This window comes from Streptopelia decaocto, assembly GCF_964273445.1.
Source record: "Streptopelia decaocto genome assembly, chromosome: 1".
In the NCBI taxonomy this organism is placed as follows: Eukaryota; Metazoa; Chordata; class Aves; order Columbiformes; family Columbidae; genus Streptopelia; species Streptopelia decaocto.
In genome coordinates this window covers 101,690,755-101,762,843 of record NC_138663.1, presented here as the reverse complement: position 1 = coordinate 101,762,843, position 72,089 = coordinate 101,690,755, and the positions used below count along the sequence as shown (strand labels likewise).

General features: G+C 43.1%; 2 protein-coding genes across 2 annotated transcripts in view; both read right to left on the bottom strand.

Annotated features, from left to right (window-relative positions):
• The window catches only part of MSL3 (MSL complex subunit 3), a 20,211-nt gene extending 12,279 nt beyond the window's left edge, over window positions 1-7,932 (bottom strand). Inside the window, exons 1-7 of the mRNA XM_082074522.1 lie at window positions 7,775-7,932; window positions 5,470-5,552; window positions 4,796-4,891; window positions 4,154-4,254; window positions 3,140-3,231; window positions 2,273-2,395; window positions 1,649-1,809 (exon numbers count right to left, since the gene is read on the bottom strand). Of these exons, the coding sequence (XP_081930648.1) occupies window positions 1,649-1,809; window positions 2,273-2,395; window positions 3,140-3,231; window positions 4,154-4,254; window positions 4,796-4,891; window positions 5,470-5,552; window positions 7,775-7,873 (755 nt within the window). The 5' untranslated portion in view covers window positions 7,874-7,932. The remainder of the gene's footprint in view (window positions 1-1,648; window positions 1,810-2,272; window positions 2,396-3,139; window positions 3,232-4,153; window positions 4,255-4,795; window positions 4,892-5,469; window positions 5,553-7,774) is intronic.
• A 31,196-nt stretch (window positions 7,933-39,128) lies between these two features.
• On the bottom strand, window positions 39,129-44,131 carry LOC309453085 (uncharacterized protein; the record flags this gene model as incomplete). Its single annotated transcript, XM_082076246.1, has 3 exons — window positions 39,129-40,195; window positions 40,286-40,329; window positions 42,845-44,131. The coding sequence occupies 2 exons, from the start codon at window positions 44,129-44,131 to the stop codon at window positions 40,321-40,323; spliced, it is 1,296 nt and encodes a 431-aa protein (XP_081932372.1). The 3' UTR covers window positions 39,129-40,195; window positions 40,286-40,320.
• Window positions 44,132-72,089: the final 27,958 nt, after the last annotated feature.

Below are 72,089 nucleotides of genomic sequence, written 5' to 3'. Positions count from 1 at the left end.
TGTTTTTTGAAGTTTACTAGGCTCAAAGGAGACGCACCTGCCAGAAGAAGTAAGTACTCAATAGATTGCATCTCTGTCTAAAAGGTATGTGCAGAATTTGATTTATAGCCACGAAGATGTAGTTAAGGCTGTGCTTAAGAGATATCCAGTGAACCAACAACAACAGATACATTTGCATTGGAGATCAGTTTCCAATGGCCTCCTCGTAATAACCAAAGCACTACATCGAGAGGCTACTAGGAATTTCAGTTTTGGACTTGTGTAAAAGACACACAGTGCTAGGTGGTGAGTAGATGTACAAGGAGAAACATAAAGACTGAGTCCAGCTCACCTCCAGCACGTCTCACCTCTATGAAGGTGTTAATCTCTCATGTCTCAAGTGCATATATGTGTACAGTAACAGTAATTTGACTCTGCCACAATGACCCGTGTTAGAAATTCCATACCTCCTACTAACCATTTCATACCACCTGCTAAAACTACTGCCTTTTTTTTTTTTAACACTATATAAATTGAGTCAGAGGACTATCATGTGCAGAAATTCTGACATCCCAGAAGGTCAGTTACCTTCTATGTCAGAGTAGAAAGGGCAGTACAAGAAAGCTGTCAGCTGAATCTCTCCTACTTCATGGATCACTGAAGTTATACATTTTCCATATTAAAGCACCTTCTTTATTGAGGAAGTCACTCAAACATACACCTTTAAAAATAGCAATGTGCACGCAGCCTTTTATTCCTATTTCTCATGTCTCATCTAACTTCTTGTTTGGAAGATTATATTACAAAAAAAGAAAGTATCATTGATCTGTCAAATAATGAATGACATCAGTATAAACCAAGACACTCACATACACCGAAATATTGCAAGGAATAGCATAACTATGCACCATCAAAACAGAACACGGTAACAAAAGTCAAGATTTCTCTTTGATAAAATAGACTTAAATAAATACACAGTCTCATCTAATATTGAAAATATTTAACATGAGAGGAAAAAAAAAAAAGCACACAACAAACCACACCACAAAAAAAATCCACCATACTGCAAACATACAGGGTTGACACACTTGGATTTGTAGCATGGTAGAAGAATATACAGCTCAGCTGAGAAAACAGCCACTAAGACAATCAATTTTAATAAGCAGGACTGGTGTTACTACACACAGTTTCCCCACATACTGACTCTCGGATTTAGGACAATATGTCAATTAAAAAAAAAAAAACAAAACAATCATCAACTGCACTTGGAGTTCTCTATCGGTGTTCCTATAAATTTTTTATCTTTCATAAAACTGAACATGTTCAGTTTTATTTAAGCAGGGAATTCTCATATCAGATACTCTCTCAGTGCTCAAAAGATTCTCACATAGACAATAGCAACACATTCTTCCAAAATGGGTCACAATATTCACAAGAACTTACATGACGAAAAGGGAATACTCATGCTTTGTATAATGACTTTCTAGATTATACGGACTCTCTCACTGATAAACAAATCGTCAGTGTTACTACACTACAGGCATCTGTCAAATACATAAACAGACAAACATCACAGTATAAGCTCACAGAAGTGAACTGCCTTGAAACAGAACACTGAATGCAAAGTCATTTTTCTTGTGACAATAGCACTGGACTAAAGATTACTTACTTCTTCTCTGGTGGCACATAATGAAGATTCATATTAGCATGTGGAGTCATTTGATGGTGGCGAGATCTTTCGTTGGCTGAAAAAGCAGCATTAATAGCAAAATGTTTTACATATGACTCCAGGATGGTTATTATATTTGTCTGACAAGGAAGCTTCACTAGCTGAAAAAGAAACAATAAATGTCTTACAAAAACAATTAGTATATCAAGCTAAAACAGGAGCTTGTAATGTACTGACTAGCTTAATAAGTCTCTATTGCACGAAGTTATTTCAGGAGTGATTAATTTGAACCCTTAAACTGCATTTTTGATCAATCCTTTATAAACATCTAGAGAAAGAAAAATATGGTCAGGTTAACAAGCTTACTACATTTCCAGCTTTAAAAAACAATCTGCACTCTAAACCACAATTGAGTATTGAAATATTACATTCTTAAATACAATGACAAGTCACTGTTTCAGCTATAGAGAAGTCTGCTGCCTACAGTCTTCTTATTCTTCCTTATATTGTCTAAGCTCATCTTTGCAATAAAGTTAAAAAAAACAGGAGTTGTTCTATGCACGAACTTCTGGACGCCCTCCCCATCCACTCCGTGCACATTCATTTCCTACTTTTATTTCATACCCGTTTTCTTCTATTAATATAGTAACAGTCCTCCTCAAGCTTCTTTTTCAAGACTTCAGGAATTTCTATGCTTATTGCTCTTTCTTCCATGTCCCTTTTTGTGTGAGTGTCTTGTTCTTCTTTCTACAACAGACCAGTGCAAGAAACAATATATTGCTTGTGCTTACAAATATTAGTGAAAAAGAACTTCAGTAGTCAAGATACAGTATAACCATCAAGTTTTGTCATGTAAAAATAACATAAAGTAAATATTTAAGTGGATAGTAGCCTCACTGTAAGCAATTCAACAATGCTGCTTTGAAGTCACCTGTGATGTTTTTTTTAATTTAGCATTCACTGAAGTATTTAACACAAAAGAATTAACTGAAATTTATTAAGTTTTGCTGCTTCAGATCAAACACACTGCAGCAGTTAGATTCAACAGACCTTGAGAACAACTGTTTACACTGTACTTTCTTTCCAATAATGTAGACAAAATACATGTTTTTTTCTTCAAGTCAGTCTTTTACATTTCAGTTTAAGACCACAGATGACATGCCCATTTCACAGTAAAATACAGGAGCCAAGAAGATCCTACTGCAATAACAGGATTTGCCCAACCTGCATAGACCAGTAAAATTTTACAGCACTCACAAATCTATATAATCTAATTTGCTAGGTTTTCTCCACATAAGCCTTACATGTAGAAAGAGAGGAAAATAATATGACATATCTATAATTTTCAAAAACTCAACGACAGTAAGGAGTAAGAAAATTATACTTTTAATTCCAGCTAAATAACCAGCTGTAGCTTATATTTCAACTACTTCAATTTTTCCAGAGTTTCAAATACACGTTTAAATTCTATTAAGGAGCTCATGAATATACCATTTCTGTCCTCTCTTCTATATCACTTTCTTCACTTTTTATTTCTTCATCTGTTCCTTCATCACTGTCACCAGAAGAAGAACTACTTATAGCTGTGTAAAAGAGATTTCACATATTTATCTCACATTAGTACATTGCAGAGGTTAAGAACAATTTCAGGCCTCTATGCACAAAAAACCAAACCAAATCAACAACACAGCCACAACTACCTTGTCATATCTAATGAGAATTAATAACTCTAATTTAATTAAACACACAGGTATTATTTATAGCACACTACAAACTTCTAAGTATGTAAGACAAGAAGTTTAAAGGAAGTATTCTTGCACCCTCTCTAACTGAAAAACACCCACTTTAAAAAGCCCCCTTCTTAACACTCACAGACCTTTCCAATTTATCTTGGACTTTAGTTCTGAACAGGGGATTAACATATTAACCATTCAATCAGAAGGTCTGGATCTGTGCAACGACAGTTGCCAGAACATCAGTTAAGTGCCAGCCAGTGTTCCTGCTGGTTTTCAAGCTACAAAGAAAAATGCTATTAAATGAAAGAGCTGGCTTGAAAGTGAAGTCAGCCAGTCAGCTGACAAGAAACAGACCATCGTGCCAGGTAGACTGGCCAAAAAGAAAATTTTATTGCCCCCCAAAATAGGTAGAAACACTAGCAGGAAAAGTGTCTTGTTCCCTAGCATCAAACAAAGAAAACCGAGGGCTTCTTGCACTATTAATTTTTCACTAAACAAAGCAGCATTAAGCTCTGAAATTACTGATTAGAACAGTTGAGTGGAAATGACACAAGCAAAAGTCTCTGGAACACGAGAAGAAAGGAGATAACTTAATAGCTGCCTGGCATGAAACACAGTGCTCACTCTTCATATGACTGCCTCTGTACATTTCAAATAGGACTGTGATACTCCTGTGTCATCCCAATAGGAATTTACAGCACGCACTGTAACCCCAGCTCAAAAAGTTAAAGGCATCATGCCAGTTATGAAAGAATGAAAACAAGCTCACAGTTTTCACTACTCTCATCATTTTCTTCAGCAGGAAGGCTTTTTAATACAGAGTCAACACCAGGCAACCTGCAACGTCTCTTCTTTCTTCCCTTTCTTCTCCTACAGAACACAAAATAGTTCACTGAAATTTGGCTAATATTATTTGGTTATCCCACATAATTACATTACATGCAAATGCACAGGAAAGGTATGTTTGAGTTATTTTCATTAATTGATACTGAAATAAGTTGAACAATGCTTATTTGAGAGTGGATACCTTCATGTCCATACATTACACCATATTCATGTTCTCAAGCAGATCCTCAAGCCATGGCCAACCAATATTAGCATATTGTCTATGGCTGAAAAACACTTCAGGTTTTCCTAAGTTATTTTTCAAGTACATCTCTTTGGGAAGATGCAGATCCAATACACAGGCATTTCACAGCAATAGTTAAGAATAATTTTAAGTGTTAGTCATGTAGAGTGTTGTTTAATAACAATATATTGGTATCTACCATAGAATGCACTGACGATACTGGGTAGATACCTACCACCTACAGCATGAGCTTAGAGGTCAAGCTCACTTGTAGAACCTGGATGTATCTGTTTGAATCTGAAAATGAATCTAATTCATTTTGAGACCAAAAGGATTTCTTACATGCGAGCCACAGCCTTCCGTGCCAATTTACGCTGTAATCTGCGGTTTTCGTCTGTATCACGAAGAACATGATCTTCAGCTGCCCATCTATCCCAGCTAAGGATTGGTCAACAGAAAATTATTAACAGCCGTAAATATATGCCACTCATAAATAATAACGAAGTAATACACATTAAGTCTAAAAAGCACTCTATTAATATCATTCAGAAGCAACATCTACATCAAAAGGTTTGCATCTGCTTGTATTCACATGGCCTCAATTCTTGTTGTTGCCATTTAAAATCTCTCAAACACGCAATAAATGTTTGTAAGCACCAACACCTGCTGTAGATCACTGTCAGAGACTGCACTCATGTACTGGCCTTGCCAACCAAAGAGTCCAGGTCTAGATTTAACAAAGTATAAACTCCTTTTATTAATTGAAACATAGCAGCCACAAGTATATGGCGAAGACAGATAGCCCATAAAGATTAAACTCATGGCTATCAAACCAATGCGCTGAAATTTATGAATACATTCCAATGTGTCAACATGAGCAAGTACATTAAAGACATTCACAAAAACAAAAATATTAATGCAAACATCACAGTCCTTTGATATTCTGTGCAATGCTTTTATTTGCAGAATAAAACCGAAGAAATGGAAGAACTGAAAAGGTGCATACAGGCTCTCACCTTCTGTTCCAACCGTTAAAATGGATCAGATATTCTGGAATCTTCCTGCCTTTCTCATCTTTTCCAACAACAATATCAACAATCTGAAACAAAATTGAATAGTATGTATTAAAAAGCTTGAGAAAAAATGAGCTTTACAGTACCTAGGGAATTTATGCACAATTTTTAAAAAATATATTTACGTATGGAAATGAAATATACCTATAATTTTGCCAGTGAATATTGATATGAGCAGAAGATATAGATTATTCTAAATGGTCAGAAAAACTAGCTTTTTGTTGAGTGCTTTTAAGGTTAGGGACTGCTAACCATCTTAGTCCTGTCCTATAACATCCCATGCTCTCAAGACAAAGGGAAATGCAAAACAATGCAGTACCACAATACAGATACCCAGATATACATCTGGGCTACTAATGTTTTCTCCAATGTGCTGTCTCTTCACATCCTCAAAGCAGGAGACAACATAGTTCTAATACAGGGGTGTCAAACATTTTCACCAGGGACCACATCAGCCTCGCGGTTGCCTTCAAAGGGCCGAAGGTAATTTCAGGACTGTACTACTCCTACATTTACACAGTCCTGAAATTACCTTCAGCCCTTTGAAGGCAACTGCGAGGCTGATGTGGTCCCTGGTGAAAATTAGTTTGACACTCCTGTTCTAACATATAAACCTCAGAAATGCTGTTCTATCTTGAACAACACAGAATCTTAGTCACAAAACATTAAAAGGCTTTGTGGATATCTGAGTCTTTGTTTTCTCCCTCTCTTTCACACACATAAAATGGGCCAGTCTGAAAGGGCCTGCACCTCCCAAGAAAAAGACATTTCAGGTGGATAATTAAGGAGAGCATCAGGACTAGTAATAACAAAGGAATCATTCTGCCTGCAACTGAATCGCTCTGATAGACCATATATGTGCCCAGCAGTTAGGCTACCGTACTGTTTTAATTTGGGAGTCCAGATTTGCAGAACTATTGATGATGCAAAGGACAGTTATGCTGGAGTCTGGGGTATTTGAAAGTAAAGAAGAAAATACGCTATTATTTTTTGCACTCAAGTTACCTCTAGGGCTGGCAATTAAAGCTGTTGGGGTGGTTAGAACATAGGAATACACGTACAAACATAAGGGCAGGCCACAACAATACAGGAAGGTGGAGCTCCTGCTTAAATATGTTTGACAAACACTAGCAAACTGCATCAATAGAAAACTTGCAGCAAAAAGTATTTAATTTGGTCAGGAATCCAGTTGCAGTACCCCTTTTCACCTTCTTCTGTAACAAAACAAAACAAAACCCAGAACTCTGTTTCCAAACTAGATACAGATGACACAGCATTAAAAAAATTATTTCATGTCCCACTGACACCCCAAAACAATATTAACATCAAGCTCCACAATTACTATCACTATTCTTAAGGCCAGACCCAGGTGAGTCAGTCACCTCCTACTGCAACACCTATGGTCCATCACTCTCTGCTTGCTATCATATTTCTGTATATTCTCCTGTACCACCTGTACCATTCAAACCCTTCTTTCTGAAAGGCAGAAGGCCAGGCTCTACGGGTTGGAGAGCAGGGAGGGTGTATAAATCACGCTACGCTACAAAAATGCAGGGATTAAAATAAGACTTCAGAATTACTTTGCAGGTGTTCAGCCGAGAATGGAAGGCGGGAACCGGCTCCGACCCTTCCAGAGCCCCTGGGCAGCTCCGCTCTCTACCTGAGGCGAGAGCAAGGCCCCGACGGCCTGGGCTGCATCGCCTCTTCAGTCACCCGGGCAGCAGGACGCCTCTGTCCCGCTGGGGGAAGGCCCAGAGGCTCGTACGCAGCTGCTACGCGCACCCCCCACCCCCGCAGTGGAGGGGCCGGTGCGTGTAGGGGAAAAGATCCAAGCCCCGCCGGGGGGCCGGGCTGAAACGCATGGGTGGGGACGATGACAGCGGCACAAGGGCTGGAGGCGGGGGAAAAGAGGCCCAGCGGAGATGGGCACCGCCTCGCTTTGTCTCCCAGCCGCACGGCCTCTTCGCTTGCACCCCCGCCGTGGTCCAGCACACCCCCTTCCTAAAACAAGTGCTCGTGGCGGAGCCGCCGCCGGGCCCGCAGCCACTTCACCACGCGCGCGCAGTGCCCAGCGGGAAGCGTTAACGGCAGCAACGGCGGCGGGCCGGGCTCCGCGCCGGCCCCGCCCCCCCGCGCTCCCTCCTGCCCGGTCGGCGGGGCGAAGCCGGGGGGGGTAAGGGGGGTGTGAGTGGGAGGGAGGGCAGGGTCGCGCGCGCGGGGTGGGGGGAGAAGGGGTGGGGTGTGTCACCTTGGCATCATAGAGCACTTTGGCCTTGGTGGGGTCGGGCTCGAAGCAGAGAACTCTCTCCCCCCGGTGGAACTTAAATTTCATTCCCCGCGAGGTCATTTGTTCATCATGGCGCAAAGGAGAGGAGCCCCGCCCCTCCCGCGGGGGGAGGTGCCGCGCCCGGTCCCGCCCCGCCCCCTCGCGGCCCGCGGCTCCTCAGCCGGAGGAGGGCGGGCAGGAGAGAGGGTTCGGTGCTGGGTTTTCTCTCCGTGGGTGTGCGGCGGCCGGCTGCGGCCGGTCCGGAGCCAGGCTGCGTTACTGCACCCGCCCCGCCGCTGGTCACGCGGGGTGCGTGGCACGGGTGGCTGGGAACGGGCGGCGGGAGGGGCGGTGGTGAGGGGACACGTTCCTCCTGGCGGGCGGCTGCCTGCCCTGGGCTAGGGGAGATAGGGCTGGGCAAGGCTGAGAGCTCTCAGCCCTGCCCAGTCACCTGGCTTTGCTGGCCGTGCTAGCCGTGCCCCACCGCCCCGTGAGTGTGGGGCTGCACCGCTGTGTGCCCACCTGCAGAGTGGTGTGCTGGAGAGCGTTAGTACGGCCGGAGAACAACAGCAGCCCTTCTCTCCCTCAGTGCTTGCCCTAAATATCACAGGATGGTTGCCTTAGGAAGGGACCTCTGGAGATCGGCTAGTCCAACCCACCTGCTAAAGCAGGTTCACCCAGGGCAGATCGCACAGGAATGTGTCCAGGCAGGTTTGAATGTCTCCAGAGAAGGAAACTCCCCAACTTCTCTGGGCAGCCTGTTCTAGGACTCTGGCACATTCTAGGTAAAAAAGTTTTTCCTCATATTCAGATGGAACCTCCTGTGCTTCAGTCCGTGCCTGTTGCCCCTCATCCTATCATTGAGCACCACTGAAAGGAGTCTGGTCCCATCCTCTTGACGCCCACCCTTGAGATATTTATAAACATTGATGAGATTGCCTCTCAGCCTTCTCTTCTCCAGGCTGAACGGACCCAGCTCTCTCAGTCTCTCCTCATAAGATGCTCCAGACCCTAAACATCACCATACACTTCCCATTTGTTACCCTGTTTCTTGTGTTCTCTACTAAGCAAAGAACTCCCTGTACTCTCAAGATGGCTATTTATACATTGTAACCTCTCTCAAGGTTTGTTTTCCTCTTTATTGTTCTTTCAGCCTTCCTGCAAGAAAATAAACTAGAAATAAATAGGGTGTTGAACTAGAAACTCAATTACCTGGAGTTTGATTTATCTTTTTGATGTTCAATTTCAAATTCTTCAAGGCTCGAATAGGATGCAAATAGTGGAAATAATAAAAATCAATTCATATTTTTCTTGCCCATGTACTTGATGCTGACTGATGCTTGGAAGGGCCTGAGCTTCAGTCAGTGGAATACTGCAATTTTCCACACAATGTTATTAGATGCTCCCTCGGGCCACCACGGTTTCGATGCCAGTTCTGCATTTCTGATTTACATGAGACTATGATAGACCCAGGAGACTTGGGCTTAGCCAGCCTTATAGAAAGACCAGTTAATTTGTGATTATTTAGCATTTCTGAAGTTGGACAACTCTAAACAGAGAAAGGCAACTGTAGAACTGACCATACACTAGTCCGGTGCTAATGGGAAGAGACGTTTAAATCCTGCTTTCTTCCAGTGTCAAAGGGAAGTAATTTAGGGTTCTCCTTACTGCAGAACAATGTTTAGATCTCTCAAAGAGAAGTGCGACTTAAAAGAGTTTGGTGGCGGGTTTACTCTATTATTTACTGCACGGGGAGATATGCCAAGCTGAATGCTGCTTACCTTCTCTCCAGGTGCCTGTACCCGTTCACGAAGCAAACTTTCAGGATTCTTCTCCCCCGATAACCGTTCGCTCCAGAGTCTGTATTTAGAGCTCCAAAGACAAACTTTCAGGGAAGGCCTGTACCCATTTGCGAAAGCAAACTTTCAGGCATTCCATCTGTGATAACCATTCACTCTGGAGTCTACATTTTAGAGCTCCAGAGGCAAACTTTCAGGCGACGCCTGATAACCCTATGCAGAGCAGACTTTCAGGAAACAAATTCTCAGGAAAAAAAAAAAAATGGAGTAAAATAGCAGGAGGGCTGGCTGAAGCTGGATACCTGTGCAGAGGTTTCACCCAACGAGAAAAAACCATAGACTTTTATATCTCCAGAGACCTTTTGTACCATTATTCAATCCAATAGCAATATTTCACTTCGGGGTCTTCTTGCTTCTCATTGGATCCTTTTTGCTGATCTCATGTGCCTTGTGCTTTTGTTTTGTTCAGCTGTAGGCATTTTTTATAGTCCTTAACCTTGTAGGTGCTGTTTTGTCTGAATAAATCCTTTTCTTCTCAGTAAAGTGCAAAACAGGCCTTCTCTTGCAAGTGTTCAGTGTAGTTTGTAGTTGCTTTTGGTAAATATGAGCAGAACTTTACAGCTTAAGATTTCAGCAAACCTAGCTTACTAAGTAAAACATGAAGCAGAGAGTATATTAAAAATCATACAACTTTATACATCTAGATGATTAATTATATTCAGTATGCATTTACTTCAGCTAAATTATTGATATGAAACTTAAATTAGACTCATCCACTGACCTGTGAGTAGTAAAACCTTTGCCATACAACTAGCTTATTTAGCAGAGAGCTCAAAGTGGGCTCACTCAGGCTGTCATAGAATAAAGTGGTTGACTTGTAGTCAAATTGCATACAGTGGGAAAGGTCTGCATGAGACTCCCTGCACACACAACTCATCAGCATTCAGTGTGATGTTCTGCTTCCTTGTGGGTTTCCCAAAAGGAGTTCTTGGCCTGGCTACGGCTCAGGCCTTTACCTCCTCTAGAGCCTAGATCAATCTGCTTCTGGTTTGGCTGGGGGTTGAGTGCACCTGCCACATCCAGTCTCTGAGGCTGGTAGCAGAACTGGAAACTGGCAGGAATGCCATGGGAAAGAACAGGGAGCTGCTAGTGTATTGACAGAAGGTTTCTGAAGGGAAAAAGTGATGGGGGATACCCAGAAAACAAGATTCTGAGAGGATGACTGCTCCATGGGATAGGATGGACGAAGTACTCTTTTTCTTTTAATTCAAAACTTACTAATTTTTTACAGTAGGGTGGTAGGGAAAACATGCGAATGTGCTCCTAAGATAACATGGAGTGAGAAGCCAATTGATGGAAGAGTGTGAAAAACTAAGGAAGAGTTCATGAAATTGTTCAGAGCTCACTGCTGCTGAAGTTAAGAAACAGGCTCCAAAAATGTACAGATGCAATGTCAATTGCAGAAGGCGTTACTAAAGTTCCCTTTTTTTTTTAACAAAAAGGAAATGGTGCTGCACACTTGGAGAACAAGGCTGTTTCCACAGGACTACCATGCTTTAAAAATGGGAAAAAAAAAAAAAAAAAAGGTGGCAGGGGAATGAGAACAACAAACTTGTGCTTGTGTCCCTGTCTCCGACCTGGTGTTAAGAGTACTCACACAAGAGGAGCCTCCCACCATTTCTGCACAAACAGCCTTATGTATTTCCGCACTGTCTCCTAGATTCTCCTTTTCCCCCTCACTCCACTGGTCCTCACTTGCAAACTCTCCTTCTCATTCACCTCATCTCAGCCTGTTCTGCTTTACTCCAGCCCACTTTTATAGCTCCCACCCAAGCTACTCCTTAAGCCTTTTGGCTCAAATTTCTTCTCACTTGGGTTTCCTAACACATATATACAGGTCCCACACTCAGATACGTGCACATGAGCATCTGCCCTTATCTCCCAGAGACACCTTGCTGTATCTGATCCTTGCCAACAGATCCCTGGCCTTGCCAGATCTCCCATCAAGGCTCCTGCACTAGCAAGTTTGTTAAAAACCTGTATGTGGGCTGTACTTAACTAAAATCCACCCAGAGGGAGCCCTGAGAGTGGAAAGGCTGGCACATTTATGAAAAACCGGCTCTGTGATAGTGCTACCCAGGCAATGCCTAGGTCTACCAGGAGATTAAATACAGAAAACAGATTTTTCAAAGGTACTGAGTTCTCCATAGTGAGGACTGCCAAATGGCAGTGTAAATAAATAGATAGATAGATAAATAGATAGATAGATAGATAGATAGATAGATAGATAGATAGATAGATAGATAGATAAGGTAATGGCCACTTCAAAAATTGTGGTTGCGTGTTTGCATGTACATACTGCCTGTGCAATGCCTGTGATGAGTAGCACCTTCTATGTATTGCACATTAAAAAGCTCTAGCAAAGCTTGAAATATAAATCCTTACTTGTATCTAGCAAGTCCATTACAAAAATAAACCAAACGCAACAGGGCTCTGTCAGGCAGAGTCATTTGGGTTCAACATCCCAAATGGCAAGGAACGGGGAGAGGGGATGAGGGGATGGGAGCGACCCATAGCAGGGCTTGCTCAGCATAACTGAACCGGGGGCTGAGCTGACCCGATGCATATTTCAAAGAGATTCCCAGGACACCGCGTCGCTTCCAGAAACGAAAAGCGTTTTTACAGCTCCTCTGGGAAACATTGCCGCCCGGGAGAGGAGACCCCAGTGTGCTGTCAAGCACCCCCTGCCAAAACACACCCTCCCCCACCATGAGGGCTAAGGGTTTCTCTAGGAAGTATTTCAACTGCCTGCCTTACTGCAGGCTCAGAAAACACACTGCAGAGAGCCCCGCCATCACGCACTTTTTATTTAAACAACGCAACCCCCAGCCTTTGTTGAGGGGGAAAAGGAGCGGGCCGCCTCCGCCGCTACAAGATGGAGACGCCGCGGGGCACGCTGGGAGTTGTAGTTCGGCGGCGGGGCCGCCCGGGCTGGGGAGGGCGTCCCGTATCGCGGGGCAGAGCTGCAAACTTCTCGCAAAGAGGAGTATCCGTGGGTGGGGGGCGGGGAGGGGGGGTCCTGCCCCGTCCCTTTCTGCGCAGCAGTTTGCCTACAAACTGCTCTGTGCAGAGCTTTTGCTACCGCAGTGTCGGTAATCTTCATTTTACCCCCGTGTATGCTGGTATTAGGCATCCAGTTATACCAGTAACTTCTTGTTTTCCACAGCAGCAGGCAAAAAGAAAAAAAAAAAAAAAAGAAAAAGTGACAGCATCTTAAATTACGTCTTAATATCTGGATACGTTTGTGGTGTGAAAACCACACAGATTGATTTTCAGTCGGTCAATATTAAAACATGAAAATAGTCAATCGAGTTTGTTCCTTGTTGCCACTAAAGAGTTTCCAAGGTGCTGCTGTTCTAGTTGACTATTAAGGATGTAGTGAAAGTCTTGTACATCTAGAGCATAAATAGCAAAAGTGAATTTCCACAAGCAATGGTAACACACACATTGCTTATGATTAACAGCAAATTATGCGGTAACTATCGGTTGGTCTAAACCACATTAAACCATAGGATGTAGCTGTATCTCTAAGAAAATGATAAAGGTGCTTCTCAAACACTAGAAGGTCACCAGCCAAAATACACATATTTGCAAGACGCGTTGGCAGAGGGGTTCACTACCTATTTAATCAATGTTTTCTTTTTGTCTGGAGGAAAGAGCACTACATAAGACATGAGTGAGCCTTATGAATATGATTACATCTCAAATGAAGAAGTCTAGAGGGAGCCTCTCCAGCAAAGTCCTGGCTGAAAGGACGCCTAAAGCGGTGATCAAAGATGAAATCTTCTGCCATGTTTGGGACGTGGTATTTAATTAAAAGAAACAGCTTTGACTCCAAGCAAGACCAGTTTATCCTAAAGTGAACAAATGGCATTATCCTAAATACTGGCTAACTGCTTGGGTCAAAAAGAGGTGAGACACTTAGAGGAAGTCTGTTATATATGGATATTTTTAATTGTTGAACTTGTAATATCCTAAAGACATACCCGGTTACTTTGACAAGATGTAATATGCATAGCTGTGTTAGTTGTTATTGTTTGAATCTTCCTCGATTTTCATTATTTTGCCTGTGATCTATGTTAGGATGGCAGGTATGTAGTTACCTGGGTCATCTTAATTGGTCCAGTACTTAGCCCACACACATTGAATGCGAAGACATATCAGCTGAGGGCAGTAGAGGCAAGTGGTGTTTGTATAAACATCCATGGTGTTAGTATGCTTTTTATAAATGCTGGTGAAACTTCAATTATACTTGAGCAATCAATATTTTTTTATCCCTGCAATGAGGTTTTCTTTAAAATTCCTCGTTCATTCTTTCAGGCTGGAAACTGCAAGCAGAAATGTTTAAGCATTCTGAGGATATTTTGGCTTAATGAGGCTCTCATCACATTGCCCAGATTGAAATCCCTTAAGATTGTGTACCTTTCTTCTTAAACATTTGTTTAACAGCCATCACCTGCACAGGTCCTCCTGTATGTTCTGTTTGTTAGAAAACAAAATTATTTGTTTTGGAGTTGATTAGGGGAAGAAAATACATTATTTTTGGCAGAGTGACATTCTTCCTTTTTGCCCACTCATTTTTCACAAGTAATTATATACAGTAGTTCTACTATCAGCATCATGAAAATTTTCCGATTAATATTACAGGACACTCAGAGGAAGCAGAGGACATCTACAGTGAGCGGAGGAGGCAGTTAGAATCAAAGCACAGCTCACAAGAAATAGACAATAATCCCTTGAGAATATTTTACTGTATAACACACTTATTGGATTGCAGTGCAGGGAATACAATTTCAATATGTGTCTGCACATTTAATGAAGTAATAGCCCCGTTGTCCTCTCCCTAAATTTAACAAAAATTAGCTGGAACACTGACATAATGCTATCCATGGTTCTTTGAGGTAATCCTCAAAAAGCTCAAGTGGTAAATGTTTAATAAGGGGAACATACTTCTCCGGTATCTCTAAACTATATATATAGATACATGGAAATGCTAAACTATTTGCTTCATTTTATTAAGGCAAACCCTGTTCCTTTCAAATGTCATAAAGTTAATCCCTGGTGTTTACACTATTTTCTGCTGTTTAGATTGGCTTCATAAACCTTTGGCCTGAACAGAGAGAAAGAAGGAAAGATTCTTCCCATGAAACAGCTCTAGAGAGAAATCCTGACATCGCTTAAATGAATCGTACATCCTGCTTCAGTGTAATTAAATTGTGAGATCTTAAAACAAAGCAAAAAAACCAACCCCACCCTAATTTACTGTACTGCTACAGACATCTCTGGGATAAAAAAGGGCTTTGCTTCCATATGCTACAGTTGGGGAGGTTATCTTTACTTATGAAGGACATTCCTCCTGATGTTCTTGTTTGGGTATGTGTTTCAAACTGAGCAGTTTCAGCGAAAGCGGTTGTTGCATTGAGGAACAAAGCTCACATTTGTTCTGCATAAGGGAAAAAAAAATCTTTGCTGGTTCTAAGGCCCTCAAGGATTTCAGCAGGATGGTGGCCTTGGTGTCACAAATGTGCCTTCTGCCATCTCTGTGAAGGTAAAACCAGATTCTTGTGACTGGGCTATGTTCATAATGCCAAATAAAACAAGTGAAGGACAGCAATCTGGCCAAGTGCCCAGACCTGGCCACATCCACCTTACAAAGAAATCACTTCCCTTCCATGGACCTGAGACACAACCACTAGTACATTTGTGCTTTTGTTGTTGCCTGTTTTCCTGAAAAAAAAAAGAAAAAGAAAAAAAAAAGCTTATTGGAGTGATGTTTTCATAGTACAAAGCTGAGAACATGTACACCGTGCCCTGGAGAGTCTGGGGGTGGTAAAAAAATGATGATGCTAGGCAGGGGACGGGGAGAGGAGGGAGGCTGACGTGGCATTTGCTGCCCACTGGAAGGGGCTGCACACACGCGTCTCCTGGTCTGGACACTGGCTGGGACCTTTTCCAGGACACATGCTTGCAGTTGAGCACAATGGGCAATTAGCAGTCCGGTGCTTAAGCTCATTTCCAGGCCCAGTTTTTTCTAGGGCTGTAGACATAGCTTGCAAGTCCCTTGAACAAAAAAATGCTATACTGCACGTGATCAGTAGAGATGTCTTTAATTTTAGAAGGTCTCAGGCCAGGGCTTCCTGAAGCCGCTTTAAGAATTTTCTGCTGCTGGCTGTTTTCTCCCCCGCTACCATCAGCTGTCCTGGCACAGCCATGTCCATAGCAAGGAGGCTGATCTGAGGATGGGTTGAGAGCTTTTACAGCTGTAGCAAAATTGAGCTGAAGCTTGGGCTGAAATACAAACAACATATAGTTACAAATATTCTTTAAAAAAAAAAATCAAGACTTAAATAACTCCAGGTGGACATTCCAATTACATTTGACTTCAATGCTTTTGCCTTGACTTCTGTCTTGCAAAATGATAAGAATACTTCAAGCCAGCAGAGAACTAAAGCTAAAACTTTCTCTCCCTTCCGGTTTACATAGACCTTGCAGCAATCATGGAGTGTGAAATGGTACTGGCATCAAGGCATGAAGTCTGCAGGTGTCCAGGCAGCAGCAGGCTGTACAATCCTTGGGCCTTCAGTTGTATTTGCAGTTGTATTTTCAGATTTGCCCTTCGCTGGCCCGAGGCTCTTAGGAGACTCTGAGCACACTTATTCTGAGAGAAGCTTGATTATGGTAGCAGGGTGGAGTCTATGAAGCTGCAGAAGTATTTGGGAAAAAAAAAAAAAAAAAAAGAAAAAGGATGAAATATTAATAACAACAGTTAATTCAGTTGGTGTTCATTGAGGCTTTACAATTGCTCAACCACATCCATATAGGATAAATCTAAGGAAAATATACAAAACTTTGTTGTTTTCTTGCAAGGGTCCCTCATTATTTTGCATTGCTATTAAAGGGGAAGAAGTAGAAATAATGTATTTCTACACACCACGTCCTGTGGAAATGAATTGTCTGTGGTATAAAATGCACTCTTTCTGAGCATTAGGATTATGCATACTTTTCCTGGGAAAAAATGGCTCTCTTGGAATGCAAACCTCCCTTATTTCTGGCCTTAGCACTGTGGCATCATAAATAATGCAGTTAGCTGCTGCCCTAGAGTCAGAAGCTTGGAAAGGAAAAAGCAGAGAGGGACAGAGAGGACCCCACGCTCCCAAATGGAGGGCAGAGGCAGCTGTTCCCTGGACACACGCAGCATGGCTGGGCTGTGCACCAGTGCGCAGACCCCAGCTGCAGGAGCAGGTTGCCCAGGGTGTGAGGAGCACTGCCTCAGAAGTCAGCCTTTTCCATTCTGCAGCTCCCACAGCACAGAAGAGCAGGGTTTGGGGTTTCTTATTCTTTGTAAAGCCGCTTCCAGAGTACTGGTGCTTGCAGGGAGTCAGTCCCATGATGTGGTCTGCAAACAAGTCCTAGAGGTCAGGCAGCTGCAGAGACTGAGGTGAAATCCTTGACTTTTGGAGGGGACCTCAGGATGCACACGTGGCTCTTGTTTTCCTCCTTACTCTGAGCTCTGCAACCCCAGCAATTTTTCTCTTCCCAACCAACCGAGCACATGCACAGGGTCAAGATTTTTCCTCATGTAGCTTTAAGAGTATAAATTGGCAATTCTTTAAAGTAAATGGTGGCTGATACAAAAAACTTGACCCTGTGAACTTGTTTAAAGAGTCAGAAAAGTCGATGTGAAGTACAGGTAAGTGACTTGCACCTTTCCCTCTTGAAATATGAAATTACCTTTTGCAAAGAGAGGCATGTACTCATGCCACCAAACATACTGCATGCCTTCAGTTGATATGCTGATACAGTGAAGTCTTTCTTTTTGTACATCCATTCTTTTGCTAAGCTCTATTTTTCATGGTCATCTTATTCTAAAGTATAAAGGAGAGACTTTAAAAAGAAATATCTAGGATACCACAGTACAATATGGTCTTTTATTCTGTAAGGTCACTCAGTCAGCAGCTTCTGTCCCTCCCTTTCCTTCTGTACCTGTACCTTAAATGAGTCATACAAAGCAAAGATTCCAAAGTCATGGCACATAGTGTCACTGAAATGTGATTTAGCATTCTTGAAAGGTTTACCTGTCTCTAGTACAACAGGATCTGGACTATGCAATTTGTGGAACATCAATGTAAAAAGTTACCAAGGTAACCCTTGGAAGACAGAAATAACAGTGCCTGTGCCTGCTATAACCAAGATGTACTTCCATGGAGCATTCTTGACAATTTTTCATCTGACATGACAGGAGTACTTCTGAATTATTTCTAAATGAATTGACATGGCAAAATCCATAGTGAAGAAATTGTTTCTTAACTTAATCTACTTTTATTATTTTCATTAAAAAAATATTGTTGGAGGTAAGGCTGATTTTAAAGTTTTAAATTCACATTTTCCCGTGTATTATTTGTCAAGTAGTTTGAGATTTTTCATGCCTTTTTTGACCCATATGGTTTGAGTAACTTTTTTATCCTTCACAAAACATTTTTAGACATCTCCTGAGTTATTTAGACCCTGAACATAAATTTCTGCAGTTAAAACATTTTGAGGATGTGTATTTTCTTGCTTGCTTGGATAATCCGAAAATAACTGTAGCTTGAAACTTGGCATATAGTTACTCTGGAGCAGAGAGTCATTTTTCTGAGTACTCAGAAAGACAATTCTCTCTGAAACAGTGAAGACCTCCACGATCTTCCCCGCGTGATGTCTATTTGCAAAAGAGTCCATCGATTTGGCATGGTGGTCATGGCTTCCTGGGAAATAACGATGAGTGGCCTTTGCTATCCTCAGAGCGAGGATCTGGCTAATGGCTGTTGGAAAAATAAAGAGGAAGAAGGGGTGGAGTTCTGGGAGCAGTTGTGCATCTTCCCACATTTTCTTCTTCTCTTTCCAAGCTGAGACAAATTACTGTGGACAGATGACAGCCCTGGCTATGATTCTGAAGTGAAGGATATTTGGCATGAGGTAGAGGTCAGAGGTGGGCTTATGAGTTTAGGTCTAAGAGTAGTGAACCACAGATGGTGTGGGAAAGAATTTGTGGGATCGGCCTCTGTGAATTATGCCCGTGCAGTATGATACCCTAGCCTCCCAGTCCTTCCTTTGCTTCCAAGCTCTGAGCAACTTGGAAACCAGTTCAGAAATATAATGCACATGTTCCTCATCCCTTCTGCGCACTCAGTCCATCCTAGTTAGTTATAAGGAAGGCTACACAAACCATTGTGAAAATGGGAGTGAAAAAAATAAAGCTTTTTTTTCCCCACTCTCTCCCCACTTTCTCCCATTTCTTAGAATACCGCACAACGTTCAGTTCACAAGGTAGTCCACAATAAGCCTCCCTCAGGCTTCTCTTAATATTGCTTCACTCTGTATAAATGTTACTGTAAAAAAATACTAAATGATGAGCGATGACTGTGTAGGCTGATGGCTGGGTCTTTCCCTCAGGAGGCAGGACCTGGCTCTACCCCTGCTCTAGTCAATGTTTCATTCACAGAGAATGAAAAGTGTCAAGAGGGAAAACTGTCAGTCTAGCCTAGTCTAGCAGCTGGTGACCACAGCAGTTCTTCAGATAGATGGAGAGCCAGATTCAGATGTCTAAGGTAGAGAAGCTACCATAGCCCAGATTTACCTCACCTTAAGTGAGTTCTCTTCAATAAACTGGGAGTAACAACTCTATTCCTCAGATAGTTCTGTGATTTTTTTTTCCCTAATCAAACCTATCTAAAAATCTAATATTTAAATTAGTATCAGTACATCTAAAACTATTTTCCCAGTTAATGGGATTTTTTTTTGCTTTCTTTTCTTTTGTTCAGTTTTAGATATAAGCTTTATTATTAAAAATCTAATAATATAAATGTTCCCACTATGTTTTTTTAGTAAAATTCAGGGGATTGTTTATGCTGAATTAAAGCAATTACTTCCTCTTGTCTATTACTCAGGCTGCTATCACTGGTACACAGAGAACTAAATATGTATTTTCATATTCTTTCAAGCCTTGAGTAAGTCCTTTCTTAACAAATTCATTTTGTGCTAAGTGAATGTGTCTTGGTTCTTTCTTGTCTCTTCTGTCTTCTGGTATTAGCCAGTGTGCTCTGGATTAATCAGCCTTCCCCAGGAAAGAGTGGTTCAATTAAAGTATGCACAGGGCAATGTTTTTCTTTTGCCATTTGCAAATACAACTAAATAGAGGTAGTGTACCCTGAAACGAGAAAGCCAGAAAGCTTCTCAGATGGTGAGCTTGCCCATGTTCTTTGGTTGTTTTGCTGGAGGCTGAAAATTCAGCAAAACACATTATTAGCCCATGTTTCAAATTCTCTGTTTTGTTGGAAATTAAGCACAAACTAAAATCAGTTCCTATTCAGCAAAGAGTATTAACACATGCTGGAATATTAGCATCTACTTCAGTGTCTGGCTTAAACTGTGCATAAATCTTCAAGGTTAAGACAAATTCATCTTTTAGAAAGAGAAAGCCTATTAGCTGTCCTTGTGTCGTTATATCTGTGTGCATAATTTGGATAAATTTAAGGACAAGCTGGAAAATTGTAAATGTCCTGGTTAATTCAGATTTACTGGAACACTTTGATATAGGTCCATTGAATGGACTAGTTAGACTAAAGGCAGCAGGGGATCCCCCTTGAACCAAGGGAAAGAATAAAAAACTTGGATACAAGACAAAACAAAGTACAGAGGGGATAAATGGATTTTTGCCTAATATGGAGAAAGACTGAATTATTTTCTGTAAAGCCTCTTGTTATTACCTGTCTTTTAAATAGTGATTAGATCTTGAGAAGAAAAGTGAGCTACACACGCTAAAGCTGTATTGATCTAGAGCCCACTATACTTGCTGGCAAGTGAATGGGCCAGTATAAACTGACTTTCTATGAAGTTTTGAGGGAACAGCACTTTAAATCATGTTTTTATCTGCAGGCATGGCTTTTGCATTTGACTTCAAAATGGTGCAGATACCTAAATACCCAACTCAGCAACATAGTTTGCTGTCATCTGCTTGAAAAATAAGTGAGCTGATAAGATATGGTAAAAATACTCAAGAAATGACTGCCTGGAGTTGTACTACTAACTGATGGATGGTAACAATGAAATGCTTAATTCGTCTTTAGCAAAAGCAAGATCTTTTCTGTTGGTTCTTTGCCATAAGCCCTGAGCACAGAGCTCTTCACACCATCCTCTGGGTGATGCCCTTCTGACCAGCAAACAGCCAGTTCCAGCAGCATCTTCCACAGGCAGCACACATCACTACGGTTGCTGTAGGAATAATGGGACCTAGTGTTCAAGGGAGGCCAAAACAAAAGCTGAGGAAAATAATGGAAGCCCTGGAACCACTAGCGTGACAACACTGAAGGTGCCTGCTTTATCACATCCGAAGTCAAGAGGTGAACATCATCCCTGAATACTTTGCAATTTCTTCAGGGAGCCTCTGGGGATCTTCGGGGCAAGAGAAGAGAAATGAGGATGATGCCCAGACTGTAGGGCACAGGACAGTGACAGTGATTTGGGATTGGTATTCTGCTGCTTTCAGCCACAGGCATCTCAAGGCACCCAGGGGTCAGAACAAACAGCCATGCTAACAGGCACTGGAGACAGATTGGTAGCTCTTCTGTTCATTTTGCAGATTGTTTTGGAGGGTTTTTGGTTTTTTTTCTGTTTGGTTTGTGTTTTGGTAGTGATGGTGGTGGGGTTTTTTTTGTAGATATTGTGGACCTTGCTGTAAGGAAGGTTAGTGTTACCTGCTCCATCTTGTGCTTGGCCTGCCCGGGGGATTCAGTCCCTCACATTACTGTCAAGTCCAGGCATGGGCACGCAAATCTACACCTCCTTCACCTGCCCCATTGTGCCAGCTGTGTCCTGGAACCCTCAGCAATCCATCACACACCTCACATGGCAGCAATTTTAAGAAAGCACATGCAGGCACAGATATGACCACTGCTTTTTTATTGGGTAGGTATCTAGGTCTGCACTTGTTTTCTTAATTTCTTATTAAAAAAACAATTCTATGCAGTAAAGTGAAAATAGGAAGGGCCCATTTTTTCCCTGTGGCAAGTGCTTATCAGTCCTTCTTTGATCCTTACATAGTGTACTAGAGGCTGTAAAACCAAACGGAAGGCGTTCAAGGTATCCACTGACATCTAATGGTCCTGTATAGTTTCTGTCTCTTGTCCATAAGGTGAGGTACCCCAGGATACCCTGGAGCTTACCTCTTCAACAAAGCTATATTTAATAGATGCCTTACTAATGAAGAGGGGAAAGGAGAAGTACAGTCAGTAGCCACTTTGGGGAGCCAAAGGCCAGGATGAAACTTGTCAAAAACAGTGGGCCCAAGCCTGGGGAAATGTGAAAATCTTCTTTGTTGATGATCTTCTTGACAGCCTCCAAAAAAAAACCAAAAACAAAAAACAAAGAGAAGAGATATCTTGCTGCCAAATATCAGGTGTATAAGATGCGTTATGCCTGTTTTCCTTCATGTGTCAGTTAAGAGCATCTAAAGGTCACCAGCAAACCAGAGGCCTTCAAGCTCCCGGAGGAGAACAGACCCCAGCCCCCAGTCCAGGTCTGCTCTTGTGATGCCCTGTGGGGGCTACAGGATTCTCCTTCATCAAGCATCACTTAGAAGTGTGTGACAAAACCTGCAAATCCAGGAGGGCTGGTGTTGGCCAGAATCTCCTCAGTGGGCAGTGGGGACTAAGATGAGCCTTGAGGTCTTCTCAGATTGTGACATAGGAGGAGAGCTGAGAAAGGCTGAATAATGTATGAAAAAAATAATTTCCAACAGCCTAGAAGATTGCTCTTTCCAGTGCTGACAGGATGTTGGGATTATAGAGATGCTAGTTGGAGTAAGTGGCTAATTCCCATCCCATATTAATACATTACTTGGCATCCAAAGGATGACATTTTGCACTTAGATTCCTGTGTAAACTAAATCACTTTACATGACACTGTTGTTTTTATATTTCTACTTAATTTATTTATTGAAAGCAATTGTTTATATCAGACTACTCATGCAATGTTCAAACTTCTTCAGATCGTGTATACTAAGCTGTTAAGCAGAATAGCCTTGGCTACTGAAAGTGGCATAGATTTATATCCTGTTTTTTATATCCAGATTTATATCTGAGAATACCAAGGACTAGAAAAAAGTTCCAGAAAAATTTTTAAAGTACCTTTTGAAATGGAGATACATGAAAACTGACTTACACCTGTAGAGCATCCCATAGACAGAGCATAAAATATGAGAAACATATGGTTTGTATGTAGAGCATGAACTTAAAAATGAAGACTGAAAAACATTTTACTGATCAAGTTCCAGAAAAACTAACAGATGGGAAAAGACATGGTTATTTAAAGGCTGAGAAATGAGCACAAATACTATTAGACTCTGACTGTATCTCAGTGAATAAACAAATGTAGTCCCTACTCCACAGTAACATAGTGTGCCATTCCAATGCTAAACACAGTCCAAGATAAGGAAAATGCTTCATGTGATTACATTACGGTCATCTACTACATTTCAATGACATATTGAAGTGAAATCTAAGTGCAGGCAAGGAAAAAAAAAGGAAGGTACAGCCTATTTGCAATTTGAAAGAGGCTATGATTTGTTACAGGTTACTTCCAGGGAGGTACTGAACCCCATTTATCTCCTAACAGGTAAGCTGAGGGTACTCTGGTTTTGGCAGCCCCTGGGGATGCTGTCAGCAGCTGTGGGCTCTACCCAACCTTCACAGCAAGAAGCCACCACTGAGCCCTCTCTTCATGCAGGGAAATGGGACCTGATGGGCAGCCATAGCTTTCTGGGACTTCTCTGCAATGCTGTTGTTTTTTGTTGGGTTTTTTTTTTTGTTGTTGTTGTTGTTGTTTTTTTTTTTCTCCTTGTACAGTAGTTCGTTTTCTTCATTACAGGAAAGCTCTGTGTGCTATTGACATGAATGTGGTAACATGTATGACAATGTCTTCACTCCAGCTGGGCATTGCCTTGCCACAGCTCAGGTACCAGGAGTTAAACAATGTTCTGCTCTAAATTGGGTTCATACAGATTATTTCAGGGTAAAGGCACAGCACTAAACTGATTATCAGGTTACATTTTATTTGTTAAATATTTACTGCCAACAGCTTACAGCCTCTCTGGAGACATATAATTAAATTTTGCACCCTATTATGAAAATAAATCTCCTCTCTTCCTCAGGATGCATTTTCTGTTTAAGCAAAATTAAATATACTTTTTTTAAAGACTTACTGTGGTTAAATCACTGCCATATATTTCCTTTAGTGGTAATCTCAAATGAGTTTGGGAAGACAATAAAGCTTTCTGTAACACAATGATTAGTCCTCTCAATTAATAGGGCTGAAAATAGCCAAAAATAGAGTTTCCAAAATATTCAGCCTCAGCCCAACACAGTTCTGTGTTGCTTCAGGTGTCATTTGAGCATGCCATAATATTCCCAGGAACTCCAACTGCATCTTCACAAATGGTGTTGTTATAAATAGGACAGTATTTTCCAAAAAGATGATTTCTGGTGCAAACAATTTGCAAAGGTGTCCTTGATTTTTGTGGAGGCATATGTAGATATTGTTCCTGGTATTTGACTGCTTCTATTAAAGAGCCAAGGAAGAGAATGAACAGCACTTCATATTTTAATGTCAGGAAAACACTCTTCTAGGATGTGCCCTTTTCATATCTTCTGGTGCATCTCTAGTACTGCTGAGAACCTCTGGCCCTCTTGGTACATTAACCTGTTGAGAAACCCTGCTGCAGGGTTTGCACAAACATGTTACAGCACCAGTGTTTGGATCCCACTATGCAGAAAATTTCATCTTGTTTAATATTTCCAGTTGAGGGTGGAAAGATCTTTCCCACCTCGAATTATTTCTAGTGTATTAGCTATAGATTGCCAGGTTTATGGCCGAAGTAAAATGTGGAAATAATGGATTAATGCCCTTTTTGTGCAACTTCTCAGCTAATTACTCAAGTCTGAGCACATGAGGGTTTCGGCTGACCACGTGTGTGTTTTCAGAGGAGACTTCAGCTGCATGACTGTGCTTGTAGGATTGAGACTTTGTATGGAATAGCTTGTTTCATTATGTGCTTAGGCTGTGGTTTGACAAGATGATTTAGGGTGTCTCGTGCCATATCTAACAGGCACAAATTGCAAAGTGCTGGACAAACTCACTCTGCTGGTTTCATACAGGTTCAAAAAATGTAGGTAGGAGGCACGTCTTCTCCTAGAGACTTGCATAGTCTGTCTGAATTGTTATTACATAATATAAGCTATATGTAAGGCATTACATAAAGTATTGGAACACCTTCTTTTGGCTGAGGTTTTGTTTGTCCTTCTGCAGCTGGCACAAAACCAGCATGCATAACATATTTTGGACTCTGTTTCAGCATAAAGCAGAGGTGTTCACATCTGAATCATCAGATTTGTGCTGTCAGGTGATCCAGTAGAACAGCTTCTGTATCCATTACCATGACTTATGTCACTTTTTACAGGAGAACCTAATCCAAAAGTCAGCAAAACTCCCTCATAAATTTAGGAGGCTTTGGATCAAGTCAGTCTCTTATTTGCTTTGCTACCCCCCCCCCCAGGCTGAAACAGACTGGATAACTTAATTGGTTTTATACGAGTGCTTCATTTCTTAAAAGAATGGTTTTGACTTAATCTCATTCAGTGAAATGTTGTAAAAATTACTTTCCTACAAAAAAAAAAAAAAGGAGCAGTACCTTAGCTTTTAAGATAAAGTGGTTTATATTTAACAGCACCGCTTTTAAACTATTTTTTAAAATTGATGTATCTATGGTATTTTTTTAAAGAAATCTTCAGTGTAGTTATTGGTTTGTTCATGTATCAGCCCTGGGTGAAACAGGGAGGAATGTGTGATGTGATGAGATACCTGTCACGAAATCACCCCTGGCTCCAAGATGACCTCAGCCTAAGGCAGATAACTAAGCATCTAACAGTAGTATCTGTGTAAGATACAAAAATTACACAGTTTGGGATTTCAAAGGCTTCAAAATATGGGAGTGTTTCAATCTGGTTTTAGTTTTCACCTGGCTTAATTGCAACGCTCTATTAGCACAGTCTGCTGCTGGTTTCTTTTTCCTAGCCGCAAATCTGAATGCACTCCCAATTCTCTTGACTACGATCCCTTTCCCAAAGTCAAACCCATGATAAGGGGTGACTGAGGAAAAAAATAAAAGCTTCTCACAAAGCTGTCTCTTGGACCTTTTCAGACCTGTAGTTTGATTCCTACGATGTTTCTCTGCTTTGTCTTTTAAAAGGTGTGATCTGCCAGGCAGAGCGGGGCAGCCTTATCAAGATGGTCAGGGGGGCCAGGAGGTTTCACATCAGAGGTGAAACCGCATTACCTCATCTTTCCAGGTAATCATTCACCTGCTTACACAATTGCTTCTGGCTACAGACTCACAGCATGAGACATGCTGAAGTCACAAAAAAAAGCGCTGTAGGTTGCTGTGGGAATAGTTAATGTTCAGAAAAAAAAAGTGTCAGCAGCTGTCTGCAGCATTTCATATGGGTTCCTGCAGTCTCTGCTTCTCTGGGACTCGATGCAGCCCCAGCGCTCTGCATCAGTATGTTATAGTCAAATATGGCTCAAAGAAATTTAGAATAACTTTTATTAAAGATAAATGAGCAAAATAGCACTGGGCGACCGGGGAGTCACTGCTCCACCCAAAGGCACGCAAATTGGTTACAGAAAAAAAAGTGTTTATATACCGTCTGTAAGTACACGTCCCCCGATCTTCTTTCTGATTGTTAGCTGGGTTGCTATGCTGTCAGTCAGTCTTCCCCGCACAGTGAAGCACATCCTCCTCCCCATGAGCACACTACATCTTTCCCGCCAAAACTTGCAGGGTGTGCAACGGCTTTCCCGCCAAAACTTGCAAAGCAGAGCATGCAACATCCTTCCCGCCAAAACCCGCAAAAACAGAATGTGACAAACTATGGTGGCTTAACATTTACACAACTCAGTGAATCATCAACTACCAACATATTCTGGTTTGATTAGCAAATTTACTTTAGTTATGCAATCTATAACAAGTAGTTTGTGAGATTGCAGCGGGGATGACTTGTTGTTTTGGTTGGATTTTTTTTCTGTCCTATATCTGCTCCTGTTATGAGGCCGCAGGATGTATTGAATGTACTGGGCTAGAGCATACAGTAGCAACTAAGTAAAAGCCATCTTATGCTGATTGCAGAAGGACTAATTATGTCAGTCAAGTTGACCTGAAGATGTTTTTTCTCTCTTCACAGGCTGTGCTACAACAGCGCAGAACTACTTGGAGTTCAGTGTTTGCTCAAGCCAGTCTTAAGCAGTGGTTTTGTTAGTAGTATTTGGGAGCAGACTTGAGAACAACAGTACATAGCACCTTTTGCCTGGGGAGAGAGGCTACAGCTAATTGACTTTCAGGCATGTGAAACAAAAAGGCCTGCTTGCAGAGGAAGGGGAATTACAGCTTGTCTAGCAGAAGTTACAATGATTGACCAAAAGCAATGTGTTCAAAAGAGAGTTTCTAGTTTCATTTCTTGAGCACAGGAACCAGAGAGATAGAGATCTGAGTGCTGAGAAGTAGAAAGCAAAAAATTAAGCCAGTTTAGGTAGTGTTACAGGCCTATGAGACACGCTGGAAAAGGAGATGATTGAATGATGGCACTACCAAACAGCAAAAAAAAAATTGGCTGCAAAACTGAGTATCATTTGCTTCATTTGTCCTTACTCCCACAGTGTATCACCTTACCTTTGAGAGTTATATGAGACCAAGAGTATTTCCACCTTTTCTTTCCTGATTAGAGCCATGGAGTGCTTTAAAGATGAATTTATTTATTATTTGCAAAAACCATGCCCTGGTTTTAATCAGGTCCCAAACTGCTGAGTAAGGAGTGTCAGTGTGCGAGAAGGAAAACAAAATAGCAGCACAAGCGGGAAAGTCTGCTAATTTGAGGGCTAAATTGGGAGAGGAGCTCTGGAGCAGAGTGGTGGTGGGTGGCAGGGATGCCAGGATGGGTGGTTGTGATGGGGACCTGCGGAGACACCATGGTGGTGATGAGCATGAGGACCGAGAACAAGAAGCACATTCATGGCACTCAAAGGTGTGGTGAGGTAAGAGCAGGTGGGAGGACATGCAGAACCTCGGGCAAAAGGGAGAGAAGGGAGGATGCCACTGTGGGGAGATGGGGTGTAGAGAAGCTCTGGCACACAACGTGAGGAGGCACACTGGGAAACTGGGTGCATGGCGAAGGCCCCAGCTGTCAGGCAAGGAGAATAAAGTTCACAGGGGTGCTTTTAATCAAACTCACAGTAAAAAGAATTTTTAAAAATTAAAGCATGGATTAGCAACAGAGGAAGAAAGAAATAAAGAGCGTAGGGACTGTGTGTAAATAATAGAAAGCTCAGAAGAAACTTTAGAAGAGATATACTTCAGATTCAATAAATAATCCTGCATTGTAGGCCTGTGTTGACAAGTAGCAAATACTGTCCTTGCAAGGCGCCTTCTCAGATGATGTCTGTTCCTTATCAGTAAGAAATAGGGCTAGGTCTAGTAACTGTCTCCAATCTTCTCTAAAAATGTTTTGGTTAATCTGGAAAAAAAAAATAGTTGTTTGTTTGTTTGTTTGTTTTTCCTGAAGAACAGAAAGTCAGTTCAAACAGACTGAGAGTGTTTTTTTCTTTTAATCTTTTGCTTTGTTTAAGGAGCTGAAAAATCATCCTAATGCTCAGCCAGAGCAGTTGCAGGTACTTTGCAAGCTGCAAAAGTTCCCCCCTCTCCCAGGGCACAATAAAACACATCTCTCTGCACAGGGCAGAGCAGGAGCTCACACAGAGTCACTGCTCAGCACCACATTTCCAGCGCTGCACCATAACTCACTGACATGACTCGGCAACGTGCCTTATTCGCATTGCTGGGCTCAGGGTTCCTTCATCGTGTCCCAAAGAGAATGACAAAGCAGGTCCTCACCCAGGGGCTGCTGCCAAGCTGGTCCTGAGGGATGGCTCTGAACCGCGCTGCTTTGCAGCAGGGACCCTGATGCCAGCGACAGGCACATTTCCGTGGTGCACTAACCCTGACCTCGGGCTTTCAGCGGGCTTGTCTCTGACGCTGGCAGGAGCCCAGGCAAGCCCCAGAGCCAGCTTTGCCCTGCACAGAGCCAGCTTTGCTGACTCACATTAGCCATACATCCTCCTTTGCCAAGGAAATCCTTAGACTTATCAGTTCTTGGTGAGCTGCAGGATGGCTGTATATGTTTAAAAGCAAACAGCAGAGCCTCCACGTTTGTAAGTTTTCAACTTGAAATCATGGTGAGTATCTAAATGTAAGAAAAGTAAGTATCTAAATGTAAAAAAAAAAAATTAGAATTAACAATATATTAAATTAACATTATATCAAATTAACCATTTCAAGATATTGTCCATTGGTTGGCCAGGACTCATTACAGTATTCCTGTTTACACTGAAAACGCAAACATTATCTGGATGTGAGCATGCAGGCAGCTAATGGAAAAAAGTGGATGGACTCTCTGTGCTCTTTCTCTTGATTTAAGAGAACAAACTACTGCACATGTATGCAAAGAAATGCACTTGAATTCTGCTTTCCCCTTTAGGCAGCTACTAACTCACCATTTCCATCCCAAATGTTTATTTATTTTGTTTATCATCTCTTCCCATCTTTTTTCCCAGGACACATGGTTGTCCTCAGAATGAATTCTTCCCCTTAAAACTCCACAATGTGTTAGAACTCATTTCTCCAGCCAGAAGGACAATCTGTGTAATAATTTCTGTGTTATGAAAACATACCATCTACTAAAACTTGGTAAAAATCGAAGTACTCATTTGTTATTTGCTCTGTAGTCTGCTGGGAGATCTAAAAGCAATAAACGAAAAGACTGTCAGTGCCTCAAGAGGATAATGAGAACTTCTATTGCCCAGGAAAGAAAAGTTTATATAGAAGCTTAGTTGGTTACCCATCCTGTGCATGTGAGAATGCATCCTGTTTTAAAACACAGATATTTTTCTGATGGTGGGAAATTTTCCTGGGATACAAGAATGATGTGCACCAAGAGAGCAATCAAAAGGCATCATGTCTTACCAGTTGCTTGTCATCTGTCCTCATTCTATTTGCTCAGATTGGTCCAACAAGAGGTCCCTTGAATTTATGTGACAAGGTCTGTGGTGCACTGGCGAGGTAACAGCTTCTTCTGCCCCAAATTTCAGACAGGGGCTGCTGTTGCAGTCAGTGGACACAACATATCCACAGCTACTAGCAGCACAGCACCCATGGCAGATGTCTTCTGGACAAGAGATTCCCTCTCTGCTTGAGAGCTGGGAAAAGCCTGATGGCTCCAAGAGACAATTCTGAATTGCAAATGTGGCTTTGAATAAAACAGACACACGCCACCATTTATTTGTTTGTTTGTTTATGCTTAGACCATTGTCATTCATTTAAGTCTTGAAAATTAAATTAACATTATATTTACATATGTGAGGTTTATGTATTTATATCAACTTAGCTTTGTATTTTGGGAGAAGAGGAATAAGGTAGTCTGGCCAAATACTTTGGCATCCTGAACAGCAACTGTCAGCATCACACGCAGGTCTAATCATTGCCACAATCTGTACTGGTGTGACTTGGAGCCAGTGCTCTTGTACGCTTAGACGGCTTTGTGAGTGAAGTCCTGGCTCTGTAGCTCACCCCACAGAGGTAGACATCTGCCTTGTTCAAAAGAGACAGATGAGCAGCAGTTCAACTCCTTCGTGTTTCTGTCTCCCAGGAGACACTGTTTATATGGAGCAGCCTAGGACCACGCAGGGACTTGGACTCGGCAGCCCGACATCACGGGGATGCTGCCGCAGCTCTAAGGTACCCAATGCCAGGACCAGCTCAGCTACCTCTTCTCTGAGCATCTCCCTTCCCCCCACAGTCACAGGAAAGCTGCAGGGACTCTGCCAGGCCAGAGTCCTTTCGGCTTTCTCTCCTTGGCTTCTTGTCTGCAGCCCTGGGGATTTTTCAGGTATTTCTCTTTGTGTCAGTATTGGGAAGGCTTAGTATTATTTTGCTTAAAAGCCTGGATGAGAGAAATTCAGTGCAGCATTACAGAGGCACAGTATAGTCTATCTACACCAAATGTTTCTCAAGAGGTGGAGTGCTGCAATCGTGGAGTGCTGCGACTGTGCTGGTACAAGCTCTGTCTTGAGAAGGGCCAGAACAGTGTCTGAAGGAAAAATCCCACCATCTGGAATCACTTGTATGAGAGCCCATAATTTCTAAATCCCTAAGTGCCAGATCCTACAGTCTGCACACACCCAAAAATACAACTAACATTGACAGGGGAAATAGCTGCATCAAACAAACTTGAAATGAGAGTTTCTTCCTGTTAAATACAGATTAAGTTCCAAGTTCAAAGCGGCAATCAAGCTTTTTAATTGCTCCTTTCAGCTGTGTTTTTTTTAAGCAGTAGAAAATAACTACATGAGCATTGGTTAATTTAGAAAAGTCTGCTCTGGAGGGAGATTTTGCACAATGTTAGGAATAATAAAGCAGAGCCATTTTTACATTGTGCCAGAAAATCTTCAAGTTAACAAAAAAAACTCCAAAACTCTGGCTCCGAGCCGGACCACCAAAATAGATACTAAATAAAAACTAAAGATAGTGCTACAAAAATAGCCCCAGAAATTGGTTCACATCAGTTTGATTATCATCTAAGTAAAAAAAAAAAAAAAAAAAAAAAAAATAGACGAATGACTTAAAATTTCTGATTGAATAATGCTTTGAAAAATCCTGTTTGCATTGCAGGCCACCTCCATTGATGTAGAAGACAGGACTAATTGTTTTTGTTAGCACACACACCCTTATGCATTAACAAGTTGCCCAGCAGGATAATTATAATGTACTTCCGAGGCTTTGTAGTAAATTAGGAGAGATTTCTGGGCAAATTCCTAGATTAATCCATTTTCATTTCATGGAATAAGAAGGAGCAAAAATATCTTAAAATAATTAGAGATAGAAAGGGTACTGAAAACCTCTTTAATGGAAATTGCTGACTTTCTGAAAAAAAAACAAAACAAAACAGAATGACATTTCTGACACTGCAACTTGTTAAAATAACTTATTCAGTGAAAGCACTTGATTGGAAATACTTTTATAAATAAAATCTAATAATAAATGTACACAAGTGTGCTGCTGAACATGATGGTTTGACCTACTGAGAAAAATTTGAGTCATTTTTATACAGTTGCAGTAGGAGCAGCTTCACTTTAAACAAAAGAGGTTTAGAGATATTTTGTTGGCATAATGCTAAAATTAAGGTCAGGTGCCTAAGCTTTGTTTTAGAAACATAAAAAGTAGACTCTTCTACTGTAAAGAACAGCACGATGTCTCAGAGGACAAGGGACCCAACAGGAACAAACTAAACTTGAGGACACAGCTTCTTATACCTGCTACCTAGCAGAGAGATGTTGAAAGCACCTGCACCCAGAAGAAATCAGAAGGAATGCTTGGATATTTTAAAATTATGCAGGCTGAGTACTCCATCTTTAAAGGCGTATGGGGATATAGCGGAAGATTTGGAGAGGAGATTAGTTAACTGTAAATACGCTCAAGTGACTTGCACCAGTCTGTAGAAAAGGCACATACATCACACTAATTGTCTTACTGACCTTGTGTGCTTGATGAGTAGAACCTCTGTGCTAGATAACATAGGCCTGTGAGAAACTCCATGCACCTTATCACTACGTCTGAGATTCCTGCTTTGTTGTGAGAAAGAGCGGGAGGCTGCGCCTGCCTGAAGCCTTGAAATACAGGCGAGCTCAGCAGGCCCAGTGATCTTCCAGCAGGGCTGAACTGACCAGTGCCTGTGTCCCCGCTTGTGTCACCTGTGCCTGGGAGCTTAGGTGTGGCTTCGGAGATCCCCCAGTAGAGAGGTAACTAAAATAAAACTTGCTCTTTGCAATGTATTCGTGGCCTCTGGCTCTTCTTGCGACGTGCCTGCGTATGTGTGCACAAAAGGAAATGATGATGAGGGTGGTAACTGTTGGACTACACAGAACAACAGTAGGTAAAATCCAGCATATATAAAAGCAAAGTAGTACACATGTACACTTTTCAAGCATATCTCGGAAGGCTCTTCACAGTTTCTACTCAGAACACCATCACTGACTGCCCCCTGGGAACTCCTGGTACAAAAAAAAAAAAAAAAGAAGAAAAAAAAGGAATTCCAGGACAAAGACCGGAGTAGAAACTGCAACAGGAAATACCACAATGAAGGAATATTCATATGTCACACTCAACAATGTAACCCACATAATGCACCTTTATAATTTCTGACCTCTCAGTATTGATTTTCAACATGCCATGCAGCAACACCTGATAGACTTTGCTATTTCCTGCTCCTTGAAAAAGGCTTCCAAAGAAAGAGTATTTCCCATAGTTTACTGTTGACTGTGATTTCTCCAGCCTCCCATAGCTTTGTAGCCACAATTTTCAATGCTTACACACAAATTTGTAAAACTCAGCTTTTCTAGACAACAACTGAATTCCTGCTTCTCCCAGTCCAGGTGCCACTAGGGTGGTGAACTGGCCCTTTCCACCTGCCAAAGCCTTGGCAGCTGGCATGGCAGAGTAGGAAGGAAGAAAAGCAGAGAATCTATCATAGAATCATGGAATAGTTTTGGTTGGAAGGGACCTTCAAAGGTCATCTAGTTCAACCACCTGCACCGAGCAGGGACATCTTCAACTAGATCAGGTTACTCAGAGCCCTGTCCAGCCTGGCCTGGAATGTCTCCAGGGATGGGGCATCTACCACCTCTCTGGGCAACCTGGGCCAGTGTTTCACCACCCTCATTGTGAAAAATTTCTTCCTCATGTCTGGCCTGAATCTCCCTTTGTCTAGTTTAAAACCATCATCCCTTGTCCTGTCATAACAGGCCCTGCTAAAAAGTCTGTCCCCATCTTTCCTATAGGCCCCTTTTAAGTACTGAAAGGCCACAATGAGGTCTCCCTGGAGTTTTCTCCAGGCTGAACAACCCCAACTCTCTCAGCTAGCCCCAAACTTCATCCCTTTTCTGGAGAACTGTGTAGCTACTAATGCATAGTGTCAAGCAGATGTGTTTCCTACTTCCCCCGAAATCCTTAAAATGGACAATGTAGGTGAAGGTCATTAACTGAATATTAAGACAACTCTGCCACCCTTAGCTGTCTCAAATGGCTCAGTTGTCTTTGCCCACCCACCAGGGTACTGCTGCCCCCTTGACTCTGGTCCTGCCTGTTTTCAAAGGGTGCAGCAACAGAGAGGGGAGGATTAGGTACGTTGCACTCCCTACAGTTTCCTAAATAACTCTAGCCTTCACTTTGAGGTCTGACATTGTTCTCCTTTTCACAATGGCATTTCTCCCAGAAAGAACAGGCCCTTTGCTTATTGTTCATAAAGCAATTAATCAATAACACCACTGGAAATCTGGTGGAACTTCACAGGCATTAAAGCATCAATACAGAAGTTAACTTAATTGCCAGTAGTTCTGAGCAGTGAAAACTAACAGACAAAACTATACAACACAACCTATAGCAATAAGCAGGTTTATCTTTTCTGGTCCTCCACTGCTGTGAGATACAAATTAAGCAATAAGCAACATTTCCCAGACTAAGTTTAGTAGCATTTATTGAACTTTTCTTACATTTATGAGGACACACCTCTACCAGCCCTCCTCACCTTTCTGTTGCTTGGTGATTCCCTCTTGCAGCACCTTCACAGACAAGGTGTCAAGACCAAAGCTGCAGAAACACCAGGAAAAGACAAAACCCAAGAGTTTCTTTGATTCCATGCTCTGCAGAAACTACTCATTCAGAGACTGTGGGCTGGAGAGATCAAGAGAAGCAGAAAGGTACCACATATCTCAGAGGCCAGCTGTTCAGTTGTTGTGAAGTAGTGGGAAAACAGGTAACCCAAGGTCTTGTTCTCAGCTTCTCCACTTCGGGAAGCACTCCACATCAACAGCCTCCTCATACAAGAGGCAGGTAAAGGAAACGCTTGTGCATTCCTCTCCCTTCTGATGGAGAACAACCAAGATGACTTAGACTTCTGTGCAGTACAGGGCCACAAGCAGCTTGTGCCGCTCTCCACAGTGTTGTAACATGATGGAAGTTTGTGTTTTCAGTGTTTTGAACAGTGAAAAAAACCCCTACGTTTTTAAGTGCTTGCTAACAAAAAACACCGAACGTTTTAAGTAATCTTATCACAATAGTAAATTGTATTGTTCTCTACCTTAGTGTATTGAAAGATTCAATTTTATTCCTCTTTTGTTTGCATGCAATCAAAATGTTTAAAATAGAAAATGCATGTTTTAGGAAATGGTGCATACCAGATACCACCCACCCTCCTCTCAGAAAGCATTTGCAACTGTAGCTTATGTGTTTTTACAATTTGTTGCACATTTCAGTTATACAATGAAAGTACTTTTTGTGTCCTTTTTTTTTTTTTTTTCCCCAAAGAATGCTAAGGCACAAGAAAAAGGCTGATCTTTTAAGCTCCCTCTTTGAGCTGTACAGTTCTGTAACCAGTTCCAAGAAGTGTCCTCCTGCTTAGTGGGTCAGCATCACCAGCAGCCTGGCCAGCTTCCCATGCTGGCCAGGGCTCCTTTTTCTGCTCATGTGTTGGTCTACAAAGCCCCTGAAGCAGTAAAGATGTGCACGTTGACTTTCTGGTACCAAATCTCACCGAGATACTCTGCCCATAGCTTTTCCACTGGCCGATACCACATTAAGCTGGGTATATGAATCTTCTTTTCCTAAATGGGAAAGCAAAGGACAAATTGGGTCCCCAGAAGTAACTTTTTTTTGCCCTTCAATACCACCAAATTTATTGTACTGCTTCTGGAAAACCTCCATGATCTTGCAGATGTAAACTCACTCATTTCTCCCAACAGTCCAACGTAACAACAGTGAGATTTCCCCTGTTATCCACCAGTACTTGATCATGAAGTCACATATCTGGCTTGGGGACTGTTGGTAAGGGAAGAAAGACAAGGAAAAACGACGAGAAAAGAAGGAAAAAGAAATGCTTCTCCTCCCACCCCACAGCACTTTGAGAAGCCCACTGCTTCAGGTCCATCACTAGCTGCACAGTCACGTCAAGCACAGCAAGATACACACCTGCAAGGCCCTGAGCAAAAGCACCCCTAGAGGTTTCCTCACCTCAAACTGTTATTTATTTTATTCTCAAGAATACAGAGTCGCTAACATTTGTAATCCCAACACCTCTGTTAAGTACTTGTATAAACTTCATTCCCCAGCTCTAAAAGCTTTTGCTTAGCACTGCATGGCTCATTCCTGTGAGACATGTATACGGTATGGAGCCATCTGCATGCACTGGTGGTTTTTCTTCCTTCCAAAAACCAGCATAAATGACATTTGACTGTTATGGAGTGAAAAACACAACAGAGGAGACGAGGGAGACACAGTGGAAGATAAATGCCAGAACAGCCAAGTAGAGGGTGGAAAGTTTAGGCAGAGGTACAACCTCTTGGCCTGTGCTATACATTTCAAGGAGCTGTCTTGTCTCTGTTGATGCCGGGGACACGTATAGGGGAACACGTGTGCCAGGTCCTCTGCTGTCACCTTGCCTTGCAGCTTTTCAGCTCAGCAGCCCCACCAATGAAGTCCAGCACACCCAGCCCTTCCCCTGCCCATAACAGCCTCTGCACAACCAGCCACATGCAGTCATGGGCCGAGATGTCATATAGCCTCCTAACTTCATATACCCTCATAATCTGGGATAATATAGGGCATTTATGGACACTGTGAACATCAGCAATGCACATGACGCTTTAGACTTCAGACTGTTGGGACTGCCATTTTAACTGGCAAGTGGCATTTTCTGCACCCACTGATGTAGGTACAGATACAATGCTCATATCACATGGTTCAGAAAATAATAATAATAATAAAAAAAAAACCCACCAACAACAAAAAAACAAACTAAAACCTGAATGTGATCTTAGTTTTAGAGTTTGCACAGAACCAGAAACATTAAGATAAACAGTGACTGAGTTTTGTGGAAATGACTTTATGGTCACAAATGTTTGCAATTAAAAAAATTCAACGAAAACACTTTTTTTTTTTTAATGTAAACATTCCCCTGCTGCCCTTCAAATACTAACACAGCAACACTGCACCGAGACACTGGGAAGAACAAAGTGTTCTTTAAAGTAAAGAAAGAGCAACAACATCAAGAAAAGGCAAAAGCACTTCTTGAAATATTTCAAGTTCACAAATACGTAAGATATTGAAAACATGTATCCTGCTTTTTAAATGCTGGCTGCCATTTAGCAGATGTCACAGTAACTGCCAAACTGCAAAGATGCCAACTGGTTTTAAGAGAATTCCCAGGGGAATTAAAAAAGGCAAATAAAAAAACCAGAGTGCTGGACGCCGAAGATTATATAGATAAAAATTTACGTGCTGTATTGGGCTGGACTAATGTACACTGAACTGCATATCAATCCAGCACATTGAAAAACACACCTGTAGAAAAACAAAAACAAAAACCTCTGTCTTGCTAGAAATCCCCAACTATAAACTCATCTGAAATTACCCCCACAGTACATGCTACTTAACCCTAGTCAATTGACTGAAAAAAATACTTTTCTGTAAGATGCTGGTCCTCCCAAACAAATCAATCCCCACAAATTTTCCAAGTGTTCCTAACTGGAAATTCCATCAGTCTTAGTGAAAAGCTTTGCTGCACCTTTATACAAACGCTCAAGATTTTTTAATTTGAAAAAAAGTGTGTGAAAACACAGCAACACTGAAAAGAGAACACCCCCTCCATACTAAATAATAGGACTTACAGAAATAGTATTAAAAAATATCCCTGTGTATCACAAATTTCCACTGCAGATCATCAGTTATGGAACAAATAACAGCATCGTGGTTCCTTTCCACACCAAGCCTCGCCCCGACCGTGTGTTCCATCTTCACACATCACTTAAAGGGTTATCCTCAATATCTGATTTCAGACAGCAGGTATCGTCAGCATCTCCGTGCTGCCTGCCATACCATGTAAATGGCAGCAAGTTTAGCTTATAATTACCAGAAGAAATCTACTCATAAATCAACAATGACCAGAGGATATGCAGTTCTGCACCACCCTTTCAACACAGCCAGCACGCTGGCTCAACAGTGACAAGACGACATCAGGAGCCATAAAGGTAGCATTGACCTGGTGTCAATGACACATGGAAACTGCTGGAATTTGAAGAAACCCATTGAAGTCCAGCACTTTTACTGATAAACTAACGGACAAGGAAATTTCATGCAGAAGCTTAAAGGACAGCAATGAGGGGGGAAAGCACATGTGCAACAATAAACCCCAAAGCAAGAATGCAAAAGTGCCACAGTGAAATTACTGGGTGGCTCAAAGACAGTGCTGAAGGCAAAGCTTATGAAGAAAGAAAAAAAAAAAAAGTTGGGGGGAAGGGTCCCACATGTCATGAAAACATCACTAATAATTTGAAAGGCACGTTTCTTTATGAAAGCAGGCAGCAATTTTAAAGCAGCCACAGACAATGGACAGCCAGGCAGAGCCCTGGCAATTGTCTACAGCAGACACAGAAGACAGGGTGGTCCAGCACCAGTAGCAACCAGGAAACTGGGAGGTGACAGAATACCAGGAAGGGCACCAGACTGCATGAAGGCTGGAGAGACTAACAAACAAACCCAACAAATTATTGGCAGAAGGACTCAGCAAAGAACATTAGGAAGTGTTTCAGACTCCAGCTGGGTATGCTGCTCCCAAATAGGACAAGAAAAACAAAACTGTGGCTGCTTGTCTGCTCTGAGTCAGTAGGTTAAGACCCATACTTGTGCACTTCAACTGTGGCACTTCCTCAGGAGATGCCTGCAGTGGTTCATGGGTAGCAACAATGGTGAAGAAACACAGCATGGACCAGTGAGTAACCAAGTTATGATTTCTTATGAAAACAGGACAAGGGAAAAATGGCACAGGTGATCTGATCATTGAGCTTAAGTCCCTTCTCAAAAATAAAAGGTATTTTTTATAACTTGTAATTCCACCTGTAAAAGCACTCTATATTCTACTGTATTGAATGCAGATATCTCAGCATTCACTATATCAGAGTCCCAGTTTGGAGGCCATTAAAATCCTGGTATTTCAGTGCAGCAGCTAGTTCATTTTCAGACAGATCAAGGCCTGATACCTATCATTTTCTCAACAACTGGCAAAGGTGAATACACTACAACAATTACAGTTACAACATTATTCAAGCCTTTATGAAACATATTGAAGGCAAATTTCAAAGGCTGAATTGTTTTCTGCCAACAGTTAAGATTCAGTTGTGCTTCAATAACTGAAAACGAGAAATTTTATAAAAGGTCAGGTGATGGAAAAAAGTGATTACAAAAGGGGAAGTGCCAACATAAGGACAAGGAAGAAAAAAAGGGCTAAAATTAAGAACAGTTTTTATATATAAAATTTATTTAGGTGAAGTCACAAACAGTTTAATGTCAATTTACAAACACTTCATGTTATGCATATTATTGAAACTATCAAGAAAGGTAAAGGAGAGCAGATAATGGCATTTTTATCCTGAAACAACTAAAGGCATACCCTTACCATCATGCGCGTTACTGGACCATAGTATTACCTTGATCATACTCCCTAGTATGCAAGGGAAAAGGAGAAGAAAACAAAACACTGAGATGTAGAATAATTAGACAGTGAACCAGTGAATATGATTTTCATGAACACCAGACTACAAAGGTCTAGTCTAATGCTCAGGATCTTCAGTATTCTAAGAGGATAAAAACAGAATAATAATTTAAGTCAATTAATATACTCGATCAAGAATTTTGTAATGCACACTTGGGCTACAACTGGTTTCTGGCAATGACAGCAATGGTTAATGCATTTTTCAGAGAAAAATGAAGAGGCGATTTTGAGCCTCACAGAATAATTCTGTTGACAACCTGAGTTATTATACCAAGTGTATGATACTGTTTCAAGTCAAATATACATTTATGTTGCAGATATTCTCAATCAAATGGTAAAAGTAACAGCTGTAACAAGACAAATTATGATTTATTTTTTTTTTAAACAAATATAGTACATAGATTTTGAAGTGTCCGGCTGTGATCTGCAAAGATCCAGGATTGCACACAAGTTTGCTCAAATGAGAAGGGTTAATCTGCGCATTAAATTGGTTTATACTTTCAAAGTAGTATTTTAGGGCAGGCTGCTCCTCCGGGAGACTGTTCCTGACCTCATTCAACCAATGTTCAATTTGTTCACCTTCCTGAATCTTTGCCCTCTTTGGATAGTCTGTGACAAGTGCTGCGCTGCAGGAATTCCTGTTTTCCAGCAAACTGGCTTGCTTTGCAGGTTTGTAGTCCATTGTTACAATTGCTGATTGGGTAAAATGAATTTCCTACGTCTTCTCTAGCACAGCTTGCAACGCAACAGAAGCAGAGGTAAAAGAATGCACTAGAATACCAGAGCTCCACTTAAACACCAACGGAGTCAGGCTGTTGGCACCAATAAGAAATTCCGTATTTAACAAATCTGCAAGCATTTAAAATCCAAAGTTAGTCAGTTTTATATATAAACTCACCCACCTAGTCTGACTGCCATCCCAACTGGCCTTCTGTTTTCATGGAGTCTGGAAAAAAAATTGAGAAGTGTCTGAAGTTAACGCAAACATAAATTTCAGGAATCAATCTCAGCTATCCTACATATGTGCCAGTTATCGCACTCACACTAGAACTAGGGTTTCTTACTTTGCTCTTTCTGTGTAAAGCAAAGTTACAGTTGCCCATCGTTGCCTTAGAAAGGACAGCTGGCCTCAAACAAGACACTTTGTTTTCCTTGACTTTGTTTTTACTGTTTAACCTTCTGTGGAACTGCAGAATCAGAGATACAGGCACTATCTCAAGCTGAAATTTAAGGAGCCTGTAACTGAAATAGGAAATGAAATTCAGCCAGGCTGCCTAATGCTATGCCTTGAAATAATAAAAACAAAACCAGTTCAAACAAACAATCTGAAAGAAAGGGTCTTTGTAATAGACGTCTTCTTCTTGACAGCACAAATATGGAAAAGCTTAGGTTCTGGCCAAGCTGCTGCCTATTCCGTCCCATTTTAATTCTCTGATTCTTTTGCCCAAATGTGAAGTCACATCTTATTTCTCTGAAGTAGTTTTACTCAACATAATGTGACCTTGCAAGGAGCTGGGGTAGCCCAGAGGTCATCTCCAAGAGAGCCACATTTTCTTGCTGCTACTTTGCCAATTATAAACACATGCTTAATCCTAGGGCTCATCTATATTAACAGCTGCTCAAACCATTGTTTCAGTTAAGGACATTTTCCCCTTTTAAACAGTTTTAAGATTAAAATTAAAATTAAATTAAAAACTGCTCTAATAATAGAAAGGCAGTTGAACCTACACTGAACAATTGCACAACTTTCACTTTCGCTTTTCACTGCGTCGCTAAAGCACTACTGTTTTTACAAACATTAACTTACAAAATACCAGAAGTTTATTTAATTAAAATGAACATGTATCATTTTTCTTTATACAGTTTTGGGGGGAGGGAGAGGAAAGGGAAATATCAACGCCAATACTAAAAATCAAGCAGGAAATTTCCATGGGATCAAGACCTCTAGTGCCTCAGGAGTCAACAGTGCAAAGCTCTGCACTGACAGACAGGCTGCTGCTGAAGAAGTTATTATACAAATCTGGTTAACATGACAAGCTGAAAATCCAGTCTCGGATGAGGTGATATCTATGACCCACTGCTCATGTGGTGCTCAGATAAGATCCATAGCAAAACAAGAACTGAGCCGTCACTCTTGAGAATGGAGAAATTCTAAACTGAGATACCAGAAAAAGTTGCATAAATCTAGACAGAAAACACTAGGCCCACAAGGCCTGCATTAGGACCTGTTCATCTATATTACTGTGTGATGTTTGCTCTCTTTATTTGTCACAGGTTGGACCAGAGAAGTCACTTCCGATAGGTACCAAAGTCGGGACCTGGTGTGACACACCAAAAACTTCCAAATGCCCTGAAAAAGGGTCCTCCCTTTCCAGATCGGACTAACAGAGTCGAACACTTTAGCCACACCTCTGCGCTGGCAGTCCCCAGGAAGCACAGCATCTGATGAGCTAGCAAAAACCCTTCAAGAACGCAAAAGTTCTTCCTATGGTTCTAAAAAAAAAAGCTTAGAAATGAATATAGCCAATATAACAGAATCTCCCTACCATCATTCAGCTGGCATCAAACTCAGCATTCAGCATTGCTGAGTATTTGAGAGAGAAGCAGCACATCCCTGAATACAGGCAGGCAGCCCTTTGTACCCATGGAACTTGCTGTCAAGCTCAGGCAGTGAAAAGGGAATATGTGCCCCTGCACATCAGGGGTTATGCCAATTCACTGACAATCGATGCCTATACTGAAAGCAAAACCTTAATGTACACAAAAATCTTCCCTAATTCCCCTAATCACACCCACCATCTTTTCCCACAGAACAGGCCACAACTTGTGGATTAAATCTACTGAGTCCCAAAATAGCTTAAATCTCCAAATCACAGTGAATTTGCAAGCTGTGCCCATTCATCTTGAAGGATATCTTTATTCACATCAATTTTTTCGGCTTCCCACACAGCCTGCAACTATCACATGCTCCCATAGTAACAGGAGAGTTTGTACTCTCTGTTTTACATACAGCTAACTGTGTTACTGAGAAAGTTAGTTTTTTAAAGCCAACTCAGAGGAAGCAAAACAAAACAAAAAAAAACCAAACCCACACAACAAAGCAGCTTTCTTGCAGAGTCTTAAGGAAAATGCCATTATATACCAGGAGAGGAAATCTGTGGGGTTCCTAATTTCTGGTGACTACAGTAATAAATGCTACAATTATTTGCTGAGTGTGCTTTTTTCTCCAGCTATGCCCACACCTCCCATGGTGGCCAGCTGGACACACCCCTGTGACCCCCCGTCTTGCCAGCTGACACCATGGCCCTATGGTTAGTGCAAGTGAAGGGCCAGCACTGTTACATGGGAGCCAACAATCGACTCAATGACAACCCAACTGCCCCCTTCTCCCCTTCCCCTCTGAGGAGGCACTGTGCCCGGCCAGGGGAACAGGGAAACACACAGCTGCCAGCCCGTCACACCTGGCTTTTCTCCTCCTTCGTGGGGCTCTGGGTCCCTGGCGGTGGCGGCTGTGGTGGGACCAGCGAGGCCTTCTTCTCGCCCTCAGCACGCGGGCGCCTGGTGATTAGCGACTTGAGGGGCGCCATCCACTTCATCCAGAGGTCCAGGTCGACATCACCCCAAGGCAGGGTGGGGTCCTTGGCCGCCCGCCTCCTAAAGTCCTCGTCGTAGCTCATCCACGACGTGCCCCCGTAGGTGGCATGCAGCTTGCGGATGGTGTCCAGGTACTTGAACATGGCTCCGCAGCGTGCCGGGTGCTTCTCGCACAGCACGCTGGCGTACACCAGGAAGGCCGAGACCCACTGGTCCAGCGTGTCCCCCGGTCGCCGGCCGTGCTCGGTGGCCAGCTCTGTGTGGAGCAAGGAAAAGAGGTCAATGAACTCCCCCCGCCAGATCCGCTCCTTGGTGGCCTTGGCCAGCTGATAGCCCAGCGGCCGCCGCAGCCCCACATAGGGGGTGGCCGCCGCCTCCGCCGCCTCGCCCTGCCCCGCCGCCGCGGCCGCCGGGGCCCCGGCCGCGCCGCTCGCCGCCGCCGCCTCGGCGCAGGGGCTGGCCGCCGCCGCCGCCCCCAGCGCGGCCTGCCGCTCCAGCCAGCGCGGGTTCACGTAGACGGTCCGCAGGCGCGGCGCGGCCCCCGCCGCCGCCCGCGCCGAGCCCTCGGCGCCGGGCTGCAGGCGCAACACGGCCAGGGCGGCCGGTGCGCCGGCGGGCAGGTCGCTGCCTTCCCGCCGCGGGGCCGGCTGGGCCGCCGCCGGCACCTGGAGCAGCGAGGGCGCCGCCCAGGGCGGGGAGCCGCCTCTAGGCCCTGCCGCCGCCGCCAGCGCCTCTAGGCCCGGGAGGCCGAGCCGCGAGCCGGGCGCAACGGCGCCGAGCACCCATCGGGTCTCGGCGATCCCGCTGCGGTCCCGGGGGCTCCGCGACCTCCCCTCCTCTCGCCGCCCGGCGAGAACCGTCTCCAGCGTCAGGGGGGCCGCGGTTCCGGCCCGGCGCCGACGGCGGCGCCTCCCACGTGGCATCAGCACGGCGGCTGCGGGCGGCGCGCGCGGCGTGGGGCGGGGGCTACGGCCCTGGGGGCGGGGGACAGGGCGTGGCCTACCCCCGGAGGGGCGGGGCCTGGCGGGGAGGGGCGGGGCCTGGCTCTGCGTCCCCGGTCCCGGTCCCGGTCCCGGTCCCGACCCTGGTCCCGGTCTCGCACGGCTCAGCCCCGAGTGACATGAGCCGGGGTGACAGCCCGCTGCTGCGCCCATGCGTGCTGGGCCCGCGCATCCCGGCGGGCGGCCCCGTGGCGAGCGAGGGAGTTGAGCGGCGCCCGGAATGTCGCACGGGTTTGTGCTGCTGGGCTTGGAGATGTAACATACCTACTGTCTCTCTGAAATATATATATGACTACATAGTGTACATATATGTACTATATACACACTAGATATATATATTTATGTATACACACACTGTGTATCTATAGTTATATATACACTATATAGTGTATATATACACACACTCTATATAGCTATATATGCACTACTGTATAGTAGGTATACATCAGCAGTCACTGTTGTCATTGTTTCAGCACAGGAAACGCTTGGAGGAGTAATGACATTTCATCACTTCTCCCTTTCAGTATAAATATTTTTATAGATTTCTTTTTTTTTAAAGGGTGCTATCACAAAGATTCAGCTGTCCCAGCTAAGCACTGAATCGCCAATTTGGGCAAACACTTGTCAGTACTCCTAGGAGGGGTCTCAGTGACTGACCTGCAGAGTCCCTGTGCCAGGGAAGAAACAGGGGAATCTGATGACTTTACGGGAGATGCTACCCTACGGGCACTTTCCCTTCTAGTCACATTGAAACACTTTCTATGGCACAGCCATACACCAGGGCCACTGTCAAACAACACGGTGGCCTCTGCAGAAACAGGACCAGGCCGTTGCAGTCCTTGGTCACCACCAAGGTGAAAGTCGAACACCACGGGAGCCAAACTTGGGTGCCGGCTCCTCGTATGGGCTTTGGTTATGCAGCCCCTCCCCAGCCACTTCCACAAATGCTTCTGTAGCACTTTCTCCTCTTTCAGCTTTGAATGCTGAAATGGCTGTGGATCGCTTTCACTGTAATATAGAAAAAAGTTCGGTAAAAAACACGACAGCTCTTCCATCTTCAGAGAAAAACTTAAAGTGCTAAATATCAGATATAAGCCTTTTTGTCAAAAAAAAAAAACAAACAGGAATTACAATATTAGGAGTTCTTCTGTAAGAAAAAAGTAAGGTAAAAGAGTGGCTTTGCTTTTATTATTCTTAATAAATTCTGAAGAAATAATAAGACTAGCAAAATGCTCCTGTTTTCTAATTCACACTTATTTTCAAAGGTTTGTTCAGAAGTCTGAACAAAATAGACTTTGCTTAATTCTTGAGATTAATACACTAATATTTTGATAAACAATTTTTTTTTTATTAAATGCTACCAAACCTGGTTCAACTGTGATGAGCTTTTAAATATTTTTATTTTAAATTCTGTCTAGTATCTCCTTCTAATTCCAGATCAATGGGGCATTAATAACATCAGAGATCATTAAAATAACAATAACAGCATAATTTCTCTAAAACTAGCCCATGCAGCAGACTTGCTAGTAAGACAGGTGATAATGCATTTATACAAAATCTCTGAAAATTTTTGAGTTTTTCTTGACTTTAACCCAAAATTCATATTTGGTTAGAACCACAGAGTCAGGCAAGTCGGAGGGAACCTCAAGAGGTCTCTCATCCAACCTCCTGCTCAAAGCAGGGTAAGAACTAAACTAAGAGAACGTTGCTCAGTGCATTGTCCAGTCAGGTCTTGAAAACCACTAATGATGGGGATTCCACAGCCTGTTCCAGTGCTTAATAATCCTCAGTGATTTTTTTTTTCTTGGACACAGTCCCATTTCAGTTTATGACCACTGTCTGTCTTCTACTCACTCTGTACTTCAGTATAGAGCCTGGATCCACTTTTTGGATAAGCCCCTTGCAGGTACTGGAAGGTTACTATTAGGTTTCCCTTCCCCAGGCTGAACAACTCCAGCTTTCCTGGCATCTCCTCACAGGGCAAATGTTCCAGCTCCCAACTGTCTTGGTGGCCCTCCAAGGGACCTGCTGAAGTTTATCAAGGTCCTCCTTAACTGGAGGCACCCAAACTGGGCACAGTGTTCCAGATGAGGTCTGCTGAACACTGTGTAAAAGGCAATAATCACTTCCCTTGGTCAATTGACTATCATTCTGTTGATGCAGGCCAGGATGCTGACAGCCTTCATCCCTGCCAGGGCTCCCTGCTGGATCATGTTTAGCCTATTGGCCACTGGGGCATCCAAGTCCTTCCCATCAGAGCTGCTCCCCAGCCTCTCTGTGCATAGCCCATAGAAATGCAGGAGGCTAGCCACACCAAGTGGATTTATCCTCACTGACGTTCATGAGAATCCTGTTTTCCCATTCATCTGGCCTATCTCGGCCCCTCTGAATGGCAGTCGTGTCCTGGAGTGTGTTGACTGAACACCTTAGTATGCTATTGTCCACAAGCTGGATAAAAGTGCACTCTACGTCCTCCTCCAGGCTATTGATACAGATATTAAAGAGGATAGGTCTCAACACAGACTTCTGAAGAACTTCACTTGCAACCAGCTTCCAGGTAGAGTATGAACCATCCATCACTATGATCCAATCAATTTTTCTCTCATCTAATTGTCTCAACAAGGAGGGCATGGGAGACTTTCTCAAAAGCCTCCTATCCACTGATCTCCCATCATCCATGGATCAAGGCAGGTGATTAGATGGTTAGGCATGATTTACTCTTGGTAAATCCATGCTGCATCTTTCCATTCACCTTTTTCTCCTCTGCATGCCCAGAAATGGCTTCCAAGAAAACTTGCTTTGGTGATTTTCCCAAAGTGAAGCCCACCAGCCTGTAGCTTCTTGGATTGTCCTTGCTCTTTTGGAAGAAAGGTGCAATATTTAGCTTTTTTCAGCCATTAAGTACCTCTCCAAATCTCCGAGACCTTTCAAACATAAGAAGTGGCCTTGCAGTGACATCAGCCAGCTCTTTGAGCACATTCAGATACATCCCAGCTGCTTCCCCAGACTTCCATGTGCTGGGACTCCTCAAGAGAAGATCTCTGACTGTGTCCTTTTCCACTCAGGACAGATTCTTTTCTCTTTGAAGCAGAAAGGGCTGGGAGACTTTGTGTGTGAAGATCATGGCAAAGAAGGCATTAAGTAGAATTATAGAATCATTTAGATTGGAAAAGAGCCTTAAGATCATCAAGTCCAACTGTAAACCTAACACTGCCACACCACCACAAAACCATGTCCCTAAGATCCACATTTTTGTGTCTTTCAAATACCTCCAGGCATGGTGATTCAACAGCTTCTCTGGGCAGCCTGTTCCAATGCCTGACAACCCTTTTAGGGAAGAAATTTTTCCCAATATCAAATCTAAACCTCCCCTGGTGCAACTTGAGTCTGTTCCATCTTGTCCTATCACTTGTTACTTGGGACAAGAGACCAACAACCTCCATGCTGCAACCTCCTTTCAGGTATTTGTAGAGAGCCATCAGGTCTCCCCTCAGCCTCCAGGCTAAACTGTTCCCTCAGCTGCTCCTCATCAGACTTGTGCTCCAGACCCTCAGCCTTGTCTGTGTCTGTTTTCTCTAAGTCACTAAGTCACCTACTGCTTTCAGCAGAGGTCTCATATCTTCCTCATTTATTCTTTCACATCTGCTGTGGCTGTAGAAGCTGCTTTTGTTGCCCTTGACATCCTTTGCTGGTTTCGCCAACAGCTAAGCTTCCCAAGCGCCATGACTGTATGCCCAAGGAATGCTTCTATGCTCCTGCTCTGTGTGCTAAGACTGAAGATATTTCAGAATAAAACCAATGACTGGAAAGTCATAATTGTCAAATATTCTCATCCCTCAAAACACCTCTGAATTCTTCTTGCATTATAGATCCATATCACTCTCGCTTACTTTCAGAAATAGAGACCTGAAAAGCCGAGGAAGGATCTTTCAGTTTGCATTCAGTCAGCTGACTACTGTGTAAGGTGGTGATGAGCAGTCAGAACAAACTTCATCACTGGGTTAAGCTTTCGCTGTAAAAACATGTGACCATGCAAACCTTTAGGAAAGCCTTTCTGGCTCCAGAAGTCAGCATATCCACTGTCTGTACTGTTACTCCCAGCTCCAGGAAGCTCTGCCCAGTTCCTTGACTGCTATTTCAACCTTATGGGCAGCAGTTACACAAACATCTTTGCTTCAGAAGAGAAGGGCTGATGACCAATATCAGATCAACTAATATTGTCTCACTATTCTTCTGCATATATGGCTGCACAGCTGATATCTTGTGGCTGGAGGTTACTGCTAAGGTTTGGGGACTAGGACTGTCTTTTTGTTCTGTGCATGTATGGTGCCCACCAGAGCCCCAGGGCCTAGCTTCATGGATGGTGCTGCCAGGTCTCAAAACAATGTAGTTCATAGTGATAATAAGCAGCAACTTAAAAAATAATCAGTGCTTATATTGCTATTGCCTCTGAAAGACAGCAGACAGCAGCTAAGACAGGTAGTGAAGTTGTCTGCATAAAGCATTTCTATACATATACTGTATTGACTTACTGAATTGCAGCTGTGATTCTCCAGGTTTCTGTCTCATGAAAACTATACTTCAGTTTTTCATGAGGGCTCTCATGGAGAAAACCAGCTGGGCAACAGTAATACCTGGATTGAAGAAGGTGGAAATAAGAATGCTTTGCTCCCACTTTGTTTAGAGTAGTTACTTGTAAGTTGACGTATGCTCTTATCATTACTCTTATCTGATTGTTTCAATCTCCTTTCACAGGTTGTGTGTGCAGTGTGTAAGAATCTGAGTCTGCACTTGGAGGTTTGCCTGCTGGCATCTGGCTGTGCTCTTCAGAATGGACAACGCATCTTACTCAGAACAGCAGGACCTGTTTCCAGTGGATTTTGGAGGCAGGTGTGATTGTCCTCTCTGCTCCTTGTGAAGAACTCCTTACAGCTCTGAATTTCCTCCTCTGCCTTTTTTCTCATGTCTTCCTGTCCCTTTACAGTCCCACGATATGTTTGCAGAGGACTAAAAAAGTGAATACTTGGAGCCACACATCTGTATACCTGTATTGCAGATGTGTCTCTCTCAACTGAATTGCAAGCTTGGGCACAGAACTGCAGGAACAAATTCAGATCATTGTTTTATGCTTCAGACTTTCTTTTTAGTTTCCAACATGAGACCTTATTGAAGGCATTAATGAGGAGGCAAAATGAAGGTTTAAACAGAAACAGCTGCAACCTTAACTGTGGAGGAACTAGCAGGCTTTGGAATTAGGCAATAGAACAGTTTATTAAAATAAGGGGGGAAAACTAATTTTCAGACAATTAAAAAATCGAAGAAAAATCCCATTTGGAAACATTACATAAAACCAGAACACCTTCCTTTGAGGGTGGATGGGCTAGTGTGCTGTTTCTCTTTATGAACCTTAAATAATGCCACAAAGGAAAGAACTGTCTGCTCCCTCTGTTGATGAAACTAGAAAATGCTGCCACAGAGCACTTACCTGCACAGGCTCCAGGACACCTGGGAGGACAACACAACCCTGCACTAGGGTTTGAGAAGAAAATGCAGCATGAGGAGAAAATAACCCTTCTGTTGTGCTCCAGCATTTTTGTTTGTTTGTTTTCAAAATAGCCAGTCTTTTTCTAAGGAATTTTAGGAGTTTTCTGCAATACTTTAAGGGAGAGTGTGGAGATGCTGGTTTCTCCGATCAAGAGAGGGATGCTGACATCGACTCCCCATGGAATCAGCAGTCTAATGGTGACTTAAGGGTTGGCTTCCAGAAAGAACCTGTCAAGCATCGCTGTTGAACTGTTTCCAGTGAAGGGAGGACTCTAATGTACCCAGCTGGGAGAGAAAGGCAGGAGTCAGATCCTGCGGGTGGGGGATTGTTTTCTCCACGTCAGGTGAGGAAGGAACTGGCTGCTGGCTGCTAACCTTTGTAGGGCTGTGTGGTATTCTCCCTCTGCATGCATTCTGTTCCTGCATTTCTTTATAGTTGTAGCTTTCTCAAGTTTATTTCTTTCTCCTGACAAAGGTTTCCTTGCCTACACTTGGAGAGAGAACAGAGAAAGTCTCTATAGAGAAACAGGCATGTTTAGTTATTTGTCCTGAGGAGGCTTAGCTTTGTTGGTCCTTTTTTTCTGCTGCCATGATGTACCCAGCAGCACAGTTGCAGGTTTTGGGTGACCCACGCTGTGTGACTCATGTGCATGTGCCTCGGCATGGGGCTGTTCTGCACAAGCTATCAGACAGAAGTAGCAGAGTGTGTCCCCAAAGTGACTGTTTATTGTGGTTAAATATGCAAGAGCATCTTCTCAAATTGGTACAGGATGGACAGAGAGACTTGGGCCAGAACCTAATTGCTGGTCGAGCTCTGCTGAAGACCTGATCCCAGTAGCCTTGCAGACATGTGCTGTATCCTGTGAGCACGCTGCCTATTGCTATAGATTTACCTGAAGGCACCAGCTCTCCATGACATGACCGGGGAAGATACCGGGGTCCCACAACCAGCAGCTCAGCATGGCCCGGGTGCTTACCAGCAGACGCCGGCGGGACGGGGATGCGGCGCTGGGAAGAGGCAGGGTCAAACCGGACCTTTCCCCGCCTGCGCCTCCCTAACGATCGCTCCAAAGAAAACCCTGTCCCTCGCTGCTCGATTCCTTCCCAAAATATAGGCGTACAGTGCCCGTGCGGCCCCAGCGCCCCGTCGGGGTCGCCCAGGGTAGCGCCCGGTAGCCGCAGCCCCGTTGCCCGCACAGCCCGGTGGGGCTGCCGGTCTCGGCGCCCCCTAGGTGGGCGCCCTGGGGTGCGGGCGACACCAGGACTGGCTCTCCCCTCTCGGGAGATGGGGCAGGGGGGCAATGTCACCCGGGGACCCGACGGGGTGGAGGGGGCGGCGAGCGGCTCCCCTGCGCATCGCGGCCGAGGGGGGAGTGACTCTGGCAGGCTGCGGCGAGCCGAGATAAAAGCTCCGCTGCTGCCTCCTTCCCTCCCCTTTTCTCTCGTAACTTTTTTTTTTTTTTCTTCCCCTCCCTCGCCTTCCCAGCAAAGTGGCCGCGGCGGCGGCAGTCCCGGAGCAGCCCCAAAGCCGAACACCGCCATGAATCCCCCGGTGCTGCCGTCGGGCTGCGCCGCCGGGGGCTGAGCCCCGGCGCGGGGGACACCCCGGGATCCGCGCCGTGGCGGCGGGGCGCGGCGGCACAGGAAGCGAGAGCCCGGGACCCCCGGCCGTCCCCGCTGTGCCCGGGGCAGCGGCCACCGCGATGTCGGCCCAGAGCCTGCTGAACAGCGTCTTCTCCTGCTCCTCCCCGGCCGCCGCCGCCCCCGCCAAGAGCCTCTCCAAGCGGAGGCTCCGCCAGACGCGCAGCCTCGACCCCGCCATCATCGGCGGCGGCCGGGAGCACGGCGAGGGCGCGGGACGGGCGCCGCGGGCGCGGGCCGCCGGCAGCCCACCGGGGGAGCACCGCCGTCCTCGGGGGGCTCCGCCGCCCCCCGGCGCCTCCTTCTCCACCCCCAGCACCCCGCTGGAGCGGTCGCCGCCGGGCAGCGCACTCTTCGACGAGGACAGCCCCCGCGGGAAGCGGAGCCCCGGCTGGGAGCTGCCTTTCCTAACGCGCACCCCCTCGGCCTCGGCGCTGAGCGGCCCCCCCGGCCCCGCCAACAGTATCTTCTCCTCTCCCCGGCGCTGGCTGCAGCAGAGGAAGGGGCAGCCCTCGCCGTCCGAGCCTCGCCCCGCCGCCTACGTCGTGTGGAAATCCGAGGTAGGCGCGCCCGCCCACCCCCCAGGGACGGGCACCCGCTGCGCCGCCCTCGCTCCCGGTCCGCGCCACCGGCGTCCCCCCGTTCGCCCCAGCGGGGCGGCCCCTCGGAGAACCGCAGCCGCCTGTCGCTGGGACGGGGCGGCCCCGCTGGGTCGCTGCCGGCGGCCGCCCTCGGCGGTGGGCGAGTGTCCGCGGGGAAGCCGGGCATCGTCCCGGGTTGCGGCTGCGGTGCCGTCGAGGCCGCCGTGGGAAACAGGCACGGGTGTTCGCACCGGGTGCAGGGACCGCGGCGTTGGAGGGGTGCATGGCAGCATTTGGTGTTCTCTCGACGGGCTCTGTTTATAGTTGTCCCCGGCATGTAAAAACCTTCTCCTCCCAGTTTCACACCTCGTAAACTGAAGTATGCGATGGCTTCTAACAAGATAGACAAATTATTTTTAATGTGCACACCCAGTGAGCTATGATTTATTTGACAACACACATGTGTCAAAACCACATGAGGAGAGATCGTATTCCAAGACAAATCCAACTTTGCAATGCAAATATTTATTCGTTTAACTTGGATGTCGTGGATCTTGGGCTGCAGATATCATACCATGTGGATGAATGTATTCAAAGAATGTGGCATTGTTTCTTGATAGTGATTGCTCTGCTAGCTGGTTACGCACAACCCTTTGTAGTGGGAGAATAAGTAATTTTTTGTTAGAAGAAATTCTCCATTCTGTTTATCATAAAGAGGTTTCCCACTTAACTGTTTAGTAATGCCTCCTGGAGCTTTCAGGTTGGGGTTAGAGGGCAGCCTTTTCCTTTTTATTTATTATAAATAGCCAATACTAATTAGATCTGTCAACCAACCAGCCCCATTGTTTCAGTGGGATGCAGAAGTCCTTGAAAAATCGTTACCTTACACAGTGATCTGGGATCCAAAGCCAAACTAAGCACCATCGCAGTAAAAGATTACCAAAAGTAGTTTTTTGGGGCAAAGGCTGCCTCTCACCCCAAATGAGCCCCTGCATCCTCCTGTTAGTTTGTGATATATAAGTTGTCAACCTCTGCCAGGTGGGATGGAGTGTCAGTGCTTGCTTGGTGGAGTCAGGCTTGATGTTGGCTAACATTGAAAGAGGCAGTGAAGATTTTTAGCAGTTTTCAAAAAAGGATTATTATTAAGTCTTGCGATCAAAAGTTCCTCTTAGCAATATTTCATCTTGATGCTGGAATTTTAAGGTAGTTAAAAATTCATGATTTGAAAGATCTTTGTAGGAGTTGCAGTGTCAGTGACAAAAAGCCTCCAGTGAGACAACGGGTAGTGACCTTCAGATGCTCACACTAATTAAGGCTAAGTTTGCTGCTTATACACTTAAAATTTGATAAGGAACATCAAAAAGTATAAGATATGTAAGATTTCCTATGCAGAGTTTCCTGATAGAGTCCAAGACTCAAAGCATGGTCTCTCATCTGCAGATCTAAGCGGGTCTTCCTGTTTTCACTGAATCCACATGAAGGTGTCGGACACTTGGGGTGTTTTTTTCAGATCTGTATGTTGTCAAACCATGTAGCATAGCACATCTTCAGTCTGCAAATTCAAAAGTATGACTTTTTTCCTCATTTGGTGTATATATAGCATTTTAAAACAGTCAAACTTTTTTTTTTTTTTTTTTGTGGGCGGGTGAATGTATTACATTACTAATAACATGATTGCAGTATAGTGGTGCAATTTATAGTTAAGTTTAATTCAGTGCAGTTTAGTGTGATGTTACAGCACTGTACTCTGACAAATTGTTGTTCACTTATTTGCACCTGGGTAAGTATCTTTCATAGATTTAAGAAATGGGCACTTACAGTAACAAAGTGTAATCTTGTATTTTGGAGGCATCTTTCCTATTGGTGAGGCCTGATTTTTAGAGTAACTGAGATGTGTGTGAGTGCAATTAAAAAAAAAAAAAAATCACATTTACGTATTTATGTATCAAACAACCAACGTATGATTTTGCTGTAAGAGAAGAATTTTGGGAATGTCTGAGCCCAATGCTGTGAGGACAAGTATCCACATCTCTGTGCTGGGTTCCCCTGCTGGAGCTGAGCAGGTGGCCAGGTCACCCCTCTCCATGAGCCCTCAGTTGGGCACAAGTGTAATCACACTCGTTGTCCCAGAAGTCATGGTAAAGCTGCAATGTAGGAGCAGGTTGTGCTGCACCTGAAGCTGGGCTGCTGTGGGAGGTCAGCGTCATCACTGTGAAGTGAATGTGTGGCGTTTTATGTCAGTTGACATACATCCCGATGCCTGCTGGGTTTAGAGTTTCTGTTTTCAAAGCGTTATACAAATATTAACTTAGTTATAACTATCAGCAGTGGCATGTATAAATGATTTCAATCTATATTTAAAATGAAACTGCACATACACTATTTTAATCATATTCTCCCTCTTATTGCAAGCATGAATCCTAATGTTGGGTATAATCCAAGGGGAAATGGTAAGTGACCTGCGACACCACTTAGGTGTGAACAAGTCTATGTGGGCCAGATGGGATCCACCCAACGGTTCTGAGAGAGCTGATGGAAGTGCTCACCAAGCACTTTCAGTTATTTATCAGCAGTTGTGGCTTTCTGAGGAGGTCTCAGTTGACTGGAAGTTGGCAAATGTGACAACCATCTATAAGAAGGGCTGGAAGGAGGATTCAGGAAATCACAGACTTGTCAGTCTGACCTCAGTGCTGAAGAAGATTATGGAGCATCCTTCTGTGCCATCACACAGCACATACGGGGCAACTAAGTGATCAGGCCCAGTCTGCATGAGTTCATGAAAGGCAGGTCCTGCTTGACCAACCTAATCTCCTTCTGTGACAAGGTGACCCACTTAGTGGATGAGGGAAAGACTGTGCATGTTGTCTGCCTAGACTTTTTTAAAGTCTTTGACACCATTTCCCACAGCGTTCCCAACCAAGAGGAACTGGTTGCTCATGGCTTGGACAGGTGTGCTCTTCACTGGGTAAAGAACTGGCTGGATGGCCAGATCCAAAGAGTTGTGGTGAATTGAATCAAATCCAGTTGGTGGCCAGTTGTGAGCGGTATTCCCCAGGGCTCAGTATTGGGGCTGGTTCTGTTTAATCTCTTTATCAATGAGCCAGCAGTGTGCCCAAGTGTCCAAGAAGGCCAACAGCACCCTGGCTTGTATTAGAAATAGTGTGGCCAGCAGGACTAGGGAAGTGATTGTCCCCTGTACTTGGCACTGGTGAGGCTGCACCTTGAATCCTGTGTTCAGTTTTGGGCCCCTTGCTACAGGAAAGACACTGAGGTGCTGGAGAGAGTTTAGAGAAGCGCAACGAAGCTGGTGAGGGGCCTGGAGCGCAAGTCTGATGAGGAGCGGCTGAGGGAACTGGGGCTGTTCAGCCTGGAGAAAAGGAGGCTGAGGGGAGACCTGATCACTTTCTTCAGCTACCTGAAAGGAGGTTGTAGCATGGACGGGGTTGGTCTCTTCTCCCAAGTAGCAAGTGATAGGACGAGAGGAAATGGCCTCAAGTTGTGCCAGGGAAGGTTCAGATCGGATATTAGGAAACATTTCTTCACGGAAGGGGTTGTCAGGCATTGGAACAGTCTGCCCAGGGAAGTGGTGGAGTCACCATCCCTGGAGGTGTTTAAAAGACATGTGGATGAGATTCTTAGCGACATGTTTTAGTGCCAGTGTTAAGGTTCATGGTTGGACTGAATGATTTTGAGGGTCTCTTCCAACCAAAATGTTTATGTGATTCTATGATTCTCTAAATCAGGATTGTTCATAAAGGGTTAGTTGCTTGCTTCCTATTTATTCTTTACTGAAAAATGACTTGTTTGGTTTTTAGAAAGCGAAGGATTTTTCTAGTCTCTGTTGCAAAGCAAGTGTGCTTGAGGAGGTGATAAAACCACAGTTTATTGGGTGGAAAAGAAATAACTTTTTATAATATTGTAACTTTAAAAGGTCCCATTATACAAATTATTGCATTCTCAACAGGAAATCTCTAGTTCCAATTTTTTCGACTTAAAAACGAAATACATCACAATGATGATTTTGCTCAACTGTGAAAGACAACTGAATAGATGACTGCAAGCTGGCAATAAGCATGGAAGGTTTTGGTGTGAGTATTTAAGAATTCTCATCCGATTAGCTGGGGAATAAAGGAAGTGTCCATTACAAAACCTGTTTATTTACCTTCATTCCTGCCCTTGGGCAGCGCAGTGCTGCCGGGCTGCAGGGGTAGGAGCACCTGGCCCAGCTCTATTCAGATTTTAAAGGCTGCACCAAGGATTCACTTGCTAACTGATCCGTGATTTCTGTATATGATGTCAAAATATCCATAATAGCTTGGATATGAGGCCAGGAGAAGGATGGATTGCTTGATTTACCTTTTTTTTTGTTGTTGTTGTTGTAATTCTTTGACTTCAGCATTTCGTACCACAACCTTGTGTGCTGGCCTAGGGAGGGAAAGATTGCTGCTCAGTTCATGCGGCTGTTCATAAATAATTTTTAATGCAATACTAGAGAGCACAGCAGCAGGTCATACCTAAAGGCTTTATGCAAAAAAGGTGTTAGGCCTATATTCTTGGATCCACCGAGTTTTGGATGTGAAGCATAACGTGACACATGTGTCTCTGGTGAGTGACCTGGCTTTTTTGTATCGACATGTAATTTTATTCACAAGTATATTTTACAGCTTTAAAGATTATTTTTAGTAGAGCTTTACTTTCCTGACAAGCATTCTTTCCCCTTTCTGTTATCTGCTCATGTATAAGCTGCTTAAATAAAAAACCTGTTCCTGGGTCTGTGGAAATCAGTGACAACGTTTCCAGTGGTTTCAGCAGGGCAAAGCCAAGGGGGATTTTTAACAGGAGAAAAAATGATTTGTCTTCAGTTCCCATCAGATCTCAGCTGTCCCTTTAAGCCATTTTCCTAAAAAAAAATTCACTTTCACTTACAAAATTAAGGATGTTATCACTATTATGCTTTCGTTAAGTGTTTTCATAAAGTTAAATGACTCTCTAAGTAAACTAAACACAATGGAAAAAGGTGGTAAAAATGTGTAGGGATATATTAATGCCTTGATTCTGCCAACATTAAGTCATACATTTATGCTTAAGTATATGAGTAGTCCTGTACAATTTAAGGATGCAAAAGTTTTGCAGTGACTGACTGGAAAATGTATACTGGGTGAAAAGTCCAAAATAGCTCAAAATGAATAGATCTGGGTGAAGTCTCAAGTTGTGCTAATTCTTCTGCTTATTTTTCTGTCCTAAAGGCGGCAATGGAAAGCCGGAGCATGTGTATAACCAATATGGCAAATCGTGTGCACGTATCTGAGTAATCTCTTTGTTATGATAAACCAAATCTACACACTTACTTATGTGGCCTGATTATTTTGCTGTCATTGTCTGCGTGTTACTGACTAATTAAACTTTAACATCTCCAGCTAATATGCTTTTTTGGGGGAGAGGTATTCTTAAAATAATGGTAGGATCTGCAGCCTTCCCGCTGGCGTGCCTGGCTGCTGGGAAGCGGGAGGCACCGTCGTGAGTTTGCAACTTGCTGCTCAGCGCCGTGGGGTTGCTGTGGGTGGTAGGCGCAGCCCTTCCTCGCTTCTTCCTCCTCCTGGCACAGCCTGCGATCGACCTGCTCACTTGCCTACGGAGGCTTTTTGTCAAGCACAATGGGGCGAGGGGTTTCCCCTGGTGTGGGAGGGAAGGTTGCCCTGGTTTGTCACCAGATTGTGGGGGAGAAACCAGGAGTCGTCCTGGTATCTCCTGAGCTGCCATCTGGCCAGGCTGTGGCTAACCGCAAGGATGTTGGTGTTGCCTGTCTGCAAAATTAGAGCAACTTTTGTTTAGCTAAATTAATTTATAACTTCTGTTTGAGGCATATGGAGTGATAATTTAGGGCATGGCTGTTGGAAACGGTGAATGCTCACAAAACCAGTTTCAACTCATAGGTGCCTTGGGAGGTTTGCTTCTGTAAATTCACTTGCTTGATACCTTAAGAGTTTAAATCCATTGGGAAGACGATCTCAGATTCCCTCTTTCTGTATCTCCTTGCTTGCCAAAGTTTCCCATTGAGCATGACTGTTTTTTGCAAGTGAATTTTAACCCCATTTTTCCAAGGTACTGTGAGTGGCTAGCTTACTTCTTTTTGCTTTTTTACAGCCAGTGCTTGCTTCAAAACTATGCTGATGGAAGGACATGCATGAAAAATACTTTCAGAGAAAAAGGGCAATGTAAAATTCTAGAAACTGGGCAGACCAAGAAGTCACATTTCCATACAGATGTGTATCTTTGGGTGCTTCAAGTGAGTATTTTTCTTTGAAGTTAGTGAGACAAGTTGTTCCGGAGAGAGAAAGGAAGGGCTGATCTCATAATCCAGTTTGCAGGAGCAGAACCTGTTCATTGTAAATTTAGAGGAGGGAGACATTTTATTTATTTTTCCTTCTCCTGTTCAACTTGTAAGCAGTGATAGATACATATTCTGTAACTTGTACGTTACCTACAGAAAAGAGAGAAATAAGGCAGTTTTCTCCTATTCGTTAGGATGCGCGAAGGAAACATGAAATAGAAGTATATGTGCTGCATCACTTTCAAAAGATCTAAGGTGAGACATGTAAGTGAAGACATCCTTTCCCCAGTTTTCACTAGGCATTGCATTGGAATGGTGTCGATGTGACAGTGTGTTTGTCAAACTAGGACTTAAGCCGAAGCTTTCCAGGTGTAAAAGCAAAGCTGCTGCATTTGGAACTGGTGCTAAGACTCTACCACTGAAGGCTGCAATAGCTCACATTGTCTAAAGGTCAGTGCCCTCCAATAAACTCATTTAACACTATACATGCAGATATTTTAATAGAACACCTCTTCAACATTTAACTTTTGTGACAATGTAATATTAATTATTCTCCAGTTGCCATAGTCTTATGTGCTTTATCTTTGCTGTGCTCATGGCCTCATGTTTTTGACTATGTTGCTTCTGCATTTGCCTGTGCCTATTGTGTGGCTTGTCATGATGAAATGCTCTAAAATGGTTTCCCCATTGGTTGGAAAATTTGTCTGCCTTTGGGAAGGAATCACAGGGAATGTATTAAATTGCCAACAACACTAGTTGGTGTTTTTGCCATAATAATCTTTGAAGAGTGTTGTGTAGCCCTAGTGTGAGGTCTGTCTGTTATCCTTAAGCACCTTGATACCTAGTCGAGATGTTTTTCTATATGGATGGAAGACAGGTTTCAATAAATTCCTGTGCAGATCCCCAATTATCTGTCCAAGGAACATGTTTAAATGGCTTTCTGTCATCTTGTTTTTTTGATCTTCCTCCAAACATTTAAAAAACTGGACACTTCCCTAGCCCCAAAATTGTTACCTTGCATTTTTGCCTTTAAGAGGGACTTTATAATGAGATATGAGAGAACTGTATTTTGGAAGGTTTTTGTTTTTTAAATTAAAAAACTTTGTGTGCTGGTGTTTACTGCTGAGATGTTCTGCTTTATTTTCTTCCAAACAACACCCTAAAACACTAAATGCACAGATTAGTTTCAGACTAAGTCCGTCACAGTCAATGCTGTAGGAGTTCTATAAATGCAAAATTTGGTGGGCAGAAATGTTGTGGATCTTGTATGGAGAGGAATGCCATTCAAAGTAACTAAATATATTCAACATTTCTGAATTTGGCAAATGCACTCTTCCCATTCCTAACTAAATTATGTCTGAAGACATTTGGTGAAAATATGGGAGTTGACAGCTAGGACAGACAGAATTCTCCGCAAGTGTGCATTGCTTAAGTAATGGGAAAGGAACTTGTGAAAATAATAGAAATGAGACTGAAAAGTAGTTTTGAGCAGCCTTTAAAATACCAACAAACCAGACTGCTGTCTTGACTTCATGATGGAGCTGTGGCACGTTTAGTTTTGCAGCTTCTCTTTTATGACAAGAACTGCAGCTGAGACAATTTGCAGGCGGAGAACTTTTCGAGAGTTCTCTCTTCACTCTTTTGCGGTGTTGTGGTGGTATAAGTGTGTATGTATTAAGCATTTTGTTGTTGTTGTTGTTGTTGTTGTTGTTTTTCAGACGTAAATATCACAATGGAAACTAGGAGGAAGTTTTGAGCAAGTAGAACTAGATCTTATCTAGTAGTAACTAGATCTTATCAGTGTCAAAGGTGCAGCTGAAATTTTAATGCAAAAGGGTAATAGAAATTAAGGTTATAATGGCAATATCCTCTTAGTCTTCATTAAACATGATATAATGCTACTCATATTTGCTTTTCTGGCTATGTGGCATAGTATTTGAGAATGTAAGGGTCAATGGAATTAAACTGATGTGTTATAACATAGGTTTTGTACATCCTGGGTTAAACTGTTTTTTAACTGAACCAGGTGTCTGGATGGTGGGAGAAGAGGCCAAGTATTTCATTCAGTTCATGGAAACTGGAAGGGGGGCAATAACGAGGTAAGGGCAAAATTCAGACCTCATTGGAATTCAGCATTGTGACTCATCATTCAATATTACAAGGTATTGAGCTCTCACACTTTGATCTGACAGGGTACTCAAGTATGTGGTTTACTTTTGGTGGGTGAATCTTACTAGTCAGAACAGAGTATCAGGTAGGAAGAAAAGCCTTTAGTTATCATTCAGTCCTAGAAATTCTACTTCACCTCTCTTTAAAACTTGGGTGTCTGTTGTTTTATGCAGATTTTTAAGTAGTATTTATTCAAAATAATTTCTATTATGTTTTAATCTATTCTTATCCTGGAGCAATAACACATATCAATGGAAACATATGTGGAGGCTTTCTGGTTGAATTTCAGCTTTTCCTACATATGTACAGACTGGCTATTTCAAGTTACATGTCTGTTCCGCTCTGGTTGTCAGCAAGGAGTTATTAAATCCCTGGGAGAATTAAGAATGTTTTTGAAGGATTTGATGAGCTTCCAGTGTTTCACGCTCACCACATTGTCAGACTGGAACCAGATGTTGGGTCCCACATGTTTTTGTTTTTGGAGCTAAGTCAGTTAGGTACTATGTCTGTGACCCATAAATACAGTTTCCCACCCTAAAGCCCTCATCCCTGGGTCATCATCCTTACAGTCCTGGCTATGGGAACAGCTTGCATCAGCCTCCCCATTTGTGAAACCAGAACTATCTTTTCTGGATCTTACTCTTTGCTCTGTCCATATCCTCTCAGAGTAAAGACCTTCTGATTTACATTATTTCTCCATGAGGATTCTTTGACTTAAGCTCAAAAAAGAAATTTTTGAACATTGCACTTAGAGAGGGTGCAGAGGAGCCCTCAGTCCCATGCAGAAACTCTCACTGAGGGTACTGACAACCTGCAGGGACATTTGGTAGATCTTGCTTTTCTCTTCTCTCCCTTGTTCATTTATGAGTTCCTGTTCCATGCACCCCAACCTTTTCAGGTTGGGTTTGTCTTTTATTGACTTCTAGTTGTCCTTGTTATGCATGTCTTCAGTTATCCTCTGTGCCAAACATTAAAAAGGAAGATAATGTGTCTTTATTTTGCTTTCAAAATCTGAAGTTCATACTAAAAATCCCTGCTTTACTGTAACCGTAGCCTATTTGGATTGGCTGAGTCAAATGTTAATGAGTCGTTTTGTTCTCATAAATAGTTTGTCTCATAAATGGACAAAATTATTTTCAAGGTACAGAGTATGATACAGACTTTAACAACAAATTAAGTGTGTTTTAAGTATGTCTGAGAGTGATTAAGATTACTTTTGCACTGCCTCAGAGCCATGCTTCTCCAAAGGGCTGGCTTCCTGGATTTGATTTTCAGTGATGGGACTGTACCTCCACTGAATATCTATAACTGATTTTGTAAGAGGAAGACTAATACAATTTTTCCATTGCTATTTCAGGTTTTATTTGTTTTATCCCTTTGTTTCCTGCCACTGTTGCAATAGGGCAAGAAGGTTTTTGAGCGCTTTTTCTTTTTTTCTCTAAAGGGTAATTTCAGTTGAGTTGCACCCTGCTGAGAGTAATGTGGTGAGAAACCAGTTGGCAGTGCTCTGTTCAGTTTTGATTTGCCTCTCTCTCTAAAAGTCTAAAAATATTTCTCCTACAGGAAATGTTTTTCATTCTGTTATGTCTTTTGCTTCCCGTAGGAGGTACTTCTTTTAATTTATTGAATAAACCTTTCTGAATTGTATTCCCATAGGAGTTTGGGCACAATAGAGTCTTTGGGCAAACTGTCCAAGAGATCTCACCATCTTCTGTTTTTAGAAGATATGCAATTGTTCCTTTATACAGTGCCATAAAGCTCTGAGACAAGCTGACAGCTACGTGAAATGGGAAAATTTGAAGCTAAAGAACGCGGATAAACACATCTGCTATAACTTCTAGAATTTTGTTATTTAGATCATACATATTGTAGTTATCCTTCTTAAATCATAAAGAAATCCCTCTTTTCTTTTCCCTGCCTTCGATTTTAAAAGGATTCTGAGCAATATTTTGATCTCAGTCTCATTACCACAATTGCTTTTGTAAGTGTATGTGTACATAGGAAGGCTAAATCCTTGTGACATCCTGGTTGGAAGTCAACTATGTTTAGCTGTTAATTTAATGTGGATGACAGGGCAGGCAGTTATTTGAAAAGGGTGGTGGGGAAAGAGAGACTGGGATAGATTACATTTTCATACTCCAAAATAAGACCCTATCTACTCTATCCTAAATTAGAACAATGTGGTTGAGTTTTCTTGTGGCTATTTTGTAACATTCCCGCTGACAAAATATGGTGTGCCTTTTGCTCGTTGCTTCACTATCGTTTCTCAAGCATGTGTTCATGTCTCTGCATCTAGTGACAACTCTGTAGCAGCGCGCCATGGGGACACAGCTCAGACATCTTTAGAAGGGGACAGTGTATTTGCAGACGATATACGAAGTGGACTGTGCTAGAGAGCAGGTAGCAAGCCATAGCCAGATGTGAGTATTAGATGGAATTAGATAAACACAATGAGAAGTTTTACTTTTTTTCAGGGATAACGTGCCTTAACTCCATGTTCACTAAAGGCATGTGATGTATTTAGCATTCAACCTGTGTGGAGGGGTTTAAAGCTACTTTTTAGTAGAATAATTAGGAAGATTTTTACTGCTACATTTGCATATTTGAAAAATCTCTAGTACAATGTCCAAAATGCTTCTTGCACCTTTTCTCTGCTTCAGGTCAGAGTATGTGCCATTTCCACACTCCATCAAGGCTCAGGTAAAGACCTTTCTGTTTCATAAACCTCTCATCAAGGGAGGCAGAGCAAAAGTAACAGATGAGCATGCTTTTATTTCTTGAACGATGTAACAGAGCTTCCCACCTGTTTTTTAGCCCAAATGCAGCCAAATTACACCATACCACGTGGATCAGAGGAAAACCAGTAAGATAAGTTGGTGAGTGGTGAAAAATATGTAATGTGAAGAACAAGATACCTGTATATGGGGGTTGTGTGAGCAAGAAGGTAACTAGTGGGCCAAAGGAAGTGTGCCCTTGTGAGTCCACGTCTTGTACAAGGAAGGTGCTGACATACTGGAGCAAGTTAAGTAGAGGGCCATCAAAACAGGGAACGAATGTTGTCAATGCACAAGGAAAGGCTGAGATTTGTTTCAGCATGGAGAAGAACAAGGGGGAATGTAATTCCACTTTTACTACCTAGATAGGGGTTAAGGAGAAGATGGAGCTGGGTGTTCTCAGAGTTGCACAATGGCAGTCACAAGTTGCAGCAAGAGGAAATTTGACTAGATCTAAGGAAAAAAAAATCATTCATAGCAGGAGTGGTTAAGTACTAAAATGGGTTGCCCAGATAGGTTCTGGGATCTCTATTCATGGAAATTTTCAACCCTTGACAGGGCAGGGCCACAAGGAACCCAATCAAACTTTTAAGCGGTCCCCGCTTTGAGCAGGAGTTTGGACCAGATGACCTCCAGAGGTCCCTTCTGATCTATTTTTTTCTGTCATTCTATGACTTTTTGAGTATTATTTCTTTCCACCTTGGAATGAAAACTCTTATATCTTCCCTTTGCTTCAACATACCTTTGACTAAACAGAAATCGATGGGTTACTGCAGAAAGTATGATGCTCTCCAGTGTCAAGACCGAAGCAGGCTTACAAGAAGATTGATTTCTCTCATTGTATCATTCTCCCAAGTTGTTGCTGTGCTAGTATGGTGTGAGGCATACCCTACCATTACACTGCATCTACATACCTGGTGTCTCACAAATACGAAAAAAGCCAGGGTGATTTTTTTAAAGATGTTAGTAAAATTTCAAAAAAGCCCCGACCGAACACTTCTCAAAACACAAGTGTTTTGCAGAGACAGCTTGATAGTGCTTTAGCAGAACGTGAGCAGAAATTTGGCAGGGAAGTTTCAGTAACTACTTGCCAGGTAGGTTTCCTACTAGCTCATTTAACCAAGCCTGACTACATATTCCAGCATTTGGAGAGCCCAGGGCTTACAAGGATGACATGCTGTCAGGACAGACATGCGCTGAAGTTTAGGTCCGTCTGCTTTTATGGGTTATTTCACCTGAGGTTTAAAAATATTGAACATTTGGCAAAACATCGTTATCTTTTCCTGCCCCATTTCATGGTAGTTCAGTGTGCTCATGACAGGCTTTATGATGTGCTGCCTAAAACACTTAAATTCAATGCCTGAACTAAAATGATAGTACAGAAGCATTCCTTTCAATTTAGCTTTTCTAACTTTCATTTTTGGCCTTTTCCTGAGTATATTATAAAAGTAAAAATAATCTAGAAGGGAAATGGAGAAAGAAGAAAAAAAATGAAGAGGTATATGAGAAGGAAAGGAAATATCCTGCTGGGCTTTGAGCTGGGAATTACATCAGATACACAACAAAATAGGTGTGGCAGTAGGATAGTTCAGGCTTTGCCTATATTGTATTACACAGCAACAGTCTAACCTGCTATTGACCTTGTAACTTATGAGCTTAAGGGTGCAGTTATGTAACTGGGATCAGTCAAAGCTAAACTAAACTGGAGTAGGCAGATGGGGCCACATGGCCCGGAAAAAGCTGGTACCAAATTGGCTTGCTGAACTAAATGCTTCCACACTGCTGTTTAAAAAGAGCACAGGGCATAATTTGCTGCTGTTTACAATGCAGCGGTGGGTGTTTTTGAGCTTCTGGAGTATGTTGGTCAACATCTGATCTCCTGTGTCTCTTCTCCTTGCTCTTGGGAAATTATTTTGGCAAGTCTGCATTTAGCTGGCAGTGGTTTTGTCAAGCAGGTGCAGCCTCCAGCATCAAGTATGAAATTGGGCTGCCAGAAGGATCTTGCCCACAGCGAAATGAAGCCTTGATGGCTTAGTATCATAGCCTTTTGCTGTCTCAATAAGTACTTTTTTCCTTGAATGAGCAAGAAAGTAAAACGAGAAGAAAGGTGACTGTGGATTACGGCTACATGGTTCAAGTAAAACGAGATAAGGAAGAGGAGAAGACTGAAACAACATAAGAAATGAGTAGCAAAGTAAAACATCATTAGGACTGGAAAACAGGGTTGCCACTGAAGTGTCACCACCGCTGGAAGAGTAGAGCTTTGACTCCCGCTTGCACGTCCCTGTCCCGTCCCACTCGTGGTGTGATGTCTTGGTTTCCTTCTGGGAGCACCACACCACACGTGCCATCCTGGGGCTGCTCTGCGCTTAGGTCTACGCCTGCTGCACCACCTGGCCTTCGGGGGAGCTTCTACCTCTGGTGCAGTTCGGTAAGATGAAAGGTCGGTGTTGGACCAGTGCTGCATGGTCATAGAGTCACAGATTCATAATGACAGAATTATGGAAACTGGGTTGGAAGGGAGCTTGCGATCATCTGGTCTGGCCTTTCTTGGCAAAAGCATGTCCTTACTGGCTGCTGTGATGTGTTGCACTCCCTGGATATTTCTCACCATTGTCTCTAGTGATGAGATTTTAAGATGAACCTCGAGTTCCTAGATTGTTTAGATAGTTTTTGAAATCTTATTCTAGATCTATTATATCCTTTTTGTTATAGTTATGAGAACCTCCTTCCTTTTTTCTTCCTTCCCAGAGGAAGTTGTCTGTAATGATGGGATCTTCCACACATCTGAATACCACTTTTGGTAGTAAAGGAGTCTTATTTCTAGTCTATATGTCTTCTTGAGTGTTTCTTATTTCAGTAATGGTTTCAAATTGTCTCTGTAAATATTGTTCATGTTTTGTTTGTGCATGCTTTATGGTGATTACTATGTGCTTTAACACAATTTGCTGTATTATATTGGCCTTCTACTATCATTTGTTATTTTCAGCTTATGACAGTGTATCTGCTTGTTTTTTAGAAACATTTCTTGAGGCTGTATCAGTGTATTATTAAAATCCAAATACATGCACTTTATTTCTTTAATCCAGTAGCATTCAGTTTATGCAGCCTGATGGTAAATGGAAATTGTGATTGCCATAGAGTGCAGGATCTGGCATAAGTGCCAGAATTAAAAAGAGAAGATCTGTTGTTCTTTGGCAACTCCTTCTGTCCCTGTGATAGCCAGCTTGGAGAGGACACTTGGGGAGCTATGTTGCAAAGCTGTATTTTTCAAACAGAGTTTCCTCTCTGGGAGTCTTTTGAAAACAAAGCTCCCTGATGTTTAGATGCTCAGTTTGAGGGCTTTTTTGTTTGGGAATCTCTCTGACAAACAGGCTGGAACCTGGATATTGTCTTGCTTTCTATGGAGGAAATCCTTCCTGTATCCCCAAGGCTGCTAAAGTGGGTGGTGATAAAGGAGCTGATACTGCATGTTCCATGTTGCCCACGCTCCACAAACACCAGCTTTTACATTGTGCCTTCTGAATCTAGATGACTGGTGTAGGGAACAGAGTGGGCACGTGTTGCTGGGCAGGTTGAAGAGCTGTTGCACCCTGGAAACAGAGACATTGCAACAGTGATGTAGTATGGCCATACTACAGTTGTGGTGGCTACATACTCTCTTACGGTCTCAAGTGACAGGACACCTTTCCTAAGTGCTTTGAGCTTATGGAGACCTTTCTTCTGCACCAAGTCCAGCTACTTGGATTTAGCATTCAGAGTGAGAATTAGCTATATACCTTTTTTTTGAGCTGAAGATAGCAGACTTAAGATGTCACTTGAATTACAATTGAAAAGAATAAGATTCTTGTGGTGAATTGTTTATTTCTGGCTTCCTTACAGTTTTTTGAAATACGCTCCTTTGGTCGAGATAAAGGCAGTTAATAACCATATTGCTGTGCTATAGGGTTACTGACCCCTTTAATTAAAACAGGACAAAAGCATTTATAGGAAAACAGGAGCTCTTCTTGTGCTGGATCTAAGTCAGATGGATGGAGTGGAAGCCAAAGGGAAAGGAGAAATATGGTTGGCAACATCTGGGGCAAATCAAAGCAAAGCTGGAAGGGAACAATTAGTTGGGATATTCCCAAGGAGAGTGTGGAAGATTCCTGTAGAAGATAGATAGCAGGGGGAGCTACAGAGGGGCTCACTTGCTGACCTGTCTTTAAAGAACATCAGAAGGCTATGGGAGACTGAAAGCAGAAAAGCAACGAAAGCATTTGCTTGTCATGTTCCCTGGAGCCAGAGATAAAGGGCCAGAGAAACAAGGAAAGGGGTTTCCTTCCAGGCTTGAGGGCTGCGGGTTGCAATGCAGCAGAAGCAGCTGTTGCACTGTTGAGGGCACAGAACAAGCAGCATGCGGGGAGCATAATGGGACCTCCTGTCACATCCAAAGGTTATGTTTTGGTTATTTTAGTTATTGTATAACCCAGCCTTTGCAAGCAGAGAGGCTGAGAAGTTCTGCTGGGAAGGGTAGGAAAGCTGTGGGAAGGAAGGGCAGGGATGGCTGAACAGACATCTGGTAACCAGCGAGCACAGATGGAGATGGAACCGGGGTAGCCATTGTGTTGATGTGCTCAAAGTATCACGTATATTTTGGGATAAGTGGTTGAGTTCCTGGGGCTTGTCTTCTTTTGTGCAGTGGTGAAGTACACTAATTTGCTTTGCAAACCTTAATGAAGCCTGAAATTTAATGTCTGAGGAGGGAAATTGTGAATTGCATCTCTACATTACCAAACATTCTGTGAGGGGAAGTTGCCCAGGAGAGCCAGACTCCAAGTAGTTGATGGGAGGAAAGGGAAGAGTTTAGCAGCGTAATAAGGGAAAAGGAAACCAGGGGTGCTTTGGGATGGTTGGTGTTATGAACTGCTGGGGAATTATTTAATTTTTGTGGTGACATCTTTTTGCCTGTAAAAATATATATATATGTAACACATATATTGGTTCTTTCTTTCTAAACTTGCAAATAATATTTGATATGTTATTTTTTTTTGCATGGAAGATGTTCTTTATTTATACATCTTCCTCTTCCATGAAGCATTACCACATGGAAAAATGTTAGTTTAACCATTTCACAATGATCTAAATACATCCGGATTCCAAGTTATTAAACATCTGTATGTTACTTATATGAAATTTCAATGTACAATGCCCAGGGAAAGAAAAATCATGTTAAAATGTACCATTTCTTAGTAAGATATATCTCTTAATAGTAAGTTAAGGTTTTATTGTCTTGGTTCTGTGGTTTCCTAGAGATGAGGCACTGCAAAGCAGGCTGGGTGGAGTTTGTAGCGGGTAGAGCTGAGGTTCCTCAGACATGTGTTTGGATGCTCAGTGTGGTGAGTCAGTGGAATATTGCTTTGTATTCCAGCACAGAAACTCCACAGTTGCATATGCCACCATACCAGGGACCACCATGCTCTATTCAGACGGCATTAGGTGTCCCTACCCAGCTCTCCCAGATGCATTTTATTGAGGAGCTTTCAGAAGAAGGAGGCATGTGAGCAGTTGTGAGATCAAATAGTTGGAGGTCACTTGTCTTCAGAGAGAACTGGAGGGCTTCTGCCTTTATTTCAGAGTAGAAATTGGTGATTTATGCTCATCTGGCACAACATCAATGCATAGAAAGGAAACTAACATACTGAATTTGGAAGAAATGAAGAATTATATTTTTTTCCATGCTTTTTATTAGGATAACTCTGGAAATACTGTTTCTGGTTTTGCTTTTGTTCTTTCTAGCTTTTTAGGAAATATTTGAACCAAAATAGTTTAGGCAGTGCTCAGTACCATTGAGGCAGAAATTTATTTACCCAACTTGGAAAAGGATCAGCTGCAGATTTTACTTCAGATATTAAGAAAGCTTTTGCCCTTGCCTTCTTCCTCCCTTCACACTATGGAGTGGGGCTATATCCACTCTGTAAGAATATGTTTTTTTTATAGTGTGCGTAGCTTTGATGCTTCTTAGAGTATCTTTTGACTTCCGAAGAGCGGGACAGGAGCAACGGGCAGGTGATCTCTTAGTGTTTAGGGGCTGCCTGGGGGTGGCTCACTGAAGAACCAGGAAGGGACAAGCCTTGGAAAAACAGAGCTGCAGAGGAGCCTGTAGATTTGGTGCCTAATCCACGCAGGAGCATGAGAAGCGTCTGCTGAGAGGACTAGGTCTCTGTGTCACCTGGCCCTACTGAGTAGGGCAGTGGGGTGGGGTGGGATTTGGCAAGTGCTGCTGGTTGTTTCCCTGATGGGGGGATGAGGATGCAGCATTAGTTATTTTTAGAAACTCCACAGCCTACAGAAATTATATTTAGCTGTTAGATAACTGGTTTAAACTGGGATTATGCCCAAATTAGGGATGAGACAGTAAAGCTGAGTGATAAGAGTATCTGTTCTTTCTTCCCTGACTGTAGGGGATTGAGGGACAGAAATGGGCATCTGACAGCGTGAAAATCTGCACAGAATCCAGAGGATTCCTGTGGGCATCCCTGCACTGCTGGTGGCCTTGTGTTGCAGAGGTGATTTTTACATTACCATAAAGTCTTAGTACGCTATTTGTGGGTTAGGACATCATTATAGAAGATGATGTATAAGCACAAGAGACCTTTTTTTTTTATTATTTTTTTTTTTATTTTTCCTCCTGGAAATGTTACAGAAGAGACAACAGACAGACACAGTTGCACCAGGAATTTTACAGAGACTGTTTTGTGATATTTAGTGGCCTCAGCAAACAAATGTTTTGCTCTAGCAAAGTTTTAGAGAGTCTTAAACCATGGGAATAAAGGTTAGTAATAAAGATATTTAGAAGTGATTTTGTCAGGAATGAGGGGAGAAGGAATGAAGTTCCCAGTGCACACAAGTGGGTAACAGAGACCCGACATGGTGGAGTGAATATGGGCGGTAGCTAAGAATGATGGAGAGGATGCGACTCTGGTCTAAGCTGTGAAGCCAGTGTACTGCAGGGCTGGTTTACTGAGCCTGCTCGAGTCCCAAAGTAGTGCATGGTGCCATGGTCTTTACAGTGACTAAGTGAAGAACTCTCATAAAACCTAATAATCTCTTGAGGAGAGGATGCCTGGTACCAGGAAACTATAGTAATAATAAATGAAAAGTAAATGAATTTAAATGTCAGTCTACTTGTATCTCTACAATATCTAAGTTTGTTGCATTAGCACATGCTATACTTTACTGGGGTATTGAATCATGCTTGTACTGTAAAAGGACTTTGACACCTTATATGAGTGAGATGACCTGGAGATGAAGCATAAAACCAAGTTCAGTATTGCCCCTGTAGTGGCATCTCACCACCCAGCTTGTCTCCTGTCCCAACTGGAACCTGGCTGGCTCTCTGACAGCCCCTGGCCTGGGGCAGTGTTACTCCCCTTCCCAAGAGGCATCTTAGGATCTTCTTTTGTGATCCCCCTGAGCAGTGTTGTTGTTACTCCATTGGTCTTCTGTGCACATGGGGAGGGTACATCTTATGAACCAGGTACCGGGCAGCCATGGTAGCTGTGATGGTACCAGTCCTTGGGTTGGGTACTGAATCCTGGTGGCTGGACAAGAGTGGGATGCTGCCTTTTCAGCTGGCCAAGGCAAAGGCATCATCATCAGAAAGGAGGAGGTTATGTGTGTGGTTTTAAGGACACAAATCTAAACTCTGGGCAGAAACACTTTTTGTTGTTGCTGTTGTTGTTTTTAAAGTAGTGAAAGGAAAGGCTTGGTGAGCAATACTGATAGGCTAAGTAATTCCTTTTGTTTGAAAGTTATTTAGTTTATTCCAAGGACTTTTTGCAATGTTTTCTTTGCACATTAAATGCCTTAATGAAAAGCTGGTATCTTGCTGTGAATTATTAACACTTACCCAACACGTGTTTACATATGTTTGCCTTGAAGCTTAGCTCTGTAGTACTATTTCAAAACACTGAGTTTTCGAGCCTGTGCTTTAATAAAGGTACAGATGAGGTAGGAGAAAGTGGTTGCCAGTCATTTATACATAACAGTTGTGCTGAGCCTCCTCCAGTGTTGCAAACTATGCACATGTGTGTTTCTTACCTGTTTGTTAGGACCACTTAACTATTCCTGAACTGTTACTCTATCCACAGAAGTAATTGTAAGCCTCTTCTATAAATACCTTTCTTATTATTTCTCTATGAAAAGAGCAAAACAGCCTTCGTCCATATGCAGTGCTCTGAGGTGCTTCATTGCCTGGCACCTCATTCCTGCCCGTACCCAGTACTGGATCGCAGCAGCCTGTGGAGGCACAGACCAGGGCACAGCTTTTGTCTTCTTCAGCACGTCAGCCCCCTGATAAGGGGAGGTGCACCCCAAAGCATGACACTGTCTTTCATTTGGATGTCTTAATGTTTTCTGTTCAGTAACTTTTTGGAGATAGACTGTCAAGTTTCCACCTTGTATAGTTGTTAATAACTTCTCACAAGGAAGTTGCTGGGTATTATAGCCAAGGTTGCATGGTACCATTCTTGGTCCTGATCCTGGTGACCTCTAGAACTGTGTCATCCTCAGTAATCTAGGGATTACTTCTGTGAGAACTTGCTTTGATGGGAGGGAAACTTACAGAATCACAGAATGTTAGGGATTGGAAAGGACCTCAAAAGATCATCTAGTCCAATCACCCTGCCGGAGCAGGAACACTTAGATGAGGCTACACAGGAATGTGTCCAGGCGGGATTTGAATGTCTCCAGAGTAGGAGACTCCACAACCCCCCTGGGCAGCCTGTTCCAGTGTTCTGTTACCCTCACTGAGAAGAAGTTTCTTCTCAAATTTAAGTGGCACCTCTTGTGTTCCAGTTTGAACCCATTACCCCTTGTCCTATCATTGGTTGTCACCGAGAAGAGCCTGGCTCCGTCCTCATGACACTCACCCTTTATATGTTTGTAAACATTAATGAGGTCACCCCTCAGTCTCCTCTTCTCCAAGCTAAAGAGACCCAGCTCCCTCAGCCTTTCTTCATAATGGAGGTGCTCCACTCCCTTAATCATCTTTGTTGCCCTGCACTGGACTCTCTCCAGCAGTTGCCTGT